General features: G+C 32.8%; 7 protein-coding genes across 9 annotated transcripts; 3 read left to right on the plus strand and 4 right to left on the minus strand.

Moving 5' to 3' along the window:
- The first annotated feature begins 8129 nt into the window (after positions 1-8129).
- Positions 8130-9377, plus strand: LOC133175891 (phytanoyl-CoA hydroxylase-interacting protein-like). Its single transcript, XM_061311028.1, has 2 exons — positions 8130-8196; positions 8464-9377. Exons 1-2 carry the CDS (start codon positions 8169-8171, stop codon positions 9111-9113), a joined length of 678 nt encoding a protein of 225 aa, XP_061167012.1. The 5' UTR covers positions 8130-8168; the 3' UTR covers positions 9114-9377.
- Positions 9378-9927: 550 nt separating this feature from the next.
- Positions 9928-11009, plus strand: LOC133175678 (phytanoyl-CoA hydroxylase-interacting protein-like). The gene is made up of 2 exons (XM_061310786.1): positions 9928-9977; positions 10261-11009. The coding sequence occupies exons 1-2, from the start codon at positions 9950-9952 to the stop codon at positions 11007-11009; spliced, it is 777 nt and encodes a 258-aa protein (XP_061166770.1). The 5' UTR covers positions 9928-9949.
- An 8928-nt stretch (positions 11010-19937) lies between these two features.
- Positions 19938-22510, minus strand: LOC133175906 (uncharacterized). Its single transcript, XM_061311042.1, has 4 exons — positions 22397-22510; positions 21466-21679; positions 21227-21331; positions 19938-20117 (listed from the first exon to the last, which is right to left on the minus strand). The coding sequence occupies exons 2-4, from the start codon at positions 21652-21654 to the stop codon at positions 19953-19955; spliced, it is 459 nt and encodes a 152-aa protein (XP_061167026.1). The 5' UTR covers positions 21655-21679; positions 22397-22510; the 3' UTR covers positions 19938-19952.
- Positions 22511-25637: 3127 nt separating this feature from the next.
- Positions 25638-28228, plus strand: LOC133175856 (uncharacterized). Of its 2 annotated transcripts, XR_009719333.1 has the most exons (3): positions 25638-25760; positions 26891-27009; positions 27805-28228. XR_009719333.1 is itself a non-coding variant. In XM_061310984.1 (2 exons), the coding sequence occupies exons 1-2, from the start codon at positions 26895-26897 to the stop codon at positions 28008-28010; spliced, it is 321 nt and encodes a 106-aa protein (XP_061166968.1). In that variant the 5' UTR covers positions 26887-26894; the 3' UTR covers positions 28011-28228. The 2 variants fall into 2 exon arrangements, 1 of the variants encoding a protein (XP_061166968.1); XM_061310984.1 differs by lacking the exon at positions 25638-25760 and having other exon boundaries at positions 26887-27009.
- Positions 28229-30566: 2338 nt separating this feature from the next.
- Positions 30567-31591, minus strand: LOC133175874 (uncharacterized). Its single transcript, XM_061311015.1, has one exon. The coding sequence runs from the start codon at positions 31581-31583 to the stop codon at positions 30639-30641; it is 945 nt and encodes a 314-aa protein (XP_061166999.1). The 5' UTR covers positions 31584-31591; the 3' UTR covers positions 30567-30638.
- Positions 31592-45291: 13700 nt separating this feature from the next.
- LOC133175850 (sulfotransferase 2A8-like) lies at positions 45292-54974 on the minus strand. Of its 2 annotated transcripts, XM_061310979.1 has the most exons (6): positions 54812-54974; positions 53259-53582; positions 51485-51588; positions 51232-51379; positions 47600-47699; positions 46194-46287 (listed from the first exon to the last, which is right to left on the minus strand). In XM_061310979.1, exons 1-6 carry the CDS (start codon positions 54960-54962, stop codon positions 46275-46277), a joined length of 840 nt encoding a protein of 279 aa, XP_061166963.1. In that variant the 5' UTR covers positions 54963-54974; the 3' UTR covers positions 46194-46274. The 2 variants fall into 2 exon arrangements, with proteins under 2 accessions (XP_061166964.1, XP_061166963.1); XM_061310980.1 differs by lacking the exon at positions 47600-47699 and having other exon boundaries at positions 45292-46287.
- Positions 54975-61860: 6886 nt separating this feature from the next.
- Positions 61861-70974, minus strand: LOC133175803 (sulfotransferase 1B1-like). Its single transcript, XM_061310918.1, has 5 exons — positions 70751-70974; positions 67995-68318; positions 65337-65440; positions 65001-65148; positions 61861-63866 (listed from the first exon to the last, which is right to left on the minus strand). Exons 1-5 carry the CDS (start codon positions 70899-70901, stop codon positions 63757-63759), a joined length of 837 nt encoding a protein of 278 aa, XP_061166902.1. The 5' UTR covers positions 70902-70974; the 3' UTR covers positions 61861-63756.
- Between the last annotated feature and the right edge of the window lie 1115 nt (positions 70975-72089).

The following is a 72089-nucleotide window of genomic DNA, read 5'->3' on the forward strand; positions in this document are numbered from 1 at the left end:
TACATGTACGAAATTCTATTCATACACTACTATATTACCCTTATTTCTCTACTGCAACGAAAAGTGAAAGGGGGACCGGCCTTTCAATGAACATTTTCAATAGTAAAAAGTTATGTTTGGGGAAAACGTGTGCCCCCCCCCCCCCCGATGCTTCGTGCCGATTAAGAAGTACGGTGAAGTCGTCAATTACGGGTCACGTCAGGCTGTTTCGTTGATATTTTGCAAAGTTGTTCGATTTATATTTTATACAATATATGTATTGAAAGTGTTGAAAGAACCCCACGAAGAACAATATTTACAGGCGTATGTTGCCCGCGTGGCGCAGTGGTTAGAGCGATTGCTCTAGAGTCGTGTGGTAAGGAGTTAACCCTTACGTCGCTGGTTCGAATCCACTGCTGGACGTGGATTCCGGTCCTTCGGATGAACCGAGGTCCCGTGTCGCAGCAGTAGATCCCTCACTGCTCAATGGCCCTGAATGCCGAATATACATGTAGGTCAAAATTTGCAACCCTCCACCGGTATCCATTTGAGTGAAAAATTCTCGACGTTAAACAAAAAAAAAAACAAAACAAAACAAAACAAAAAAAAAAGCCTCGTTTCCCCACTTGCGAATCATTTTCTCCAAGTTGTGTGACTTCATGGTCTTGTAATATTAAGTCATTAAGATCTTTTCGAAACATGATTTTCATGATGTTGAAGCACAAAAGAATTCATTCAGCTCGGAAAAACAGAAATGACCACAGAAATAACAGTTTTAATTAGTAAAAAAAAACAACTAATTGCAATATACTGTAAAAAAATCAACAATAATAAAAAAAATGACTATATTATACCTGTTAAAAGTATACTGAGAATATGATTTAATCTCAGTGTCCACTTGAATATTCAGTATTTTTTTTTGTCATAGAGTTCAGAATAAAAAATCTTTGTAAAATGTGTAATTTTCAATTTACTATCCTACATGTATCAACCAACTCTTCATTTTGTGAAGGCGTTGGTGGTGGTGGTGGTGGTGGGGGGGGGGGGGGGGGCTTAGAACTGGTTGTCTAGTGGGATTAGCTGTAAGGCCAACTTTTTTTAATGTCCTGTTTTACGGGAGCGCCGACCCTAATTTGGGCTAAAATGAAATAAAAATAAAAGTCCCTAATTCAAGTTTTATTTTTATTTCTCCCGCCGATAGTTTATTTATAGTCACTGAAAAAATAAAAGAAATATAAATAAACTTTTCACAAGCCTTTCAAACTGCGCTTTGTCATTGGCTGAAGTAAATATATTCATCCAATCACAGTATTCGAAGTCTGAGTAGCCACTGCACAGCATAGCGCCAAAATGTCAGAATCGGGGGGTTTCATATATTTTTTAAATAATCATTTTAAAAAGTGACATGTCAATGTCATATATTAGAAAAATATAAATTTCAGATTAACTTTTAATGAAAGATTGAATGAAAAAGACGAAACAGTAATCTTGATCAAATGTTATGCAGAGAGCCACGTGGAAATTGAGGTTCTGTCAACCGCTTGGTTTGAAAGGTTTTGATTACGTATTATCGTTGACAATTGCTTCAATACATTGAAATACGCCTTGAAGATTTTTTTAAACTTAATTTTAAGACAATAATGATTTCTTTTACAATTAACGACAGAACAGAACACTGTAGAACTGGTAGAAAGCGGCGTGACTGAGGAAATTCGAGTTACAACTTTCACTCGTTTTATGACAAATATTGGAATTCAAAATAACCTACTAAAATATATTCTTGATTGATATAAGACATTATTTCCTTTTATATCATTTTATTGAATTTGGCGTGCTATGTAACAAATTAATGTACATCAGTGTTCAGCTGATGTGAATCTCTTGTTTAGTAAAACAACATTTTTACCACTAGGGAAAAGTGTTGTTGTAAACGATACGCCCTTACAAATATTTAGATTCAAGATCTGATTTCTTTTTTTTTTCTTTTTTTTTCATTCAAAAGTTGTGGATTAGAACCAGTTTCAACAATTATTTTTTTTGAATTCTGCAGCAAACAGAATATTGTCGTGTGTATTTTACATGTGTATACTATTGACTATGGGAAAGATGTACATATTTTCTACAATTATGCTAAAAGTTAGCATGCTCAGAAAGAAAAATATTAGGATAAAAAGAGATCAAATATACTACAGACTCAGGAAATTTAAATATGTTTTCAATAGAGAGATTGGGGAACTTTTTTCCACCTACGTATCCATGTATATTAATTTGAATTGCGCTGAATAAAATATTATACAACTTTTTTTTTATCATGTTTCACGTGCACTTCGGTGAATTAATTTATTTTAGCTGATCCATTGAATGTCTCACTGTATTTTTGTCATAACTTTGCCAGAGCTAGTCCAAAATCCTTAGATCTTGTAATTTGCTGAATACGGAAAAATACAAGATTCTGAAAAGTTTATGAGGGGTGTGACATAAGTCCTATAATTTTTACTGTGGTGACACTAGGGTATTTGACAACTGAGAGAAGACTTTAGATTTGTATGTTTGATTTGCATTAATGTTAGAAACTGCAAGCTGTTAATACTAGATATGCACCCCCTGCCCCAAATATCTAAGAGAAAGTTAAATTTAAAATAGTTCAATGATATAAGAACAGTACCAGTTTTGTGTTTTGTATACATAAGTTTTTCAAATAGCACTTTTTTCCCTAACAAATTAAGGTCATAGAAAAAAAATTCAATCCTTAATTAAAAATAAAAAATTTTATTGCATTTTTTCATTTTATTTTTATTTTTCTGACCGACTGCTTAAATTTCGAACTTTTATTTTTATTTTTATTTCGACCCCCCGACTCAAATTTTTGGAAAAAATTCCCGTAAAACAGAAAATAAAAAAATGTTGGCCTAATCTCTCACATTTCATCTAATATATTACAGAAAAATTGATTTTTCTGGACCTTACATGAAAATACAGATAACAATGAGGATTCAGAATAAAAATAATATTAGGATTAAAACAATACAATTAAAGCTAAAAAAAATTATTTGGAAGGTAAACTCATTTTTTTTTTAAAATATTTTCCAGGTAGAAAACTTTTAATTAAAACTCTAGGTAAATACACGACTGCCACTAGGTTTTGTACATTAAGTTTTGACATGTTCCATGTCATGAGATTACATGAACCGCAATTGGAGAAACTGCCACAGTTTGATTTATTAATCAGTGTAATTTTATTTCAGCAGTGATCATTATGATTGACTTCTGAGTTAAATCTGAATGCATGTGCCATACTTTCTAACTGTTATTGTTTATCTAGAACATGCTGCAGCGAAGAAAAACGAAAGTAGCCGGCCTGTCAACGAAGCTCAAACATCCCTGTCTTCAAGAGCTGTTCAATATAATTCATAATTTCGTTTGTTGGATGCTCTACTAAAGTTGATTTTCAAAAATTTGTTATTGATTACAGACAGAAAGACCAATTGTTCATGACCAATGTGTTTATTAAGTTTTTTTGCACTTTAATTTTAACCATATGGCATGCAGTACACACGAGTGACCCGGAATTGGCGACTCCACTGTATTATTTTCACTTTATCTGAAAGACGAGGTAAGTATTGTACCCCGAGATTTACTAAACTTCATATTTTCCAGAAAAAGCAACAACCTTTTTTATAAAAAAAAAGTTTTAGCGATTAGAAATTGATAAATAAAAAATCGTATACCAAACATTGTTATCTTTCTTGGCTATTACAGTATGCAGAAGATTTAGTCGAATGCAGTGAGAGGTGCGGGATTTCGTTAATGGACAATTAAAATAAATATGATAACAAATCGTATCAATTTGGAAGTTCTCGATCTATTTTTTTTGTCGAATATATAAAAAAAAACCCAAATCAAATCTTGTATTCATCTGGAAGGTGAACAAACCTTTTAATGATCATTCTAGAATGTTGAATTTCAGCCAGTCAGGGAGCCAGGAATTGTTCAATCAATAAAGATCCTTTATTAGCTAAGAATCAAGTTTTGATGACTTTTTAAGAGCCATCTATACACTGCACACTAAAAAGTTGGACATTTTACTTACGCACTGTTGATTTAGCCCAAACTCAAGAAACTGAGAAAGTTATGTTAAAAATTCAACAATATCACAAAGAATGCATACATATTATTGTATTTCCTAAATTTCATTTAATTTAGAGGATTGGAAGTGGATCTTTTTATATCTAGTAGTTGCGCGAACAATAATTTATGTAACGTTGGACAGGGGAATTTCGCCTTAATAACCAATAATGAATAAAACCATATCATAACTAAAATATTTTTAGATTATTAAAAAAAGAATTTTTAGAATAATTTATTACCTTGGATAAAATAAATAATTTCATTTTTAATTTACAGTAGCTTTAACATCTTGAAAACGGCAGTTTCTTTACGATATCTAAAGAGTCAGATTTTATAGTACCAACACCGTGCGCAACGTCTAAAAGAATTTTTTTTTTAAATCCACCCTGTCTCACTTAATTATGGACCGGTAATTATTACTAAATAAATAGGTGTCAAAATAATGTAAAACGCATTTTATTATTGAGAACAAACGCATTTAACCGTATTCTCGGTATTTTTTTTTCACGTATGGATTACATCAATATTAATAAAATTTGTGAAAAGGAGATGGGCAAACAAGGCATGCAGATTGGCCATAACTACATGTACACCTGCTTAAAAATTATGATATTCATTTTGTGAATTTAGTATTGAGTAGAGTTCTTATTATTGAAATTTATAAAATTATGACTGAAACAAAACTTTCAGCAGGAAATTTTCTCTGCAAAAAATATTCTATTAATAAAAAAATAATGTGGTATTCTTGGGGTTCGAACCCCAATAAAATTTTGAGTATCTGGCATTCAAATATATTTGAGACTAACACATTTACCACAGTACTATGCTACACAGCTCTTGACAAGTAGTTCCATTTAAATCATGTTTGTGATCTGACCCTTGACTTGATGGACTTCAAGTATTTCTCAGAAAAATACGACTGTTGTGTGATAAAAGTGTAATTCTAAGGTATAGTGGGCCTTTGCTTCATGTTTTTGTTAACTAAAAATGTATATTTTTACGCATACTTTGAGGATAAACAAAATGGAGCGAAGACCCACTCATATGGAAAAATTATGTTAATACAGTATGAGTAAATGGTCATTTTTGTCCTCTTTGGTGTGTAAATAATATTTTATAGACAAATAATTTCAATCTTTATGAGATTTTTACATATTGTGTAGATTTTCAATAAAGTATACGTTAATGTTAGATGAAATATCAAAGAAAATATTTTTATAATTGAGATTTAATTTTACACCTTCATATTTGTCGCACCATAGGCATTTTGCTCGCCCTGTTCGCCCGTCCTTGGTCTGTTGATACCAAGTGGAAGTCTCGCGAAAATAAGGCATCGCGAAAATGTGGTGATAAATGTATATGCAGTACTACCATGGCCGTAGGAACCGGGGGGTTGGGGTGAGGGGCGTGCCCCCCCCCCAATAATTTTGCCGATATATAGATTACTATAGAAAACTTAGCTACTATATGCTTGTGCCCCCTCATGAAAAACGTCTGATGACGTTTTTTTTTTTGCTTGTCAAGAAATTTCTGATAGTTGATAGTGCCCCCAACTGAAAATGTATGGCTGTGCCCCCCCCCCCCCCCAAAAAAAAAAAAATCAAATCTTGTATTCATCTGGAGGGTGAACATAACTTTTTATGATCATTCTAGAATGTTGAAATAAATAAATAGAAAATACAGTAGAATATAAGTTACATAAGATTTAAGATGTCCTTGTACACAGTTTATATTATCATCAATGTGTTATCTTACTACAAACATTAAAACGCAAACTTTTAAAAATAGATGTACATACATTGATTTGTAGACTTTGACATCAGATTGTGTAATGAGTCTTCAAAATGGTCCAAATTACATCCTTAGTTTTTGTAAACAGCACTGTATTTAAGTTGACTCAGGCATACATATTTTTGGAACGAACCCTTCCTTGTTCATGAATTGAACACTGAAATTGATTGCCATTCACTGAATTATATAATTTTTTTGATTTATAGAATTTAACATTTACTCATGTCCAGATGTCTCTAGAGATAACGTATCAATTTTTCTCCAAGTTACAACCGGTCTGTTTACAAGGTGATGATTAAGATAGTAGACCGGCAAATGCTTCTTCCTCTAAACACAAATGCAGGTATTGAGTAAATGATCTAAAATTCATGGTTTTTAAGACAATTTTATGAACATTCATAATGATAAGCAGATGTCTCTATATGTTGGTGTCCCATCCCTACCAGAAAAGGTGAAGGCTTGCACTTCCGTATTTGAAGATGTTCCCACGCTCTATTGTTGACCCCCTTTCAAAATGTGCCTGAATACAAAGACAAAAGGTCACATCTATCCCTAATTTTGAGTAATTTTGACCCCCCCACTCCCTCAAACTGAAATTTCTTCTTACGGATCCATAACAAGAATATAAAAGTTGAACAGTCAATGCATAAAGATATTTTAGTCCAATTTGGGCATTTCTTCTGCTGATAATGGACTTTCAACTTTTCATATCTTTACGGGGATATGTGCTATTCGCATACACTTTCAGAAATTGGTTCGTTATTATACTAAACAGATATGAACCTGCTATTAATATTGGACTGTTGCGAGGAGCGCTGACTTTCACAGTTGACGGCTTACTATGTACGGAAGCTCTTCTACGATATAAATATTTAGGTCAAAATTTAATTAAAACGAAAATAACGGGTTATTTCAAAGCACAAATAAATTGCCCATGAAGAAAACGACAACCACCCTACCCTTAACTTCCGGCCTTCACAGGTTAGTGCCCCTAACACCATACCTATGACCACTAGAAATATTTCCCATCTATTATCAATTCTGTACCTCCATACATGATGCAGGTTTAAATGTCAAAGTAAACAGTTAACTGTAAAAGTCAGTGCTTCTCGCAAAAGTCCATTATACAAAAGCAATTCAATCCATAAAATGGTTCAAATGCGAAAACTGAAACGTAATTTTCTCTTGATGAAAAACTTATTTTATTGTAAATAAAAACATTTTTGGCAGCAAATTTTGTAATGAGATACTATTGTTATAATTATATACTCATTGGTGATAACAATAATGATTAAGGTCTTGAAATTAGCCACCAGACATGTAGGTGGGGGGCATCATTATTGTTGGCATCTGGTAGATGATTACACAAGTCATCAGATGGAATTTGCAATCTGGCATGGCAGGGACACTGTGTATGCAATGGCCAGTGTTAATCCAATTAATTTTATCCAATCGGAACTAAGTACTCCTATACTGAAATCTTATCTTGATTAGAGAAGTCACACTTTAATCACTTCTTTGTTTTAATAGCTGCCAGACGCACCTAAATTTTTTACGAGAAATCAATTTACCCACCCACCAGCACCCTGCTATAATTTGTTTAAAAATTCATCAGTCCTAAATCACAAGCAAACTAATTTTTGTTTTTGCGTTGTTCAGTTATTATAATTATATTCTGGTAACAACTTGTTGCTTTCTACAACTTATTTATGACTTGTAATAAAAATCTGGGTTTCAAAATTGTATGTATATCACATTTTATTATACTGATGTTATTTTTATTGATAGGCGGTTTTTTAACCCCACCTTTGCAAATTTATTGTCATTTATTCAGTCATTTTTTTTGTTAATCAATGATTGACACTAATTTCATCAACTGATCAAATATATTTGTGGTAAATTGAATAAATGACCTTTCTCACAAAACAAAGTTGTTCTGTCTTTTAAGTGCAAATGAACTTGGACTCATTGGAGATCAAAAAGTGGTTGTTACGTGTTGACAAGTAAACATTATATTATTATAAAGAAACATGGAATGAATTTGAGGTTATTTTAATAATGGAAAAATTTGGGTGACAAAAAGAATTTTTTTATGATGTGCAACAAGAAATTTAAAGATTTCACCGAGGGAGGTGCGCATGCACTAGCTAGGTTGTAGATCATCGATTTAGGTGTTTTTTAACATTTTAATATCTGCAATCTTGACCTTTTACGCAGTTTACCGGAATGCATATAGTAACTGGACTACTGCCTTGAATCAGATTGATTAAATGGCGTCAAAGTCCCGTCAACGTTGGTGTGAGTATATACGTTCTTTATAAAATAGTTTCATATTGTCGTTCATACCTAAATAACTACATTTTATGTTCATGTGTACATGATGACTTCGAAAAGGAAGTAGGTCACCTTGTTGAGTAAATAAAGAACATGTCATGTATAAATATCCGAGAATGACGACATATTTTTTAATGATAATATTCTTTAGAAATTATTTTTTTTGGTCTTCAGTTTATTAAAATTATGATACTAGTACTTTAAAACTATCATATTTTTATTTGTGAGCAGATCTGTCGAAAACTGAAATCAACGAGCTTTGCAGACGAAGTATAAAGTATATACGAGAAAACGATGATAGATTTGCACCTGTACCATATTTTTGGCGAGACAAGCCATCAAAGTACTGGAATGAAATAGGGGGATTAATGATCCCTTACTTAAAGAACAGTAATGGAGATCCACGTTCACCTATCAATGGAAACATACATGGACTTTTCTTCAACTGCTCCATCGATAAAATGTCACTTCAACCACCCACTTTCTCCTATTTTGGAAATGAAAGATTAACTATTGCACCATATGTGATATACAATGCTTGGAAAAATGTGTATTTTGCTGATTTTTACTGTCATTATGGTACCCATTATGTCACATTGGTAATTACGTCATCGGGTTCTGACGCAGATGTTTTCTGTAAACGGCATCATTTGGTAAGGCTGAAACCGAAGAATAACCCTTTTCTCACTGTTATAAATAGTAAATTGTTAGTAACCCTTGGAGTCAATGTGGAACTTTTTTACACAAATTCGATCAATATATCATCCATATTAGCCGATAACCTTGGAAAGTTTACATTTATCCAATCACGTGGGCGCGGGCACAGCAAGCTCAAAGGGATTCCAAAAAACCCTGAATGCCATATTTGTAATTTGGATTGATTGTCTGAGTGAATGTCTACTTTCAGCAGCGTAAGCATTATGTTCATTTTCAGCTATCAAGAACTGATAGGGTTTTGCTTAAGCTTGTTGCCATGTGGTTATTGCATGTTGCTGAACAGTATTGTCCCTGTACCGAATTCCTGCTAAGTACCAAAGACTCAACATTTTATTGTTTCTCAGTATGTTGCAAAATATCAGTAAAATTACTTTTGAAAAACGTTATTTCTCTTATGTTGTGGAATGAAAACATGAGTTGTTTTATAAAATTACACATAAAGTGAAATATTATCAGTTACTGATAAAATTTGAATAAAAACATCACTTATCATTTAGAGCAAATAGACTACAGGAAATTACATATTCGTAATATACATGTACTATTTAAGTCTTTTTCCTCAATATTATTATTTTTACATACAATGTAGATGGCAGTCTTTACATGTCTTTTCCACGAGTCACCTTTTCTGCAAAATAAAATGTGTATGTGCATGTATTAATAAAAAATCCCTTTTTATTCGAAAAAAACGTTTTTTTTTTACTTTCAGTTTGGCAATTCTCTCTCTCTCTGTATGTGTGTGTACATGTGAGGGAAGAGGAAACCATACTGAAACAATCGTGTTCCTCAGAATGAACACAATTTTTTTAATTTTTGGGCTTTACAACCGAGATTAGTTATTAATAATCTCTCAAATTTTCACGTCTATTTATAGTATTTTATTCATTGTGACCTTGTGCATGTATATATTTGTATATAAATGTATGTTTAAAAACAAAGTATTACCTGTTATATATACATGTAGTTTGATCTTAAGCCAGACTGTTATCAAAATGCAGTAATGGCTTCCTGGTACAGACCTCGACACCGTGAGTACATTATAATATTCCAGTATATTTTTTAAAGTTAATATAAAAAGTTAAGGAACATGTAGTTTATGTAAAATATATGAAAAATATTCGATTCATAAGAGGATTGAATAAAACGTTATTGTTCCTAAGTTTACACCTCAGCTAAAAGTCAAAAACTGCTCCAAACATTTTATTGCTGAGAAAATTGAAAAACTTAAATTGTCCAATCGCCAATATCTTTGTACATGAAATAAAGTGTGACTGATGTATTTTGCAGCATATTATTATATTCATTCATTAGATTTAACGAGAAGCGAAATCGACGAGCTCTTCAGACGAAGCGAGAAATACATACGAGAGAATGATTACAGATTCGGTCCTCTACCTTATGTGTGGCGGGATGAACCTACACAGTACTGGGATAAAATAGAAAGATTTATGATTCCCTACTTAAAAGACCACAATGGAGATCCACGGTCATCTATAAACGGGAATCTTTATGGACTTTTCTTCGGATGTGCTCTCGATAAAACTTCACTTCAACCACCTACCACTTCCTATTTTGGAAATGAAAGATTAATGATTGCATCCAACTTGATATATAATGACTGGAAGAATGTGTATTTCGCTGATTTTTACTGTCATTACGAAGTCCATTACGTCACGTTGGTTATAACGTCACCGGGCTCTTGTGCAGATTCCTTCTGTAAACGACACTATTTAAAAAAACTTAATTCTATTGACAACCCCTTCATCGTGGTGGATGAATCTGAATTATTTGTTACACTAGGGGTTAACGTAGAACTGTTTTACACGGATTCTGTTGATATTTCATCCATACTCTATCATAATCTTGGAAACTTTTCATACGTTCGAACATGTGGCTGTGGACACAGCAAACCTGAAGGGATTCCAAAAAATCCAGACTGCCCCTTATGTAACTTGCGCGGATCCATGAATTTTTTCCAAGATTGGTCCATGTCTACGCAAAAAGACATTCTGACTAGGAAATCATTTGACAAGCAAGTAAAAAAAATTGAAAACTTTTAACATGGGGACGTTGGGATAGTTTCAATCAGTGTACTTCCTATATATAAACATAAAAATGTTTATAAATGACTCTCTATACCATTTTAGGGGTCCGATGTAATTTTTTGGGAACTTAATTATATAATCTAAATAATTTTGAAAATCCCAGAAGGGGGTGGGTGTCAGACCACAGGTGGGTGTTTTTCAAGTAATTTGGCAATTTGAAACCTTGTTTGGGAGAAAGAAAATAACGAGAAAAATACCCTCTGTAATACAACTTTACGTATACAATGGTCACATGAACCTCTTTAAAGGCTCAATAATACGTTGAATAAGATTTTTATAATTTTTATCAAATATTTTATCTTCCCCATGATTTATGCATTCCTGTAAAAAGTAGTACTGAGCAGTTTAAGCACTCATACACCATGGGACGTCAAGCATTGTACTATTTTCTTAGTCTAAAAATGTAATTCTTTTGATGCTGATTTAACGGTCGCAAACTGAGTTTTACCGGCGACGCGTAAGGGTATAATGTATTGCGCTCGCTCTGTGATCGGAAGGTCGTGTGTTCGAATCACGGCTACGACTGACCCAAGTCGATAAAAATAGGTAGCAACTGCTCCTTCGCCAAGCGCTCGGCATTTTGAAGTGAAAGTTGCGGAACTTTCGGATGAGACCTTAAAAACGAGGTCCCGTGTCACAGTAGGCGTTGGCACGATAAAGAACCCTCAATGGCCCTGAGTGCCGAGTAAAGGTCTAAATTTGAAGCCCTTCACCGGTATATAGTAACGTCTCTATATGAGTGAAAAATTTTTGAACGGGACATAAATCAACATACAATCAATCAATCAATCAATCAGACGAAGCGAGAAATACATACGAGAGAATGATTACAGATTCGCTCCTCTACCTTATGTGTGGCGGGATAAACCGACACAGTACTGGGATGAAATAGGAGGACTTAATAGACCACAAATGAGAACCACGTTCTTCTATTAACTGGAACCTATTTTGACTTTTCTTCGGTTGTATTCTCAATAAAACTTCACTTCAGCCACCTATAACCTCCTATTTTGGAAATGAAATAATAACGGCTGCATCCAACGTTATATATTATAACAGGAAGAATGTGTATTTCGCTGAATTTTACTGTCATTATAAGGACCATTACGTCAAGTTGGCAATAACGTCACCGGGCTCTTGTGCAGATTCCTTCTGTAAACGACACTATTTAAAAGAACTATTGACAACCCCTTCATCATGGTGGATGATACTGAATTATTTGTTACACTAGGGGTAAACGTTGAACTGTTTTACACGGATTCTGTTGATATTTCATCCATACTCTATCAGAATCTTGGAAATTTTTCATACGTTCGAACACGTGGCCGTGGGCACAGCAAACCTGAAGGGATTCCAAAAAATCCAGACTGCCCCTTATGTAACTTGCGCGGATCCATGAATTTTTTCCAAGATTGGTCCATGTCTACGCAAAAAGACATTCTGACTAGGAAATCATTTGACAAGCAAGTTAAAAAAATTGAAAACTTTTAACATGGGGACGTTGGGATAGTTTCAATCAGTGTACTTCCTATATATAAACATAAAAATGTTTATAAATGACTCTCTATACCATTTTAGAGGTCCGATGTAATTTTTTGGGAACTTAATTATATAATCTAAATAATTTTGAAAATCCCAGAAGGGGGTGGGTGTCAGACCACAGGTGGGTGTTTTTCAAGTAATTTGGCAATTTGAAACCTTGTTTGGGAGAAAGAAAATAACGAGAAAAATACCCTCTGTAATACAACTTTACGTATACAATGGTCACATGAACCTCTTTAAAGGCTCAATAATACGTTGAATAAGATTTTTATAATTTTTATCAAATATTTTATCTTCCCCATGATTTATGCATTCCTGTAAAAAGTAGTACTGAGCAGTTTAAGCACTCATACACCATGGGACGTCAAGCATTGTACTATTTTCTTAGTCTAAAAATGTAATTCTTTTGATGCTGATTTAACGGTCGCAAACTGAGTTTTACCGGCGACGCGTAAGGGTATAATGTATTGCGCTCGCTCTGTGATCGGAAGGTCGTGTGTTCGAATCACGGCTACGACTGACCCAAGTCGATAAAAATAGGTAGCAACTGCTCCTTCGCCAAGCGCTCGGCATTTTGAAGTGAAAGTTGCGGAACTTTCGGATGAGACCTTAAAAACGAGGTCCCGTGTCACAGTAGGCGTTGGCACGATAAAGAACCCTCAATGGCCCTGAGTGCCGAGTAAAGGTCTAAATTTGAAGCCCTTCACCGGTATATAGTAACGTCTCTATATGAGTGAAAAATTTTTGAACGGGACATAAATCAACATACAATCAATCAATCAATCAGACGAAGCGAGAAATACATACGAGAGAATGATTACAGATTCGCTCCTCTACCTTATGTGTGGCGGGATAAACCGACACAGTACTGGGATGAAATAGGAGGACTTAATAGACCACAAATGAGAACCACGTTCTTCTATTAACTGGAACCTATTTTGACTTTTCTTCGGTTGTATTCTCAATAAAACTTCACTTCAGCCACCTATAACCTCCTATTTTGGAAATGAAATAATAACGGCTGCATCCAACGTTATATATTATAACAGGAAGAATGTGTATTTCGCTGAATTTTACTGTCATTATAAGGACCATTACGTCAAGTTGGCAATAACGTCACCGGGCTCTTGTGCAGATTCCTTCTGTAAACGACACTATTTAAAAGAACTATTGACAACCCCTTCATCATGGTGGATGATACTGAATTATTTGTTACACTAGGGGTAAACGTTGAACTGTTTTACACGGATTCTGTTGATATTTCATCCATACTCTATCAGAATCTTGGAAATTTTTCATACGTTCGAACACGTGGCCGTGGGCACAGCAAACCTGAAGGGATTCCAAAAAATCCAGACTGCCCCTTATGTAACTTGCGCGGATCCATGAATTTTTTCCAAGATTGGTCCATGTCTACGCAAAAAGACATTCTGACTAGGAAATCATTTGACAAGCAAGTTAAAAAAATTGAAAACTTTTAACATGGGGACGTTGGGATAGTTTCAATCAGTGTACTTCCTATATATAAACATAAAAATGTTTATAAATGACTCTCTATACCATTTTAGAGGTCCGATGTAATTTTTTGGGAACTTAATTATATAATCTAAATAATTTTGAAAATCCCAGAAGGGGGTGGGTGTCAGACCACAGGTGGGTGTTTTTCAAGTAATTTGGCAATTTGAAACCTTGTTTGGGAGAAAGAAAATAACGAGAAAAATACCCTCTGTAATACAACTTTACGTATACAATGGTCACATGAACCTCTTTAAAGGCTCAATAATACGTTGAATAAGATTTTTATAATTTTTATCAAATATTTTATCTTCCCCATGATTTATGCATTCCTGTAAAAAGTAGTACTGAGCAGTTTAAGCACTCATACACCATGGGACGTCAAGCATTGTACTATTTTCTTAGTCTAAAAATGTAATTCTTTTGATGCTGATTTAACGGTCGCAAACTGAGTTTTACCGGCGACGCGTAAGGGTATAATGTATTGCGCTCGCTCTGTGATCGGAAGGTCGTGTGTTCGAATCACGGCTACGACTGACCCAAGTCGATAAAAATAGGTAGCAACTGCTCCTTCGCCAAGCGCTCGGCATTTTGAAGTGAAAGTTGCGGAACTTTCGGATGAGACCTTAAAAACGAGGTCCCGTGTCACAGTAGGCGTTGGCACGATAAAGAACCCTCAATGGCCCTGAGTGCCGAGTAAAGGTCTAAATTTGAAGCCCTTCACCGGTATATAGTAACGTCTCTATATGAGTGAAAAATTTTTGAACGGGACATAAATCAACATACAATCAATCAATCAATCAGACGAAGCGAGAAATACATACGGGAGAATGATTACAGATTCGCTCCTCTACCTTATGTGTGGCGGGATAAACCGACACAGTACTGGGATGAAATAGGAGGACTTAATAGACCACAAATGAGAACCACGTTCTTCTATTAACTGGAACCTATTTTGACTTTTCTTCGGTTGTATTCTCAATAAAACTTCACTTCAGCCACCTATAACCTCCTATTTTGGAAATGAAATAATAACGGCTGCATCCAACGTTATATATTATAACAGGAAGAATGTGTATTTCGCTGAATTTTACTGTCATTATAAGGACCATTACGTCAAGTTGGCAATAACGTCACCGGGCTCTTGTGCAGATTCCTTCTGTAAACGACACTATTTAAAAGAACTATTGACAACCCCTTCATCATGGTGGATGATACTGAATTATTTGTTACACTAGGGGTAAACGTTGAACTGTTTTACACGGATTCTGTTGATATTTCATCCATACTCTATCAGAATCTTGGAAATTTTTCATACGTTCGAACACGTGGCCGTGGGCACAGCAAACCTGAAGGGATTCCAAAAAATCCAGACTGCCCCTTATGTAACTTGCGCGGATCCATGATTTTTTTTTCCAGGATGGGTCCACGTCTACGCAAAAAGAAATTCCGACTCAGAAATCATTTGACAAGCAAGTTAGAAAAATTAAAAACTTTGAACTTGGGGAAAAGCCGGGGTATCTTCAATCGGTGTACTTCCTATAAAAACATAAAAATGCTTATAAATGACTCTCAATACCATTTTACCAGAGGGCCGTGTTTTAAGGGGTTCCGAGGTCATTTTTTCTTTTGGTTACTTAATTATATAATTTAGATAACTTTGAAAAATCCTGAAAGTGCGCATGTATAATACAGTATACTTCGATCTTTGCTAAGTAACACAACAAAGTGAATTGTGTATAATATTATGTATATGCATACTGATTGTACAGGTTGTACTAATTCTTATGTAAAGAAAAATTTGATCTTATATGAAATATATTACATATTGTATAAATATTTCTTCCAAGATGATGTATATTGGAACTCTGAAATAAACGTTCCGCTGATGCTTTGATCTAGATATACAATGTCAGAATTACAGTGCAAAAATTTGAAAACTGTTACTATTTACAGCATAGTTATACATGAATTTTCCAATCTTAAATCTGTGTCTTTTGTTGATTTATTTCTTTGCTCCTTGTTTACTTGTCATAGTCACTACTGATGATTTTACGATTTTGGATATTTTGGAAAAAATGTATGATGAAGGAAGAAAATCATTGTGAAATTACTGTGGGTGTGTCTAATTGTCTATATATTTACGATTAGTTATTATCTAGTTAAAAATGTGGATTCCTCCTGTAAAAGGAAGTTTTTGTACAATAAGAAAGCCTTGAATCATAAACATCGATATATTACATGTACAAAGTCACCGGAGTCGATCAGGTTTTTTTAAGATTACGATGAAGTGTGTCAACATTTTTATCTTGATATTGGGTACATCTAGGTTAGTTGTTTTCGGAAAATCGGTACATGCATGTTTTGAACACAGTTTGTTTATTAGGATATTTTACCATTACATGCTAACGTTATGAACCTTATGTTTGTTTGTTGCTTGCTACTTAAGGAAATACGTTAAGGATTTGGAAAGGTTAAATCTCACCCACAAAATAAAAGATGCACGTCATTTAAGCTTCATGTCAGCTGGCTCCTTGCGGCTTTAAATGATCTGGAAATGCAGAAGTTCAGAGCTAGCCGTATTAATTAAAATATAAATAATTGTAAATTTTAAACATTATTAGAGTCCTGGCTAATGCTTTATAGGACGTTATACTCTTGATCAATATAGCCCTGGTTTGTCTTCTACGTTCATTATTGCTATAGTACTTGCTTAAATTGTTGTGACGCTATTTTTCTTTTTTGGGGGGGGGGGGGATCATTTTAGCGATAAATGATTTTTTTTTTTTAATGTTTAACGATTACTATTTGATATTTGCTTTAAGCATCGACCCACAATCTGCAGTAATGTTTATACAGTAAACATAATGTCCTATTCTAAATGTGACATCCAAAAGGTTGAAATTTTTACCACAATTTTCATCTAGATATCGATGCTTTAGTAAGACTACTACCCACATGAAAGTGTACGCTATAGCACCCTTGTACCTGGGTATTCAATAAGCCACAAAAGATTTAATTTACATAAAATATATTTATACATGTATCAAATTGAGCATAAAATGCACAGGTGAGCATATGACTCTGGGCCTCGCATTTTAGTAATTCAAACAATTGATTCATTGCCAGTCTATGATTAAAGATAGTGAGGATTGTGATGAAATAAATTCTGGTTTTAAAAAAGGGATTTTTAGAAAAAATATTTTTTTCTGTAAAGGAAAAAAGAAGAAGAGAAAACCGCCCAAATTGGAACTTAAAAACGTCATTTGGCCCCTAGGGTGAAAATGATTATTCCAAAACCTTATTGCACATTTGCAAAATACGCCCCAATCATCTTGCAAAAGATGAGATGGCTACTATTTTATTTTGTGTGAGTTATGGAACAAGGATTTTGTAAAATAAAAAAAACATCGTTATTCGACCCACATTTGGCCTCTAGGGTGAAAATGAAAATTCCGAAACCCTATTGCACATCTACAGGACACCACCAATCATCTTGCAAAAGAATATATGGCTACTGCATAAATGTCAGAGGAGCATTGGGAACCAGGGTTTTGTAGGAAAAAACCGTGGTTTTTCAACTCCCATTTGGTTCCCAGGTTGAAAATGAAAACGCATCAAAACCTAATTGCACATCTGCAGGACACCAACTATCACATTCCAAAAGATGAATTGGTTACTGGTCTGCTCAAATTGTAAGAGAATTACAGGAAGAAAGAAGTGTGACAGACGAACGTCGGAGGGATAACGACAATACACAAACTTTCTTTATAAAGTGTCGGTATAATTTACTCATACCTAGCGGCCGATCATGTCGCGTACATTCTCGTCAAATGCTATTCTCATAACAACTCATATAATTTATAGAGACGTCCCTCTATTTAGGTGCAATATTTCATAATGCACCACATATTATGACTTATTTGGAAGTTTGTGCTTCTGTTTTGAGTTTTTAAATTGGTGTTATTTCATGCTCAAATGCTTAAGCATTTATTAATGTTCCTATTTTTTGATTTTTGCACAATATGAGTGTATATAATAACGAATTCTCAAAAAGGCGTAAAACAAAAATATTTACATGCAGAATGTACAGTGAACACCTAAATTCTTTATCTGGAGTTGTCGCTCCTCAACCTATATAGACTACATGAATCATCAATGTGTACAATTTACTTAAGAGAATATTTCAAACATTGCAACGTGGTAAGTGTATAATTATCATATGTAAATGGTAAATACTTTTTTTTTTCTATGTGTCCAATATTGTTCGACTTCTACAGCGAAGGTGGCCTTACTATGACAAATAATAATAAAAAGGTCAAATTATATATATATATATATATATATATATATATATATATATATATATATATATATATATATATATATATATATATATATAATTTAATTCTGGTTGTAACGCTGTATTTGATTGGATAAAAAATTTACTTTATATAGTATAAAATGGGTTGCGTCACAATAACTTTAGTCAAAAACGTATCGATCCGCCTGACGTTACATTCAAATTTTGTACAAATGGAGTCATTTTTTAAGGACAATCATATTTTTTTCTTACTCCAAATGAATGAAAATTAAACTATAAGGAATGAATTTAATAGCTACCCAATTTATACTGTATAAACTGGGTTGGAACAGTTTACGCTTTTTTATAAACCGCTTCGCGGTTTATAAAGCGTAAACTGCCCCAACCCAGTTTATACCGTATAAAATGGGTAGCTATTAAATTCTTTCCTTAAATAAATGTAAATCCACAGTGCTCGGTAAATTATAGGTACAATTTTAAAAATGAAACACGAAAACGTTTAGTAAAGCTTTAGCGCTTTCATTTTCAATCTTCAGAAGCTTTACAATAGGTAACACAGCAACATAACGTCATAATAAGTGGAACACAAATTCTAGCGTCTATAGTGACGTCATAGTTAAACAATGCGGGAAATTTGTAGAATGGAAACAATATGTACAATTGTGATTACGATTACGATAAATTGTTAAGTTTAGGTTTGAAAATATGTATGAAATGTTTTTCTTTTTCGCGTCTCCGGATGTCACTTTCATTTGAAAGTTTGTAAAAAGGAAATATAGTAAACTGTTTATTTCCACAGCGATCCAAATACGTAGAGCATGCTCTTGCGTATCGAATCAACTGAGAGATATAAACCCCATATGACAAACTCATATATATATATATATATATATATATATATATATATATATATATATATATATATATATATATATATATATATATGAGTTTGTCATATGGGGTTTATATCTCTCAAATGATTCGATATTCGATACGCAAGAGCTTGCTCTACGTATGAACAATTTCTAAACCAGGTAAGTTATTGACAAACAAGTTGATAAAACAAGAATATCAACAGTCTCGTTTAACAATTAAAGTCATCAATTCATAAGTTCTATGTTCGATACAATGGCCTTGTCAGCAAATACAATCTATCATTAAGTCATATGCTGACTGACGTTTTTCACTTTAATTGTCAGGCCATTGAATTGTCGAAGCATTTTCCCGTTATTTCCCGATCATGACAAGGTACACATGACAGGGAATGCTCACTCCTCCGTGGCACCTGATCCCACCTCTGTTTTTGAAGGTCCACAATTGCTCTGCTCCCGATTTGTCTTGTTTTAATGGAATTTGAGCTTGATTACTGTTCATTATATGTATCTCCACATTTCTTTTGAAAAAAAATATTAGGAAATCAGGAAAGGGTGTAAATTGAAATACTTTTAATGTGTATTATTGCAATAGTATGAAAGAATTCATGAAAAATAAACAACAAATCGTGACGTATTATGACTTTATGTGAAGTAACTTCTTATGCCAAATATATTAACAAAATAAATGATCAAACAAAAGACTAAAATGACAATCCAGATTCCTAATGACATAGATACCAGCATTCTCGTCCGAGAAGTAAGCGTCCTTATCAACGTCTCATTTCCAACCTTTCTTGCCTTTTGCAACTACAAAAGAAAATATTATTATTATTCCATATTTACACATATATGTAAAAAGTCAATTATGCAAGTTTTACAATAAAATTCTCTGTTCAAAGCTGCAAACAAATATATGTTCTTTACATAAAGTATACTGCAGCTTTGCTATTACAATAGTAAAGAAACGAACCATGTTAAGATGAAACTTTAGCATTTTCTTTTCTTTTACATTAGAGTCATTAAATGAGTATACCCCAGTATGCAAAGATGATCACGCTGTAGTTATTCTCTGATTGTAAGAGAAGTTCATATGTATTTTTTGACAGGGAAGTTAGTATATTTGTTGATCTAGACTGTGAAGTATATGTAAGATCAAAAATTCATAATAAAACGAATTTTCATTTCAGATCTTACTTGTATTATCTCTATTCCTTTGTTTATTGAACTTAAACCAACATAGCTAGAACATTTCAAGAATGCTTACGAAACATCATGTACATCTGAGCAAATCAAATCTTCAAGGATTACATGTCATGTAACACCAAAGGGAATTTAGCTTTTTGATAAGATAAAATCTGTATATATTCTTTACAAATAAATGACGAGTAACATTTCTGTTTGACTTTTGATTCAATGAAACCCCTTGTGAAAATATACATGTATAAACTAAATGGATGTGCCTGTCTGATGACCTTTTTTTTTGCTTGTCAAGGAGTTTTTGTTTAGTTGTGCCCCCAAACTGAAAATGTTTGGTTGTGCCCCCACCCCCTACACTTAAGTTGCTCTCTAAGGTCTGTTTTTGGACTTTTTTTTCTTTTTTCTTTTTCATAAAATATGTGACGTATATGTATCTTCCATATTTTCTGAAGAAAATGTTACTTATTTACCCAACGTCAGTTTGAAATGTGCATAATTTAAATAAGTTTCTGAGTCAACTAAAAATACAGTTTATATAGGAAAAGAGCAATTAATCTTGTTTTATCACCGTCTGGCTTCTTTCATTACTGGTTAGCAAATGACTGTTTTTCCCAATGGATTTTATTGTGCCAATTTGTAGCATTTTATTAAAAAAAAAATGATTTTTAACAATAAATAGTTGCTACCCAAATTGCAAGACATAGGAACTAGAAGATTACCTTTGCCGCTGTAATCACTGCAAAAATCCCCGTAGGACAGAAGCATATGACAGACAAAATTGAAAGACCTAACAAACAGCGACTATTTTCAGAAACAGGGGATTCCTGAAAAATATGAATTCTCAATAAATATCATTTTTCTCATAAAACTGAAATACATGTATGGATATTTATTGTGTTTTATTTTAAAAGAAAAAACTTGTACATAACATTCTTTAGTTAATACTTTTTCTTTTTACCTGATCCTTAAAAAATCTTCGGTTTGATGATTTTAGGCGGACTTTGTTATTATTGGATTGTATATTCTCCTCTTCATTTCGATGACAGCATTCTGAGCTAGCGTCACCTTTGACGTCATTTCGAGAACACCTGCAATTTACACTGTCATTCTCGTGTGCTCTGGTATCTCGAAGTAACTGGTCTTCCATACTATTTTTTTGTCTGCATAATTATCTTAAAAAGAAAATACTTAAGCTACATATATATACCTCCATGGACAAATGCATTATTATGCAATTAGCTATTAGACTATCCATTGCATATAATAATGATAAAATCAACTTTTTTTTCAAATAATTCTCTCTCTCTCTCTCTCTCTGAAAGTGGGAAAACGGAAATAATCATCGCGATGTTTGGTTTTGTTTAATAAACTCGATCCACGGAAAAATCGATTTTGATGTAGAATTCTGTGTATCTGCAATTGTGTTAACATAGAGACATTTGATCAGTATAAAAATAAAACCCGTTATTTTGCGACATGAACAGAGGATTGTATAATTGACATTTCCAGTCGTAATAAATGGTTTATAAATATCTTGGCTCTGTTAGCCATTGGATATTAATAAACTCCTAATATCCTAACCAATATCTTAAAGTACATAAGCCATATAACCTCAAAATATCAAGTAAAAGCAATTTCTCGGAATTCTTCAATCTGCATTTGATACCAAACATTCAAAACACAATTTGATCAATTCGATAAAAATATGTACTAGGATTAAAATCAAAGTTTTGGATACATTAAACAAAACTGAATATTTTAAAATATTCTATATTTAATTAAGCTGCATATATTCTTCATTACAACTTCCTGACAATAAGAAAAAGAAAAGACAATAAACGATAATTTTTACTTCTGACGCTAGAATCTAACTTAAAGGTAGACAATACCTTGGGATTCTAGATGACGAACAAAGAAGAAAATTTGCTTTAAACTTCAGCCATTAAAGTTTACAAACATTCAAAACCAAGAAATGTTGATGTAGTGAAGTGGAATATTGCTGCAGTGTTTGCTATCTGGTAAGTAGATAATGAGTAAAAATCCTATTTGACAGATTTCATTACTTTTACATTTTTTTTTTTATCCAGAAAAACAAAATACGTACATCGATTAAATTAAATGTATAACATCTAACGTTAAGTTATTGTACAGACAAACTCGAACAATGATTTTTATATAAAACAAAATTAAAAATTGTTACGATTTTTGTGCATACAGTCTGAGAATCTGTAATGTAAATACAGCAATGGAAAACTTACCCTGGTGTTTACAGTTCCCTGTCACTAACTAGTGTCCCCCAGATCGTTGTTTTCCAGACTCTATAAATCAATAGAATTTTTCCTGACAGCAACCATTGGATAGATCAAACAGTTTCTGCTTCGCGTGGGAACTTCCGGAAAACGTTAAATAAAAATGGCTTGTTGTAGCGAAACTTTTATTTTCAAGTTACATCACTGAGGAATTAAAAATCTCATTCAACATCCGGTTTTCGGATTTATTTGAGAATTAAAATATCATGTACAATAATTGAACTAATTGACGTCAAGTCTTTTAAACTGTGAGGGGTTGAAGTTTCTGTTTGGTTAAACATTGAGCGATGTAGTGTGGTATCGTGATATATATCACGTTATTTATAAATTTATATCAAAAGTGCAATAAAAGGTCAGCTTTTGTTTAGAATTCTGTTATAAAGTTTAAATTTCAATTGACATTGTAATGTTAATGACCATTATCTGAAGTAGGAGTTCTGATTTACTGACAGCTAAGTTTTGTTTTAAGTAAATAGAGTTTAAAACACATTATTGGGATGGTTCTTTTAGATCAGTTCAATTAAACCCAAAATTAGTTTAGTTTAGTTTAAGAAGTATTTAATTCACGATATACGTAGAAGTATATACAATGAATATGGATTGTACAGCAGGCAAAAATGGCCTATATTAGTTCTCTCCATAATTACACATGTATGGAAAAGGAGATATTCACATAGATATAGAGGAAAGAAGCTATGATATATCAGCAATCAGTTGAAAAATTATAAAAATCAGAACTTAGAATTACAGGTTTATATGTATTACAGGTGATACTAGTCACTTTCGACAATGTTATCGTATAATTATTCATAAAAAAGTATATTATTCGGTTTATGAATAATTGTATTATATAGTGTTAGTTATTTAAATTATCAATTTTTTTGGTTTAAAAAAAGCTCATTTTAATATTTGAAAATTTCTATACACGCATTTGTTACTTGTTTGTCATTATTTGATGTACGGAATGTGATACCATTTTACGAATCGGAAGATGTACATGTACATGTAAGCGCAGTCAGATTGCTTTCTACACATGTATGTTAGTAAAAAGAAAATATCAAGAACTTTTGAATCATGTTTAATCAGCTCTAATTAAAAAGTTACTTTCTCAGACACTTAAACATCATTATTGATACCATTTTTAGTCATTGTATCAAATAAAGAATAGAACAGGAATAAAAAAGTCTTTTTTTCATAAAATAAATTACAATTCGACACCCCCCCCCCTTTTTCGATGGATTTAACTCAGCTGCTGGACGTGATTAGATTCACGTGCGACATTTTACTTTACACGAGTTTATTAAAATCCTAATTTTATAATATTTTCTTGCACTATTGTTCTCCTATTCTAATTAAAACGATGGAAAATGCGGTAAGATAAATAATACATTTATGTTCCTTTTTTTATTCCTACAAGTCCGAAGCCAAGTCAACTGAGCTAGTTTTTTGAGGGATTAAGAGAAAATAACAGCAGTATTGAAAGTGAAAAATTGTCGTTTATTCAAGTAAACGACGCAAAACAAAAATACACATAGTTAGGGGGTCAGAAGAGACTAGATAAAACTTCTAAAGAACACAAAAATCTTTGGCATCATATTATGCAAGAACTGACCCCCTAAAGTTAAACATTCCATAAATCAGGCACTGATATGCCTGCCATCAAAAAAGGGTGGGATAAAACAAAATGAAACATTTTTTGCTAATGCAAATTGATAAATACATGTGTGTAGGGCCTTTTATAGGTATATAATTTGAAGATTTGAATTATATGACCATGAAAAGGGTGAATGTCAATGCCAATGTCAATGCACACCCCTACCCCCAAAAATTGTGAAGCCCCCTTCCAGACACACACACACACACACCCTTACACACACACACACGGAGGAAGTAATAGAACTTGTTCCTCATATCCATCCAACCCTCTTTTCGTGAAAGAAGGTTATACATGTACATGTAATACTGTAGTAATATATGAAAATTCAAAATGAGTTCTTATAGTTTAAACAGAGCCGAGTGAGCTAGTTAAAAAAACACCGACCCGAAATACATTTGTATGATTTTTAAACTATGAGGAGGGAGTTTATCAAAAAAGTTTGTCCGAGCATTTTTTTTTCTACAGCTCCCCCCCCCCCCTTCAAAAACAGAGAGAAAAAAGAAAAAATGAAAATACTTTCTGTTGTAAAGCGTTTCTGGTTTCGTGTATTTCATAAAGAAACACTTCAAAGTCGAGATAAACAATGTATTTAGATTATTTTTCTTTGACACATACAATGTATGCACCATCTATCACACAAGTGTTAAATTATGTGTTAAATTCTATTCCCCTTTAAAAGGAGTCTTGCGTACTTTTATAAAAGATAATTAAATAAGATATTAAATCAATTGTCTGCTAATTAAATTGCCCAGACGATACTCATTTCGTTGTCAGTTTAAGATATTTAATTCCTTCATTGATAAAACGAATAGTAATCTCAAGACTCAATACACATTTTAAAATAGCCAAAGATAAAAGACTACTGTCGTCGAGAGCGCTCAGGCTTTAAACAAGATATTGATTCAAAAGGTGTTTTAACGTTTTGATATAATGCAGTGTGTACTGCAGACTGTTCAATACAATGTCTTTTACTGGGGACCAATATCGAGGTCACAGATTAAGGGGATCTCAAAAGTTTATTTGATAACACAACTCAATATTCTTAAACAGAAAGTCATAATATTAAAAAGATTTTTCGTATATTACTTTTAATCTCTTTCAACTTTGTATCGAATTAGATAAATTATAATAGATAAAATTGAAGTCGAACCAATATCGATATCCGGATTACCCCTAGCAACATTGAATGGTGGAGTGTTGGGTCGATCTGGCTCGGTAAACGTTCTGTTTACACCTGAGATTAAAACGATCAGTCTTTTAATACACCGTAACTCGAGATTGTAACAGGTAAGTTACGATGAGTTTTTATTATTATTATTTACTGAATTTATACACCTCTGTAAACAACAGTTCCATAATCTATTGCATAATTGGAAACCCATTATGCTATATGTTCGGTCTCCGTTGTAGTTTCGGTCTGAAATTAAGCTGATTAATTGCAAGTTAATGGTGACCATTGGAGTTTCCGCCGATAGAGCATTTTGATAATTAGAATGTATAAGGCATGTTCCATTTCTATTTTCTTTATGAAAATTCATTGCGTTAACACACGAATTTTACTTTTAAATTAATCATTTACCTTATGAACATATAATATACATCGAAAGTTACTCCGAAGGCTGATCAGATCAAGGATTAGCGATATAAAATTATCTCTTTTTTTGTCTGCCCAGCAGTATGGTAGAAGAATGGATTTTCTCGGTCACATCCCTTGCACTGGAAAAAAAAACTTTTTTGTTTAGATGTGGTTATATTTTAAAAACCAACGAAATCTAATGATCATAGAAACTCCCTAACACACCTCACCCCTTCTGCTTCAGGTAATCATCTCAGATAAGTGCTTTGCTCCAAGACCACACAAAAAGATGTCCTAGAGTTAATTGAACTAGAATTGCGTGTTTTATATATTTGTGTTCAGAGATGCCGTGACACAAGCATGACTTCTTTAAACTCATTGCTAAGTTACTGGAACGACAGATGAAAGAATTCGATTTATTGATGACCGATACATTCAGATAAAAATATGCACGGGTTGCAAACCTATATGGTAAAACAGTCATTGTCATAAGATTGGTATTTTTTAATTTTCATGGAAGGTAATCGCATTTTGTATTTCACAATGTCAGAGGATAAAAATGTGAATTTAAAGCCCTAGAATATATATTTTTTAAAATGAAAAATTGACTTTATTTTAGTCTTACATCCTGTAAATTTTGAACCTACCTCCATCTAGTAAATTCATAACATACAATAAGATAAGATAAGATTTATTAAATGATACATTTCAACTATACATTATATCACTGTGCTAATTTCATGGCTATAGGAATATATACAACATAAATACACACTGTAGCAGAATTTTACTGCACAAGATCAAGCAAATAAAAGCCATACTTTACAATCAACTATTGCAGCAATATGGCCGACCGACCCCAGTCTCACCACAGCAGCAGTACGCACGTGTCAGCAGCTGAGTCGGTAGTCCCCCCTCATCAGCAATGGTCGGCTTACAGAGGACCAGTTCTGTTCACCGGTATGGAAATTCTGTCCAAGCGAAAAGCGAGAACTACGTGTAGTTGTATTGTTAATTAGATGTATAAATGTATCTTGGTCAATTTCTTCAGGTTAAACGAATTAAATGTGCTTCTAAAAAGCATAAAATTATTATTCAAAAAAAAAAAAAAAAAAAAAAAAAAAAAAAAAAAAAAATCGGGATTGGGATGGGGGAAGAGATAATGAAGTGTTAACTGCTTTTTGTTAAGAATTATAAGAAATGTCTTTCACAGTAAACTAAAAACTGTAAGGTTTTGAAACATTCTTTCCGAAATTGTAGCATTTACGATGCTATTAATGGGGAAGAATACATGTAATAGAAAAAAGATACATGTATTACATGTAATCTTATGTCATTAATGAATGGTTTACTGTATCTTAAAAGTCAGACAAAAAGTGTGGTTCCTTTTTTTATGTCAAGAAATTTGGAAGCCCCCCCCCCCCCCAAATTGCTTCCAATTGGCATGAAAGGGATACTGAAATGGTAGCAGAAACAACAATCCAGTATTATACCTATATAGTGTTTACCCTGACCTTGTTGTAGGGAGAGGGCTCAATCCCATTCACTTTGTTGGTGAATAAATTATGTACAAATAAAAAATTCATATACATGTATATATATATAATTATATATATATATATATATATATATATATATATATATATATATATATATATATATATATATATAGGAACAACAGCATTTAGATTACATATGATTAACGCAGATATTTTAAGAGACCATCTAAATAAATGATTATCTCATTGTTTCAAGGTCCTAGTGGTTTAACTGACCAAAGAGTGAATACCAGGGCTGATTTCCAAATGGTTGGGAACGGGGACCGATCACCGGAAGTGACCAGTCAGATGGGATACCTAAGCAGGCCTCCACCAGGGACGAAATTCCCAAAGGCGAAAAACGGTCAAATCGGTGAAATAGGGTGGCCGGTAGACACATTCAAGATAGTGAAGGGGATCTAAAAAAAGAATGCGTCAATAAGCATTGTATATAATATCAGAATATCATATTATAACCGATCTACATACTTACACGTGCTAGTGATATTGACTTGATGCCATTTCAGTATTATTTTACCTTTATCTGTTTTATTCTACCGCTTCAGTATTAGATTGTTAGCCTATATAATCATTGTCACGAAAGAAGTTGAAATTCTTTTGTATAAAATCGTTCAGTTTTATATCTTGTGGTTTTGATGTCTGAGATTTCTAATTCAGTTCAATGGTTTTCATTGTATATAGGTGTTGAATTTGATTCTTAAGGTATGGAAATGCAAGCCATCCATCACCTGGACAAATTATCAAGGTCATTGTCAGATCTCAAAGATCCGGGTTATACCTCTTAGACACGAACAGCCAGGGAGAGTAATTTGTTATTTATCTAGATAATTCTATTGCTTAGCGAAATTCTTACTTGGCAGTGGTTGAAATCCGACTCTATCGAAAATCACGACACGAAATCTTGCAGACCAAATCTGAAATTCTAGAAGGGGATGTTCGCACCGAATTTAGCTTTATCTATAGAGACGTGCCATTTTTGTTGTAGATTACTCATAATTTGGAATAAGTTATGTAACGAGCTTGTTAAAACGTGTTCACAACGAATATTTCAGAAAAAGAGGTCTAGATCTGGTTCTTCCACGATTTTGTAATATGCATGCATTCCACTGATAAAAAAAATCAATTTATGGAATACACATCATCTTCTGTGATGAAAGAACGCATGCCAAAAGGTGAAATTTTTTATTGTCATGATTAGTTTTGATTCCAGTGCGTGTTTGGTCAATACATTGTACCTCTACCAACTATATGTACAAACAAACATGAATGGAAAACCTCTTTGCCTCGTTGAATTTTGCCCGTGTTTGTAGTATTTATTTTGAACAATCATGAATTGATTTCAATTTGATTTTGATAAAAAGCATGTATAATTGCATGTTTAATGTTTAGGCCGTGGATATCGGCCTGGGTAGCTCAGTAGGTAGGTGCTACCTCACTAGTGACCCAGGGGTCCCGGGTTCGATTCCCGGTCCAGCCATACATTTTTCTCCTTTTCTGTTACACAAGAAAGAATTGACTATAAGGAAAAGCTGGTGTTTTAAAGTTGGTTGAGCAAAAATTTATTTCAGAATCTGTTACGTTGAAAAGATTGTCCTTAGAGACAACATTTTCCAGATTTTATCCGAAAAATCGCTTATCTAAGTTTTTGGAGATAGCTACAATTTTTCTTTGTTTTCTCTGTAACAGTGCCTGATTTGTCCATACTTGGTAACAATATACTCAATATATTTCCTTTTGGTTCAAAATGTTTTGTTATTCAGATCATAATCATACTTTGAATTTTTAATCTATACTATACAATTATTGACTCTTTTAATGGTGAATATGGTTGATATTTACCAGAAAAAATACTAGTGTTGACCACACCATTTCCATTAACGAATTCTGTCGCAGAGGATTAAAAATGCCCGTATTATGTTACTTTAACTTATGCGTTTTCCTTTCGTAGTAAAGACATCATTTTCCCTCGAAATGTTTGAAGAATAATTCGGCGATAGTTTTTCCTGCTCAGATATACACATGTACAGCTGGCTTCAGTCGTTGCAATCATTATGAGGTACCTGTAAGAGAAATGCAGTTTCCAGTAATTAATCGTATGCAGTTATGCCTGTTGCCGAAATTCCACATATTTTTTTTTTCATATGAATCAATTTTAACATGCATATTGCTTCAGCACACAAAGAGAATATTACTAGAAACCCACCAAATTTACAGATTTAATACACGTGCTTTACTATAGTATATGAAAAAAAAATCTTGTGGATTGACTGCCTGCACTCAGTGTTTTTCAAAATTAAAGCATAATATAATCTGCATTTAAAAACTTCAACAAACTTGAGGAATTTAGGAAACCTGTCGAATTTGTGATCAATATGTAATAATGTGCTTTCTTGTGGTCTAAGAAACAAAGTGATTTTAATAGTGGTTTTATACCAAGCAATATTTAAGGTTCTTACAGTAATTATACACCATGCTCCTTTGTTTTAATCCGTTTTTTTTTTTTCGTTATTTAAATCTTGAAGGTCTAACATCCCCCCAAAATAAGATGTTGAAGACATTTACTGACGTTCTCAGGCAGAATGCGTTTTGCCGAAATGTTGCCTCGCGGTCTCAGACAAACTGTCCAAGGAAATGCACAGTACCCTTAAACCCAGTTAAATGTACATATATAACGATAAATAATGTCAAATTTGATCTTAATCGTGCCTTGGCCCTTTAATATGAAAACTCTTCTCATAGCTATAAATCTTCATTGATCTAGGTCCCAGGCCATTTTATATTCCAGCATACACAGCAGAAAACAATGCAATAGATATTCCATACTTTATTTGTATGTGGATACAAAATAAATAGATGTGTAATATGTTACTTTGAAAGAATTAACATACGATACACATTCTATAACAGAGTATTATCTGGTAGGAGGTTTTCAGCTTAAAATTAAATAACATTAGATAATTGTTTAACGATGTATTTACAAAAAATATTTACAAAACAGTCAGTCTGCGAAAAACTATACAAAGAATTTATTTACACAAGTCTCTCCTCATATTTCATATTCTCCAGTTGCCGTATTGCTCGCCTGTGCTTGTTGAGCATCGCGCGGCGCTGTCTTCGAATTTGCCAAGATTTGAGCTGAACGCTGTTGTTTCTGCATAGAGTCAAAGTAGACACTGATTTGGTTAACTGTTGTTTCACAAAGCTTTCGTCTTCAGTATTGTCATCAAAGTGAACGGATCTACATTTTTCATCCCGATTTCTTCTTGTAGTAGCTTCTTTCTGAGCTAGTCTATTTGCAATTTCTTTCGAATCTCTCGGAATGTCATTTTCGTTCTTTTTGCTGTTAGATTTGGAATACTTCAAATCATTGTTTTCATCGTCACTGAAAACCTGACTGTCCCGTGATCTCTTTTTGACAAATTGACGGCGTTTAATCATAATTTCCCTAGATTTGCTGTGAATGCTTGATTTCCTAACCAAACTCAAAACCGAATCAGAACTTGCGTTCATTGAATCATACCCAAAATCTGTATTGGATGATTCGTCTGCTTCTTCCGATACTGATAGAAACTCACGTGATGACGTATAATCAACGTAACAGGACACTGGTCGTCTGCTACTTCTCACTGAATCTCGAAATGACAAGGAAATAGCTGAATCGGCAGTGGACAAATAAAGCGCAGAATTCTTAAAGTCATCTTCAGGGTCGATTGAAAGGTTCAAAGACGTCCTCTTCCAGTTTTCTTTGCACTTTGTCAGTTTAGAGCTTCTAGATTTGAGATACAGCTTAGCGTCCAGCAAATTATCTTCCGATTTACTGGATACGAACGTGTTTCTGTGGGGGACAGGCATGTTGGACAGGTCAGTGAGGGACAGACATGAGACTTCTGCCACTCCAAGGTCGCGGACATCGTACTGAGATCGGCGCCATTTCTTCTTCTTTAGCACAGAAATAATTGCAGCTCCAATCGACATCCTGCTGACAATCTGAAATAAGAATGATTTTTTTTAATTATCACAATTAAATGTAAAAAAAAAAAAGAAATATTTACAAAATTAAATGAATGTCGTTGTCAATTGCCGTTATTCAATTTTTCTCCCCTTACCTACACAACGTATTTTCAGATTTTGCCTTATCCTTTTTTGAGTTTTGAACTTCTGAACGCCTTTGTATTTATAAACAATCTGAAACGTGGACTTTCCACAGCAGCCTTTTTATACTGGTTTTGCCTAAAAATCGGCAGATGCGCAGTGGTGGAGATTAGCTAGTCCAAATTAGCGCGCTCCAATTTTATTTACAAATCGGCCAACCTTTCACACTGACTGACCTGCTGGGGCATCCCATCTTACAACTGTCACCCGTCAATGACTCACTCCCAGGTAGAACTTCTCGGGTATACCTGTATTTTAAAGAGGAGATCGGCGTGGCCCAATGTTGACTCAGCCCCTATCTTTGTTGCGTCTCTCTGCGGTTTATATTATCTTATTACCTGCAATCTACAGGGACCCTAAGTTTGTTCAAACACGGTGGTCAGGAAATACGCCGTCTGATCCTCCCTCTCCCCCCGGGTTATGACGTAAACGCGGTCATAATATTATTTGAACAGGCTTCCCGTTTTCCACAAGTAGTTATGGTAATTTTCTGTTTGTATACAAAATTGACCGCATTTCGACTTATAGTGTATGTGAGAAAAGGATTTTACAGATATATTAAGCCACAAAACGTTTTAAATAAATGGACCATTTCATTCTGTTTTAAGTACATTTTGCATCCGTTGAACCTAAAATGTTTTATTGACACATTTTACAAAATAAGTTTTTTATGCACTCTCAGGAGTGTCAGAAATGATGTCAAATGAGCGTGCATATGTATATCGGTATTAAAGACGTTTCAAACATTTTTTTAAATGTTTTATATGAGTTTCTTTTTCGTTTTTATTTACTTATTAAATCAAACAAAATTTGCAAATGTTAAATAAAATGAGGAAATGATGCAGCTACAGTTTATCTTTTAAATTCCTAACTGAACAAGTACAAGTACTTTTTTTGCAGAAATTATTGTTTATACCAACTGAGAACATTTCCAACATAATACAGGTGTCGCGTACTTTTATTTGGTATGACACCTTGTTATTAATTTTATAATCTCTGTAAAATTTACGAGTTTCTCCAATTTCTGTGATATTAATTTCACGGGTTACGATGGGAATCTTAAGACTTGTTACATAAGAGCCGCTCAATTCTTGGCCGCACAAATAGCTGAAATAGTTTCTAAGCATATTAATTGCGAATGTGCAAAAGTGGCCTGACTTCACATATCGACATTGTATATTACTTTTAAATCTTACTCTTTTTGAAATATAGCACCAAGTCCAATTTGATGACATTTTTGCTGATAATGAAATTACATATTAATTGGAAATGCGCAGAAGTGATTTCCAGATCTATTTTGAATTCTCTAAATATGAAGTGTGACGCTGAGTACATTCTTGAAATACTGTTTAATACTTTTTCTATTTTAGGTAGCCACCTATATTTGTATAATTTATGAAGTATGGGTTTTAGATGTTGGAATCTGGAGAAGACGTTCAAAAAAGTACAAGTCCTGATTCTGATATTCATATTCTACCAAAAAAAGTTTAATTCATGGAATCAAAATGGTCATTTCCCTCTCTTCATTATTTATCTGAGATTTGTGTATGTTAAGTTTATAGTTTTTTTTTCTAGCAGTGTACCAGAAAAAGATTCCCGTTATTTTATAATGTTATCATAGCGACACCAAGAATGACTCGATTTCCTGTCTTGACTTTAAAAAATCTTTCGAACAATGCTAGAAATTTCTGACCCGTTTAATATTCAGTATTTAAAAAGAAACAGGAAAACCCTAGAACGGATGAGTGTACAATAGAACCATACACTGTAAAATTTCATCTCTAATCTAATCATTATCACCAATGAATCACAACTTGAGATTTGATACGTCAATGTGAATTATCTTAAAAACTCGTTTCTAAATAGTGTGCTTATATTTGATATACGATGTACATACAAACCTCTAATTATATATACATTGTACCTGCACAAATATGTAAACTTCCGTACAGATCTTAAAATAGAAGATTTAAATGTGAACTTTCTTGATTCACATAGCCTTCTTAACACGACACACGTCATGAGAACCTTGCATAAAATAGATTGAAACCCCACGATTACAAGAAATGTTTTTTTTTTCCTAAACAGAAATACGAACATATTAATATTTTAACAGCCTTCGTATTGTTTGGGATGCTAACATAGACGAATGTATCAGTCACCAAATGGCCAACATTTGTCGAATAAGTTGAATATCTAGAAGACATTCCAGAGATTTAAAGAATTTAATACGGTTAGTACAAGCAATTCAAAGAATGCATATATAACAAGTGAATTTACATTGTTTCGATGCGTAAAGTTTGGATGACAAAAACTTGCACAGAGTTTTCAATTAAGAAAGCTTTCCTGCACCATAATTATGACATGCCATTTCAAAATATTCGTAAATTTTTCTAAGCAAAAAACAAGTATATATTTGGGTATGGAAATCTTTATTGTAAACCCGACTTGTGTATTCTCCACCCCCACCCCCCTCCCACCCCCATCTAAGTGCGAGGACATAAAAGGATCAGCGACCACAGGTACAAAAGTTCGATAATTGTCCATTACAATAGATTGGTTTCTTTTTATGTCTATCAGTTACAGTGTAGTTTATCACATTTCTCGTTCTAGAATCTCATCGTATTCAATAACCCTACATCTAAATAAATAATGTCACAATATTACAGAGTCGTTTAATATTCAGTACATAGAAATAATTTAAAGAAGAGTTATTGTGTAAACTTTGTGTTTTGTTTCAATTTTATTTCTGTAAAGCATGTACAGTACGGAGTACCCAACTTTTTTTTATATATCAAAGTACTTTTATACCCCTTTACCACACAACAATACGTCGTAAGCTGAAAGAAAAACTTATAGGGGTGCTATCTATACCCAAATACAGGTTTGGAAAGTATCAGCGTTAACATTTTGAACATACTTCAACAACTCTCAAGGTACTGGTCTAACAACATAAAGTATTATGTTAATTTTTAACAGGTGGTTTGATTTTTTATAAATGATTTGTACGCAGAAAAAAATATCCTAAGGAGAAGATACATAATGTCGTAGACAACATTTTTAAATTAAAATGAATTTAAAAAAAAAAAATCAAAATGAAGGAAGTGAACTTAAAAGACAAACAGTTTGGTGGCATCATCCATATTTAAAATCGTAATTCAAAGCGTTTGTTATAGGGTTATAGGGTAAATTGTAAGAAAACTACGAAACTTTTAACTTTTACAATGAAAAACATTGCACATTCTAAAAGTCTGAAGAATTTTCAATTTAATACGGATAGGACAAGCAATATTTAACAAATGCACATTTAACAGACAAATTTACATTGTCTCGATACAAAACAGTTTAAATGAAAAAAACCACCTTTCACGGAATTTTCAAAAAAAAAAAAAAAAAAAAAAAAAAACTTCTCTGCATCATGTTTATGGGAAGATATGGATATTCCATATCAAAATAAATTCGTATATTTTAGTGTGCTAAAACCAAGCAAACTTCGTTGTAGGAGTATGTTGCATTTGGAAAATCCCAATCCTGTGCCACCATTTGTGTATTTTGTGCCACCATTAAGAGTGCGAGGCCATAAAGCCTTTGCTGACCACAGACACAAAAGTTCAATACCTGTCCGTTACAATAGATTCATTTCTTTTTATGTCATTTAATTTATTGCTTTTCTGTCCTTGAATCTTATCGTACTCGATAACCCTATCAGATAACGGACAAATTTAAATAAATAACTGTATAATTATTATGCAGTATTGTTTAATCTCATTCAGCACAAAGAAATAACCCGAAGAAAGATTGTTATATTAACTTTAATATTTAATTTCTAATTCCTTTTTAAGTATGTAATTTAAGGAGTATACAAAATTTTATTCACTTCCAAATACACGTGTACATTCTAATCCTTCCCTAGCTGTCTCTATAACAGACAAAATAGTTCTATCTAACCGTAGTTAGATTTTGAAAGGTTTCCGAAGGTTAAATATTTTTTAAGAATAATCCATGTAAAAATAGGGTTAATGCAGAGAAAGAAAAAAGAAGGAAACCAACAGTTCTTTTTTGTTTTATTTACATGATTTCAAAATGTATATTTAGATATATTTATTCAATTTGCTTTTTCTATCGTGTTGATTGCAAGAAATTCTTGAAATTAAACAAATTTACAGTGTATTTTATTGCACTAGATGTTTCTGCTTCAACCCTACATGTATTTTTGCAAAGAAGAATGGATAAATATGATCCATTTCCATTGTAATAATATTCTCTGCGAGTTGTTTGAGACAAAGTGTATATTCCTGGGTAGTGAATTTCACATACTTGATGGACGTCCGTCCTAATTATAAATTAAATTAAAAACACCAAATCAGTAAAGATTTTTCACTGATTCATAATTTTATTGATATCTTTAATTTGCGTCATGAGTTTGAAAGGCTTACATTGCAGAGCATAATACTAGATCCTAACCAGACCATTTTCAAATCACATAGATCTATGGGAAGCCATATAGGGGACTCCCAGGGTCAGGGTCTATATAATTTATAGTTTTAACCCTGACCACCCATGATTTCGACCCTGGCCTAGCCATGTTTGATTATATAGACCCTGACCCTGGGGGTCCCCTATGGCTTTCCATAGTATTGACTTAAAGACAAACAACATACAATTACAACGTCCTTGCACGTACCTTACAATACCCATTTTCACTGAGAGATGATGAGCCTTAAAAATATCTTTAAGGTACCAAATCTAAATATATATCATATTCATCATATTGCTACCTTAAATTTGTAATTTTTAGATTCAGTATTATGAATTAATATAGCTTATCAGAATTTCATGAAACATTAAAGTTAAACATGATAACATTTTGAATTCGTTTTGCATTGAAAATACGATAGCTACCATGGTCGTTGTCTGCGTTGTATAAAAGTTTTTTTTTACTGCAATATCAACTACAAATTCTTCACAAAGATATAAAAAATACTATAAGTGACTTACATTTATACAGTGGCGCCGCGGTAATCCGGACGCCAATAATCCGGACGCTTCACCTTCCGGACGATATTTTCTGGGAACCGATTTTTTCCACGTTATTCTGTCTCATTAATCCGGAAATTCGCGTTCCGGATCCGGACGGTCAATTTCTACTACAAAACATAAAATTTCATTGAAAAATGACTCGTTTATCCGGACGGTAATTTTTCGAGGAACAACTTTTCACACCTTTCTTACAGTAGTGATAATTATTGTAAAAACATTGTCCGTGGAGTCAGTTTGAAGGCGGTTACCTATGACCTCTAAACAATAGCGTCTATAATTAGCGTGTGTTTACCTCAGATAAAACACACGTCTTTTATATCATAAAGGCCGAAGAATTTAGCTTATACTGTGCATTAATTAAATATAAATCCGTTCAGAATACAATAAATTGCTAACGGTTTATAAATTTATGAGAATTTTGGAGAGTTGTAAATAATTTTTTTACTGAATAATAAATCACGAGATTTCGTTGTAGTATTGAGTTGCGTAAGTTTATCAAAATACGATTTTCCAATTCTCAAAACGCACATCATTTGAAACGTTTTTTTTTTTTTTTCCTTTCCATAAGACAATTTATTATGATACATTATTTCTATTTAATGCGCTAAGAAATACGTAACTGGCGTTAGTTATAAATGCCGATCACTTTTTTTCAAGGTATATAACTTAGAGTTTTTAGAAAAAGTATTGATAATCCTAAACATGGCTTATGTTTACGTTGAATATTTGCAATACGTACACTGATTACAGTGTTTAGTTACTTATTTCCCTATGTAGTGAATATACGCGGTTAGTCATTTGAACATTCTCAATGGTGATAATGAACAGTTCTACTTAATATGAGCTTGAATAAATAAAAAAAAAATGTGCCGAAATAAAACAGTAGCAGATCAAAATTTGGTCAGCCCATGTAACTACACGTCAAATAGAAGGCGAGTAAAGTTTCTTGTGTTAGAAAAGGAAGTTTTTTTAAAAATATTAATTATTGCTTTTAAAACTATAAAAATAAAATCAATAAGTCAAGGTAAAATAAAGGTGTTTTCTTTGCCTTCACATTTGATACCACTATGTTCATATGTACATGCTTTGAGAGGGTGATTCACTTATCCGGACGATTCATTTATCCGGACGATTTCGTTGGGGACGGAGGCGTCCGGATTAACGAGGCGCCACTGTACATGTATGAAATAAATGAGTGATAGGTCTAATGCTTTATAAGCAACATCTATGTAGATAGGAGATGTATAGTGTAATAATAACTGAAAATTACCACTTATGCTTTCAAAAAATCAAAAAAGCATATCTAGCAGGTAAATATACATAGTCTCCTTATACAAGCTGTTAGGATGACAAACGTCTTTTTATAGATTAATGTAGGGTGTAAGGCTTCGTAGTAGAATTAAAGATGTTACATTTGGGAAAAACCCACTTGTGTATTCAATGCCCCCCTATCAACAGTGCGAGGCAATAAAAAGTTTTCTGACCACAGACACAAAAGTACGATACCTGTCCATTACAAAAGATTCGTTTCTTTTTATGTCATTTAATGTATTGCTTTTCTGTCCTTGTATACCATCGTGTACTTGATAGCCTTACGTTGACATAAATAACTGTGTAATTATTATACAGTGTTGTTTAATCTCATTCAGCGAATAAAGATTTGTTAACTTTAATTTTAAAGTACTAAGTAGTATACGGAGTACACATTTTGACTTCAAAGTAATGAGTTATCCTTTCCCAGGACAGTGCCTCATTATAAGGAAAACATGAACTTACAGTACTTTATTTCACACACATGTAAATGGTATTTTGGTTTTGCTATATTATTCGAACAAAGAAAAAACAAAAAACAAAAATCATGTATGAATTAATTTATAATAAAGTTTAAAGTAGAAAACTTCTTTACTAAATAAGAATAAATAGGAATGTAAAAGAGGCGGGGTTAATTAGAAAATGTTAAGTCACGATCGAAGTTAAAAATACTACAGATGTTGTTCTGATCGTATTTCCATCTGTAATTTCTAAAAGAACAAAAAAATTGGAGTTGTATTTGAAATTTTTACGCCATGGAATCAATAAGATTATGTACATGTAACACCAGCACACTGATTGCAAAAACAACAACAAAACAAAACAAAACAAAAATAAATAAAAATAAAAATAAAAAAATGAAAAAAAAATGGTAGAATTCGAGGGGGAAAATCACAGTAATTTTTTATTTGTCTCTTTAATATTTCTTTTGATATCTTTTGAAATTCGTCATAAGAACTATATTCGCAATTTTGGTCGAGGCCATTGCATATTTCGGGGGGGGGGGGGTTCCATATGCAGTCATAAATTACCCATATCAAACACACACTTAATGTTGTCGTAAATCAAACAATAATATAAATATAATGATATTCAAAGACAAAAAAGTTCAGCAGAGAATTTCACTTATTTTTATCTGATTTCTTTGATTTGCATAATTATTCTAAATGCTTATATTTGAAGGCCACAGTACTAGAACGTAATCAGATCTAAGTGTGGATGAAGAAGGGCGTTACCGATTTCCTGATTGGCATTGTTTTCAATAATCCGATAAATCAATGAATGAAAGAGTGCAAACCACAAATACGTCAATTTTCATACTGTGGACGAGTACCATGTTATCCTTAATTCTATAGAGGAAGAAAATGAGTTCATTGACAAATTTAAATCGAGGTACAAACGCATACCTATTTTTGCAACTTTCAAAAAGAAACGAAGTTTAAGGGATATATTCACAGCCCAGTGCCACTTTACTGTGGTATACTGTAAACCTATAGACAAGAAAAAATTAAAAGAATCATAACATCCTTATACAATTGCAAGTAATTTACGGAACCGCTTTTCCGTTGATGGTATCGGTAAAGCTATATTAGCATTTTTAAAATGTAGAATCCATATATTTTGTATTGATTTTATTGCAATCTTAATAGGCAATTTCTGTGTATAATAAATTAGTTAATCAATATTTTATGATGAATGACAGTTAAATATGATAGGATTTTCCGTTGCAAGAGCATATGCAGATGCCTTATTTGGTGCAGTAACTATTAAATAACTGTATGAGTGCAATTAAAAAAATTAAATAAAAGTTTACCTACTTCTCATCATATCGTGGTCAGTGTTCTAAGTTAACCTTTTTCCTGCAGAATCCCTGGTTTATTTCTTTTACCTGATCAAATACAGAGGGCTCATGGTGGGTAAGTCGAGTCAACAGGGGATGCTTACTTCTTCTAGGCACCTGATCCCATCTCTAGTGTTTCCAGAGGTCAGTTGTTTGCCCTGTTTATGATTTATATTCTTTACTGGATTTAGTTATGAGATTGATCAATGTTGTTTTCTTCACCTTTTACAATTAGGCTATGCAGCTACTGCTTTGAAGAACTATAAATAAGTGATAGATTAATTATTTCAATTCCTACCGACAATGTACTTCCACTGCCTGCATGATTGATGAATCTTCTTATTTCTTCAGCAGTTCAACCTTCGAATATTGCTTATTGACTATATTTTCAGAACAAAAGACCAGATTAACGTTTGTTGGAGATGCATTCAGAAGAAACTAAAATATCTACAGGGATCAACTCTGCACCAACATTCCTTATTATTACTCGTAGTGTAGTAACTGAATTTGACCCGTAGTCTCCAATTATATGGATTGGTTATTGAGGCAAATGCTTTACCGGGTTTCAAGACAAGACTTCATACCCAAATTTCATCGTATTTGCCTTTACGCTAAGTTACACGGATGCAACACCAAAGAAATAGATACTTAGTTCTAAAGTATATGTTTGACCAGATACCTAATTACTTGCCATTAACGCTTCCTGTCACAATTACATTTTAAATGAAGAGATATACAATCGGCGATTATCTTCTTGTTACATGTACCTACGCTGAATCTGATACTTCTAAGTTTTCTTTGTGACTTAAGAGTAATGAACTTAATAACATCAAACAGAGGAGTAATATAAATGTAAATTAAGATGAGCCCTTTTATAGTCACATCAGAAAAGGCCATCTCGGGATGATTACCGTTTGAGATGAATCTTTAGGATAGAGGGTGATATTTACTGACCAACAGTGACAGAAACAGTACATGTATCTGATGACTTCACATAAATTAGCAATATTGATCTATATTGCACATGTTATCTGTTTTCGATTTTTGTGAAAGTATCATTTTTCATCACAATTAGTAAACTCTTGAATGCTTTTTAATTAAAGTGTTTTTTGGAATCTTTTAAATGAAAAGGGCTGCATGTTCGGTAAAAATTTATTTCTCAAGACGATTATCACAATCGTTTTTTTTATCGATACCTAGGTGCATGTATTTATTGAATGTATTTCAAGAACACTATAGTGAGCAAAGATTTCAATAATATTTATCAACTCCCAATTGTACACATGACACAATTTCGTCGATTAAGTAAAACTTGTTTGTCGAAAACTTTTTGGTGTAAAACCTCCTTTTTTCCTGTTCATACCTATATTCATTCTAATAAAGGGTTAATTATAAGATTGTCCTCGTCCTCATGTTTTGTTTTGCTTTCACATGGTCTGACACATCTGTTTCATATTTGGTTATTTTACTAGAAAAAGACACCAATGGCAATCTAAACAAAAACCTTATGATAAACGTGATGACTTCAACTTTGCTACATCAACTTCCCTTATGTATGTTGCAATGTATACAATTTTCACCTGCATATGGGGTTTATATCTCCCAGTTGATTTGGTACGCAAGAGCATGTTCTACGTACGAATAATTTCTAAATTAAAACGAGGCAATATATTGACAAAAAAGTTGATGATACAAAGATATCAACAGTCCCGTTTTATAAGTCAACATTTCGCAAATTCTATGGTCGATACAAAATACAATCAATGTTCAAATCGAGTTGTTTTTCATAAAAATTGTTAGGCCATTATTTTCACACTAAATTCTCTCCATATTTTCCCGTTTGCCCGATCTTGACAAGGAGCACAAGGCGTGTGTGACCAGTCGACAGAGGACGCTTACTCCTGCATGGCGCTTGATTCGACCTTTGATGTTTAAGAGATCCGTGTTTGTTCTGCTCCCAATTATTATTGTTCCAATGAACTTTTGAGCTTGATTACTATTCGTTATCTTCATATTTCATTTCATAAAGCAAATTCAAGCCCTCGAAGTAATTACATGTATGTTCATTTTCCTTATGAGACCCGACATTTTAAATTTTGCATTTTCAGAAATCCTCTAGCACTGGCTAAGAAGGAAAAATACATCTGTGTATCAAGCATTTAGTTCCATAGAATAAGATGCAATTATGGACCATGTACATATAATATAACTTGTCGCCCGCGTGATGCAGTGGTTACAGCGTTTGCTCTATGGTCGCGGAGTAAGGAGTTGACCCTTACGCGCCGGTTCGACGGGTGGATGTGACTGTAGAGACAGAGGTCCCGTGTCGCAGTAGCTGCTGGCACGAAAAAGTTCCTCACTACTCAATAGTCTCGAGTGCAGAGTACAGGTCTAAAATTTGCAGCCCTCCACCGGCTTCATATGGGTGAAAAATCTCGAGGAAACGTTAAACAAACAAAGAAAAAACATATATAACTTTAAGTAAATTAGATTAACGTACCAATCAATCTTATATTTGATTTGTTAATTTGTTAACAGTATATGCAACTAACATAAATTGTAAATTCATAAATTAAACTAAGTTGCAGGTGGTTGCTCTATGGAAAGGAAAGAAAGCGAGATGTCCGATAAAAAAGTTAAAGATTTTACACATTCCTTCTATGTTATCTAACGATAAACTTCTATATATATATAATCATAAATATGCAAGCCACGATCACCTTACAAAAATTAACACGGAGGAGAATAACATCGTGAAATTGCTGCGGATTGTATTGCAGATACTATTATCCCTTATAGATGTTATCTGTACTTTTATTCTGTTTTAATTACAGGTTGTGGTTTGTGGTGTAAATTGATATATATATATATATATATATATATATATATATATATATATATATATATATATATATATATATATATATATATATATATATATATATATATATATATATATAAAGTGGTCACATTCTTAAAAATTAAGTAACCTGCTGATTGATTTCTTGAGTATCAAGCATACAGTTTACAGATGGTAGAGAATAACTTTGCTTGATAAGGTATTTTGGTGTATAGAAAATATAGTCTCTGTCTTCCTTATTCACTACCCAGTGTACATTGATTAAACAGTTTTTGTGGTCGTGTTTACAATGAATGTTTCATTGACTTGATGATTATAAAAATATACGTACTTAATAAAAACAATATTGGAGAGTTTCATAATTTATTTTATCTTGATTTTTATTTACCTCTTTTTCATTAAAAGTTAGTTAAAATTGAAAGTTAATTATAGGTATTCAGAAATTTAATTGTACAAAATAAATCAATAACAAATAAAATAATTATAATTATTCAGAAAACAAACAAACAAAAACAAATAAAGTACTTTACTTAGGTAACACTGACAGACATGACCTGTTTCATATTTTCAAGCTATTGTCCATTTACTTGTGAATTATGCTATTATTGCGGATTATGCATATGCTGTTACTGGAATTCAAAATATGACTGAAGTATGTGTGCAAACTCGTAGATTAACTCTCACGAAAAAATCCTTTTTTGATTTCAACAAATTAAAATATCACTCATTAACGTGAATATTAATCATATAACCCTTCCAATGAATATGTAAAACAACCAGCATATGCTTGTGTGCATAATATTCGTTTTAAATTCTATTTGACCTGGACCAGTTTCTGCTCAGGCCCAATGCTTGATCTTTTTTGTATTTGTGCCATTTATTTTTCCTCAGAATATATTAAATATTTAGAAATTAGGGGAAAAACCATTGCATGTCATGGAAAGTGCGATAACTCTCCTTTGCATATATATTATATCAGGTCAATAATTTTTTTTTTTTTTTTGGATTTTGAACAATTTATATGCAATCGCTATGAGCATAAAACATTCAATCAGTAGGTTTCGAGAGGAAAAAATCTACAAGGGACACAAGCAAAAATTAAAGTAAGAAGAGTACGTTTGTTCAGCCTTACGGTGTATGAGATGCACACAATGCTGATTTTGATGTACAGAATAAAATATAATTTAATTGTGTTGATCTATTTTGATTATTCTGAAGGAGATGTGCTATGTAGCAATGTAACCACAACAACACATAATAGGTATAATACACTTTTCTGTTATATTCTCTTTTATTTATAATCAGCAAACGTTAGACACTAATTCATCATAAACTCAGTTATTGAGATCTATAAGATAATAATCATACTATAAAAATGATTACTATAATTATATTCCTTCAGCTTCTTTGATTAGATATAATACAGTTTTCTGTTTATTCCAATTTGATAAGCATAGAACATGGTATTTGTTTGTTCACGTTAAATTGACATAAGGCACATTTATCTATGTGCAGAATTTACAAAAGTACCAGACAATTATACAATTATGTAGAGATATAATAATATATTTCCTGTATCAGGTTACGCATGATTTCACATGAACAATTTATTGAAAGTCGCAGATTATATATAATACATAAAGAGACTCAAGTTGGATTTCTCTGAAAACCATACATGTGTCTGTTACATGTTCATTTCATTTCATGTTAATATTACTTTGAAATCTCGTATACATGTAGTTAAATGATTACCATGATTTATTCAAATTAATTTTGATGACAAAACTATAGAAAAAGACCAGCATGTACATTGTTTTACATATATGTATTATGCATGGAGACGGTTTGCAATAAATGTATTCTGCAAGTAATACAATTGTAAAACAATACAGCTGCAGTCTCTATGCATACAGTCTCAAATAAAAAATACATGTAAACATACATAAAATTAAATAAAAAATTAATTGCATGTTCTTTTTTTTTTTGGGGGGGGGGGTGTCATTGAAAATTGTAAATATTCATTGAGAATTTATATTGTCCTTCTTAACAATATCTATACCAAGAACTAGTTAACGTACATGACATTTGATATGGTGACAGAATTATAATTGTCTCTAGGTTAAAAAGACATGTCGTGGCTTTTCTGTTTAAACCACTCAATATTTTTATTAAATTTGCTGTAATGAACGCCATCTTCTTGCAATTTCAATACCAAGCATACAAATACATGATGTGAATGTTTAACACAACTTTTTATCTAAGTTAAAAATCGGAACGACCAAAGGAGTTAATAAGTAAATAAGCAAGTAAATAATTTATTACAGTGGTACAGGTATTGGTACATGTACAATTATACAATGTATTTAAAGCAATAAAGTAATTTTTTACATCGATCCAAAGAACCTATTTGTCACAATTAATATTTCGGTAGTATATAAAGTAAAGTAATGAAGAATAATTGATATTATAATACCCTTTTTGTGAAGTTCTAAAGGGTTTTTCAAAGCATCAAATAGAAAAGTAGTAGTTTGACTAGGAAATTTACATAAAATATTTGAAAAGAATGTTATCTCATGATAAATTTTATGAATTATTAAATCCAATTTTGTCTATAAGAAGATTATTTTATAATTTTCAATGTAAAATAAAAATGTATTTCGTTTTCAATTTCGTTTTTGTTGCAAAATTCCAAATTCTGTCTTTAGCGTCCAGTTGCAATTCGAAGCGATGGTACACCCAAAATTTCCATCACTGATCGTATAGATATAGGTAAGTATTGAAGTACTGCTCCAGCCCATAAATACTAGTTTTGAGGAGACTATAAGTTCGGAGTTTGGAAACAATTTGTAAGTCTTCAAGCCATTGTGTTTCAAGTTTCTGACATAAGAAGTCTTTCGGATAATTCCAAACTGCATCTTGGAAGGTTTGAGTAGAAATGCGTCATATTCAGAGAATCAAATAAAAGTTTAATTTTTGAAGTCTAATTTGTAAGGTTACAGGTGTATTTTGATTCCGGTTCCAAAGAAAAACTTTGTTCGACATACGATCGTTTCTAGTGGACATTTGTGAGAAGCACTGACTTTTTCAATCGACGGATTACGATTACACCAGGACAATATACGGAATTTTCAAAGTGCATAATGTTTTCAAAGTGCGTTGCCACACTGCTTCCACCATAATTTGAAAGAATTATAATTGGTCATATAATAGCTTTACACCAAATATATGGTACATTTCCAGCATCAAAGCATAAATCAAACATTTTTTGCATGTTTTTGACGACGTTTTCATTTTTCAAAAATTTGTATGACAGTTCATCCACTCTGGAATATAATATTGGTAATACTTATATTTTCTAAAATATTTCTAAAAAATTTGTATTTTTAACTTAGAATCTTTCATGTTCTCCTCGAATTTGAGATCAAATTTCTCTCTTTGAGCGACATTAAAAAGTGATTTCCAATCACCCACTGTACCTGTGAAAAGAAAAAAAAAGATATATATTATCACATGCATTTGGGGTTTATATCTCTCAGTTGATTCGATACGCCAGAGCATGCTCTATGCATGAATAATTTCTAAAACGAGGTAAGTTATTGACAAACAAGTTGATGAATCAAGAATATCAGCAGTCTCGTTTAAAGTCATCATTTTGTAAGTTTTACGGTCGATACAATGACCTTGTCAGCAAATACAATCTTTCATTAAGTCAAATGCAGACTGACTTTTTTCGTACTTATTGTTAGGCCATTATTTACACACTGAATTGTCGACATATTTTTCCGTTATTTCCCGATCATGACAAGGAGCGCACGGCGAGTGTGACCGGTCGGCAGGGGATGCTAACTCCTCCATGGCACCTGATCCCACCTCTGATGTCTCAGAGGTCCGTATTTGTTCTGCTCCTATTTTGTAATGTTTAATGGAAACTTGAGCTCGAATACTGTTCGTTATCTCCACGTATTTCACTTATTATGTATGTATACAATAAATACCATGTATACAATAAATACCAGGCCTCGAAGATATCATTATATTTTAATTTCTACTTTTTCAAACAAAAACAAAGCTGGGTCACGTTTCTTCACAAATACATAATTATGTAATTTACACCTCTAGTTTCAAATTTTGCATAAAAAATATCTAAATATAGGTAATCAGGTAAACATAGGTTTTTCAGTTTATCAGAGGCGCGAAACTTAATAGAATGTTGAAAAAGAGACCCCTCCTCCTTTTGACGTCATTTTCAAGCCCATGATTGTTTGGAACTCAATATAAAATTTACGATTAAATTTCATAGATTTTACAGAATGGGGTAACAATTGCAAATTTACGGAACAATTGTGTCGTACCACATGCCTGAATAAACCGGATTTTTCCGATGACAGTTGCTCATATCAAGAGTTTTTTCTCAGTTACACTCAGGTAGAAAAAAACATCATATATGAGGTTGCGCCTCCTGGACATACCATTGCTTACAAAAACATTGACAATTTATCAAAAAATAAAACATATGATTTATGATTTATTCCATAGACAGAAAAGATGATGCTTACTAAATGTGTTAAAATTCATTGATGAACCCAAAGCGGTTTTAATCTTACGGCGCTAGTCCACGAACGTTTTGTTAACCCCTCGAATATGGTACAATTCCAGCATTAAAGCATAAATCAAACGTTTTATGCAATGTTTTGACGACGTTTTCATTTTTAAAAAATTCGTATGACAGATTATCCACTCTTGAATATAATATTGGTTATACTTATATTTTCTAAAAATTAACTTAACTGTATTTTTAACTTAGAATCTTTCATGTTTTCCTCGAATATGAGATCAAATTTCTCTCTTTGATCGACATTAAAAAGTGATTTCCAATCACCCACTGAACCTGTGAAAAAAAAAAAAAAAATATATGAAAAGATTTCAAACTTATTATGCATGCATACAATAAATATCATATATACAATAAAAATCAGACCTAGTAAATATCATTATATTTTATTTTCTACTTTTTCAAACAAAAACAAAGCTGGGTCAGGTTTCTTCACAACTACATTTGTAATTTACACCTCTAGTTCCAAATTTTGCATTGGAAAAAAAAAGCTAAACAAAGTTGTCAAAGATTACAGTGTTCATCTCAATGAATGCTATATTAAGTAAGGGAAAGTCCCACACTAAACTAATAATCTAATAGTGTGCATCTCTAGATGATAGGACTAATAGAACTTGGAGTTACATTGGAATGAGTCTGCTTCACTGGAATGAGTCTGCTTCAAAACCTTTAACCTGATCACTCATCTGGAAAATGTAGGTCAAATCCAGCATTTGAAGCAAGTCCAGTAGTGTGTTAGTGTGCATCCTTAGATGCATCATCCCTGCAAGTTTGGTTCAGCTTTTAGTTTCTTGGAATAGACCTGCTCCAAAAACTTTAACCTGGTTACTCATCCAGAAATTAAATTAAGGTCAAAAGCAGCATCCAAAGCAAGTCTAGTAGTGTGCATTCTTAGATGTTTCATCCATACAAGTTTGGCCATCATAGGGCTTATAGTTACGTTAGAATGAACCTACTTCAAAAACTTTAACCTGGTCATTCATCCGCAAAATGTAGGTCAAATCTAGAATCTGAAGCAAGTCTTGTAGTTTGCATCTTTAGATGTATCGTCATTGCAAGTTTGGTCAACATTGGGTTTATAGTTACTTTAGAATGAACCTGCTCTAAAATTAAACATGGTCACTCATCCTGAAAGCCGTCACGATAGCTTAGTCGGAAGGTCGAAGGAATCACGACCGGGACTGACCTAAGTCGATAAAAAATAGGTAGAAACCGTTCCTTCGCCAAGCGCTCGGCACTTTGAAGTGAAAATTCTTGGTACTTGGCCACGTGTCACGGTAGGCGTTGGCACGATAAAGAACCCTCACTGCTCAATGGCCCTGAGTGCTGGGTAGAGGTCATCCTGAAAATGTAGGTCAGATCAAGCATCCAAGCAAGCCTGGTAGTGTCCATCCTCAATATGCAAGTTCAATGCAGGTCTTATAGTTACCGAGTACTTGGAAATGAGACCTGCTCCAAAAATATTAACCTGGTCATTTTTTAGCTGAAATTGCATCATCTGAAACCGCTGAAACCATTGAAGGAACAGTTGATACCTATTTTTTATCGACTTAAGTCAGTCGCAGCCGTGATTCAAACACACAACCTTCCGATCACGGAGCGAGCGCTCTACCGACTGAGCTACCGTGACGGCCCCATTCCCTTGGATATCATTTATATAATTTGTATACATAAATGGGATTTTTTTTAAAAAAATGATATCCACACAAATATGTCGTAAAAGAAACACACAATAAGAAGAGATTTCAGACTATAGACATTACAATTATGCACAAAAGTAAAGAAAAATATGAAATATTTCAAGATAACAAACTCAAAATGTTCGTAATCAATATCTATGAAAAGGTTCCTCCTATCTCTATATACTGAAATAAAATAATTTATGAGAGACGAATTTGTACATGTATGTAGATTAATGTTATTGACTGTAACGAAAATCGACAAACTTTCTGTAAAGACTAAAATCAATCCTAGAGGTCAGATCCCCATTTTTAGAGAAGTGTTCCTTTCATTACTCTTTTACGTGAGTTATGTATCTATTCAGCTAGGTTGGAACCGTTGTAAACCGTGTTTTCAATAAAGGAAATATAACAAGAGGCCCAAGGGCCTTGAATCGCTCTTCTGATAAATTGTACAACCTTTCACTTCTATTTGAAGCCTGTAAGTATCATGTATATTTAGATAAAGCCTTGAAATTCCAAAGGTAGGTCATCATGACCTACATTTTAGATGAAACACTCTGAGAACTCAAGATGATTCTAAGCCAATAAGTACCTGAGAGTAGGTCATGGTGACCTACTTATCACTTGTCATTCTCTGAGGATGCATCAACTAAGATTGATGATTCTAAGCCAATTAATGCCTAAAATATTTTTAAAATCATAACCTACAAATTTCAAAAGTAGGTTACAGTGACCTACTTATACAGACGACATACTTTGAGGACCCAAGATGCATCAACTGACAAAGTTTATTGATTCTTAGCCAATTAGTACCTGATATATTTAAATAAAGCCGTAAAATTTCATAAATAGGCCACAGTGACCTAAATATTTAAATATAGCCATAAAATTTCAAAAGTAGGTCACGGTGACCTACTTTTCAGTTGACATTTTTAAGGACCCAAGATGCATAAACTTACAAAGTTTTATAATCATAGGCCTTAAAATCTCCAAATTATGCCTCTAAAACGCTTTGAAATCGAATGCCTGCAAAGTTCAAAAAGTAGGTCACTGTGACCTACTTTTTAATAAATATGTTTTATAGACCCAAGATGCATCATCTTAAAAGATTTAATGATTCTAAACCTCTCAGTATTCGAATGAAAAACCTTAATTGTTTTGAAAGAGATTAGCCATAAAATTCAAAAAGAAGGTCAAGGTGACCTACTTTTTAGTTGACATACGCCGAGGATCCAAATTATATCAACCGAAAAAGTTTGATGATCATAGGCCTTAAATTGTTCAAAATAAGCTTCTAAATCATTTTGAAAAAGAATGGCCGCAAAATTTAAAAAGTAGGTCATCGTGACCTACATTTGAGTCAACATGATATGAGGTCCTTAGATGCATCAACTGACAAGATTTGATGATCCTAGTCCTTAAAGTAAGCAAAATATCAACATTTTAATAAAATGTAATTTTTGGTCAACTTGGAAGTGACCTTGAGATCACGCCCTTTGCCCCAGGGTGATGCCTTGAACAATTTTTAATCTACAACATATCCTCATCCTTGTATGTAAGTTTGGTGATAATCTGCTTAGTGGTTCTTGAGAAGAAGATTTTTAAGCAACCAGTACTTTTGTTTTTATTTTCCTAATTATCTCCCCTCGTTTAAGGGTCACAACCCTAGTTTGAGTATAAACCGAAGCACTTGGGCCAAGGATACCCTGTGACAAATTTGACAATAATTGGACAAGGGGTTCTTGAGTTATGGCCCATATTCTTAAAAAAGTTTACGCACACTGCACAAATAGACATAGCATTAGCTCTTTGAGCCTTTGGCTCAGAAGAGCTAAAATCTATTTACGTCGCCGCAATGCGTGGAGAGAGCACATGTCTTATACGGAATGTTTCTAGGTCAAACCCTTACAGTTTATATTGGGGAATGACCGTTACTTTACATTTGGCATTAGATAATAGACATTCGAAAATTAGAGACATTCGAAAAAAAAAACCTCATAGAAACCTAGACTCCATGCCGTCTATAAACCCCTATCTTTGTTGGCTCGAATCCTCTGCAAAGACCTGACTTGCGTAAAGTTACAAAATACTGATATACCAAATGAGTAATAAATTGTAAATCCTACCTTTTCTGAAAATAAATTCATCAGCCGTGCCCTTCCTCCGCTTCTGCACTTCGTCAAAGGAACATTCATCATAAACAGTTTGTAGGAAAGTAGGATCGGATGACAGTCCAAGAAAACTAGAGATGCGAGTCATCGTTTCTAGGCCATTCTTAATTAAACGTTTAAATATATATATAAAGCACCTCACCTTAATGTACCATCAAAGTTTGCTCTGCTTTATTTAATGATATTTATTAATAATTACCAAACATACCCTTTTCAGATCTTCATAGTAAAGAACCAAAATATTCTCTGGTTGTTGCAGTGCTGCTTCTTCCCACTCCTTTTCTCGTTCGAACCAGCTTCCATAAAAATATTCTTTATAAATTTAAAAGAAAGAATAAAAAAAGAAATCTGATTCTAAAAGAATAATTACATCCTGCTCATCTTCTGAATAAATGCACGTTTTATATCTAATTTTACATGGCTACAGCAAGCTGTACAAATTCAGCTAGGATCATCGGGCTACCGAAGAAATTAAACAATCTATATGTAAATTATGATGGAATAAGACTTTCAAATTAAGGTGGGGATAAGGCGATGGATCAATGTTGTCATCAATAAAACATAACACTACGGACCCCATCCGCTGTGATGCACATTAACTCTTCAAAATTACTAAATATCAATTTCACGTCTCTAACAATTTTACCGTTGTAATCGTAATATTATCTTTGATAAAAGCTCAATTTCTACTTTAAAACTAAGCAAACATACGTGGTTTCATCTATTTAACGAAAACTGTATTTGAGTTTTGACATATACATGTACATACATAATAAAGTGTTTAAAAAAACTCCACTGCAAATCTCAATGTCAATTCACACATTTTCATATTTCAAGACGAGGTTTTCATTTGCATAAGAGTTCCGAGTTAATTGCATGGGATATATATAGAATAATTTTTTTTCTATATAAAAAGAAAACAAATCTTTTCGCAAAGAAATGCATGGATCTTATACTAAATAAATTAACATTTTTGTTTTAAATAGCACACAAACCATGCAGATTTAATGATGAATTGGAACTTGCCTAAAATTGACCACAGAACCTAAATTAATGGATTTTTTTTGCGAATTTATAATAAAATAATCATGACCACTACTTATTCAACATAATAAAGTAAATGATAAAAATTGCCTCTTTTTAGAATTTAACTATTTAATTTGGAAATGAAGTTCTTAATATTCTTGATGAACATCTTGAAACAAACGTTGATAATCTGATCGTATCTATTGTCAAGAAATAGAACTTTTATTGCTGTAAATTGACTTCCGCACTAAGTTTTCCCTCGAAATTTAAACTTTATACCAAATTCGCGCCAGATTTTAAAAATCATGTTTTACCGTTCTATACTTAAATTTGTTGATACTTACTTCAAAGTCCACTGCTATGTCCTTTAGAAAATTATATTGATCAATCGGATATTTTTCATGTTATATACAATGAGTCGGTCCTTTTAATGTAGAATACTGTGCAGTGCCTTCATGTCTCTAAAGGCCTCATTCGTTAATAATTACCGGTCACGGTAGCCTAGTGGAAAGCGCTCGATTCGTGATCGGGAGGCCCGGGTTCGATTCTCGTTCGTCGCGCCGCGTCAAAGCAAAGACGTAAACATAGGTAGTGACTGTTCCTTCGCCAAGCGCCCGGGATTAGAAGTGAAAGTCACGGATCTTTCGGATGAGACCTTAAAAACCGCGGTCCCTTGTCACGATAGGCGTTGGCACGATAAAGAACTCACTGCTCAATGGCCCTGAGTGCCGAGTATAGGTCTAAATTTGAAGCCCTTCACCGGCATACGGTGACGTCCTTATATGAGTGAAAAATTCTCGAATGGGACGTTAAACAACATACAATCAATCAATCAATCAATCAATCATTAATATTTTTTTACGCATTTCACGCACTCTTCGCGCATGTTTTCCCTAAGTTAGTCATTGTTTTTTTTATGGAGTAGGAGGTAATTCAATATACTGTAATACTTATACCTCCATGCAAGAACTCATCCAAAAACACAGACCAGTCAGCAGGCACATAGTTCTTAGTGTTTGGGTCTGTGATGTAATGATGAAAAGCGGACACGGCAACGTCTTTGGGGTTCCGGATAATATGGATAATTTTCCCGTTGTTTTGTGTGTGTTCTTTGGGCAGAAATCGATATGGAAGATGTGACGTCACGACTCTAGGAGAAGGCACTGATTTTAGATCCTGTAGATCGGACACGAACTCTAGAAAAGTGTATATCAACCTATGGGAAGACTCAACTGTTCCTTGCAAAAGACGAGGGACGATTTCATTCAGCCAATGGTTTCCTAGAACGAATTTTATGTTAATATATATGTTAATACATACTTTATTTCCCCATTTCAAAATATTATTTTATCAATGTTGCTGAAGATGGCGACTGTTTACTCTAGGTCTGTGTCAAAAGTTTCATCGCCAAAAGCAAAGGTAAATACTCTGTTGTGCTATAATAAACAGATTTCAAGTAAGCATAACAGAGTTTGTGTAATTTGTGTTTTGTGATTATCATTTGTATTAATAATAATATAACTTAGAGTTTTATCCAAGATCATTGTTTATTTTTGTTATCTAGTTTACTTTTCTGGCAGACCCTTTTCCCCTCTATGCTCTCTCTATTAACAACCGTGGTAATTACTTTTACTACTATAGTAGGAAAATAACAAAAAGTAAAAATAAGCAAAAAAGAACCATATCAGTTTTGTTATCATTTTCTTAAATAATATTGTATGGGGCGTATCATGCTCAAGACTTTTACAATAATATTATTTAAGTAGTTTTGAGTTATTTCCTCAAATTCTAATTCATCTTTCTGTAATTTTTATGGTATTTCTTCAATACTGATATTGTTACCATTTCATCCTTTCAACTAGATAAAGAACCGTATAATTTCCGACTGTAACCCACCAGTCATGCCGAATGAGCTGAGATTAATTCTGGAAGGCCATGAACAAGTACTTATCACATGTGTGTTGGAATTCTAAATGTATCTTTTCAAAATCACATGCATTGTGGTTTTCCCAAACTTCACACCGTAACTCATATGCTTCTGACATATGTGTCAAATAGTGAAACCATAATTTTAATATTTAAACTCAAAAGACTAACCTGAGATCTGAGATAAAACATTGCTTTTCTACCTTGACTGGTTAATTGATCCGTATTACATGGAATTTTCCATTAGTATTCAATAAAACTCCGAGGTACGTAAATTTATCTACTTCTATTTGATCTTTGTCTCTGCTACTTTTTATTGTGATGCACTTTTCCTCTGTTTCTAAATATAACATTTTTAGCTCACAACATTAAGCTGTTAAGTATTACATGAATATCCTCACTGTATCCGTGTAATCATTGAATCCTTTCAGTGAAATAAAGGACCATGTAAATTCTACAATACCCTGCCAGTCATGCCGGATGAGCTGGGATTAATACCAGGTCATGAACAAATACTATATCACATGTACTTTGGACAGGTTCATAATTGAATTTGGTCGAACAGTTTTGGAATAAGGCTTACCTGACTTGGGATAGGAACTGATCAGAACATCATCTTTCCTCATAGATAAGTTTTCAATGTCTCTGAGGCGTTGACTGGCACCTTCTAGAAGTGGTTTAAAACCCGGCAGAACTATTCCGTCAACTGTGATCTTCTCTTTACTCGCCATCATACTATGGCCACCAAGTCGTGAAATCAATACTGCTGCTTGATCGTTGTCGTTGTATATACTTTCTAATTTCAGACAATGATCGTTCTATTTAGACAAAAGACAGAGAATCGTATTTAGTTTTAGTGTGTAAGTGGCAGAGGGAAGGAGATGCAAATGCCTTATGGATTTATAACACTGAACATGTTTATGTAATTTTGATGTAGCCTAATATTTTTAAACATCTAAACATAACATAAGAGGTCAACACACTCACCAATCCAATGGTCGTTGACTGTGCTCTGCATTCCTTCAAAGGTTTATTTATTTTTATACTAGGTCATTTTTGATACCTTGTCGTGGAAGTTACTTGTTTGTCTGTATGACATTATATTTCGCAATCATTGATCATTACAATATATAACAGAAAATTCTTCCAAGCAGTATAACCAACAAGCATTATACGTACATGTATGTGCAAAGAACAAATTTAATTAACAGCCACGTCATTGGTCAACAATCATATAGATATATCGAAGGAATCTTCTGCTTAATTTAGAACATTGCTAAATGTTATATAAGTATTTGTATATATTTATATCCAGCACCTTCAGAAAGTGCTAAATCACATCCATACATCCATACTAAATTGTTGTAAAATTAATTTCCGCTAAATATCGTACACGCTAAATAATGTAAGACCTATATTATGTACATGAAATATAAAATTTTAACATCATTTAACTCTGCCATACTGTATTTTATTGTGTAATTTATTACTGCGTCTTTGTAAAGCCATTATTTTAATTGCTTTGAGATGTACATGTATGTATTCTATTTATAGCACATGCTGATATATAAATAATCTTTTTTCTAATTTAATTCGGTATCTCATGAATTGGATCACATACCTTTAAAAAGTACTTGTTTTCTTGTGATTATTCATGAACTGGGGTGAGATATTATAATCTTAAAGAACTGTAATAGCGCGATTTATTTGTTCTGGATATTCTTGTATACAACCCGCTGCAATCTTTGTTGATGTGACGTATATACTAGCCAGAGTTTCGTAATTTTGTAATCCTATGATTTTCTAATTGTCCATTATTAGAAACAATTAGACGATTGCTGCTATAACAATTCTTACGATTTTTTTTATTATTGTCAGACAGTCATTTGTACTTTTAATAGCTTATCATTGTGCTCCTATTTGACAGTATTTAGTTGACATTGTCTGCTACACAATCCGATGTTTTTATGACAATTGTAAATTTTCTAGGAATGGAATATTTACTTATAGATTAAGATAATATCCAGCATAATCACATTAATTTAATCCATGTGTATTTGTTAAATCATAGTATGTTTTAATTATTTATTCTATGTGTACGACAAACTTGTTTGGCACTGCACGGCAAAACTCATCTTGTGCGGTGTCGATCAACCAATAAAAGCAGACAATCTTGTCTAAAGTTCTCCCAGCGCCAAATTCAAAATTCCAAATACTCTTCGATAATCCAATTATGGTGAGAATTATTAAGCCAATTATCTCCTAAGACACTCGACACCTTCTTATTTATTGGAAAAATTATTTTTTATTTAATTACTATATGATATAGATTTGACGGTCACCTTGTACCCGACCCCTTTTTGTCATTTTCCAGTACAATAGACGCCGTCGACCAGACTCACGTTTTCTATCTGTTGTTGTTCATGCTAAAATGTGTTAAGAAATTATTGTTTCCTTTGAGAAACTCTCGTTTTGTTAACAATATTGAAGTTATTCAGGACTGAAGTGCCAACCTACATACATATATATGTGTACAGTATGATGTTACATTTATGAAAGGCCATCCCCGGGGAACTCACACTACTGGGGCCCGTTTAACAAAAGAACTTACGATTAAGACCAAAAACTTGAGTTGATTGTAAAATTGTACAAAATTAATTATTCTGTTTAAAATTGCTAATGTAAAAGTATCTTTCCACATACCTTTTAAAAATATTAAAACCATTTTCTATTAAATGTAAACTAGAAAGTTATTAGCAGAATTAAATTTTGGTCTTAGTCTTAGTCGTAAATTCTTTTGTAAAACGGGCCCCTGGACGAAAAAGTGCTGAGAATCCAAATTTGAACTGATTATGTTTGATAATTACTGATACTGTGCTGTTCGTGCTGATAAATACTGATATTTACTGTTATTATTACTGTTGTTGCTAATAATTTTAGTTGCTTCTGATAAATACTGATAATTGCTGTCGTCTTTACTGTTGAGTCTGATAAATACTGATAAATACATGTACTGTTGCTGTGCTGTTGATGCTGAGATTGATAATAATTACTGAGGTCATTGTTCTTAAGCTGAGAAGGTGTTAAAATAGAGCTTAGGGCTATTAAAACCTTCTTCAATCATTACTCTTTTGAATTTAATTTTCACAACAACATTTTAATATTTTTTTATATTTACTGCTTGTGACAGCCAATCATCTGAGTTAACAGTATTTCATCCCCCCTTTTCTGCTACAGTCTGAATAACCAGTTGAATCATGTCGCGTGTACAGACATTGGTCTCGCACAACGAGAAATGGAATGGAAAACAAATATCATACTCTCTGTACAAAGTTATTTCTTATGTTACTAAATGCATGTCGTAAGAAATACAGAATGTACTAATATCTGACCCGATTCTCGAAAAGAAAGTAGAAACTTCTACACGTGGTGGACATGTGAATATTTTACATGGTGTTTTAGAGCGGATTTAAGAGGGGGATGGAGGTTAGGGGGGTCTGGACCCCCCCCCCCCCTTCGGAATTTGCAGAGTTATTAAACGTATATACTAAAGCAAAGAAAAAAATGACTTTGGACACCCCTAGAAAACGTAATCCACACCATCACCACTACGAAATAGGTGTTTTTTCACGTTTGGAACGTGGATTTTACGGTTTTTTTTTTTTTTGGTTTGGATTTTTTTTTTTGAGAGGGGTGTCCCCCCCCCCCCCCCCCCGGAAAAAAAATCCTGGATCCGCCCCTGGAACAACCAAGTAATTTCAAATTTTGTTTTATTTTGTTTTTTTTTAACTGATTGAAAGATGCGTATTTCATTGAATGAAAATCATACTGCGGAAGAGTTCGTAACTGATGGCTTAAAAAAAATTAAAAAAAACAAAACAAAGCAAAACAAAAATAACGAAAGATAGGAAGCTTTATACCACAAAATGATATTTAAAAAATCGCGGGGAGGACATAAATCATAGAACTAGAGCGCACCAGCTATAAAATAGACATAGTATATATTACATGTACATGAATAAATTTTTTGTGAGAAGTATTTAATACTGCCTTGTTAAAAGGAGAATTGTATGTAAAAGGGGGGGGGCGGGGTTCTCAACTAACAGAGCAAACGGAACCCTCTCATGCATGATAGTTGTCAAATATTCAGATTCTCTACATGAAAATATATATAAATTAATAATTGCAACCTATGACTGTATTAAAGATGCTTCCTAAAAAATTTTACGACAGTACAAATACACGTGGAAAATAATATGCGATGGGAATTTTTAACCTTTGTGAATAAAAAATTGTTATAAAAAGTACCTTGGTAGGGTAACCACTGCATGACTACCCTTCCTTCGTTCAGGTTCAGATATTGATAACTAAGGAGAGATATAAAGAGAAAGGAAAACATAAACATTTATTATCTAATTTTAACATTAAGATGAAAAAATAGTAATAAGATAAAAAGAAATAAATGAATAATGAAATATAAAAACAAATAATTCATGTGACTTTTTCATTTAGAATTTAACTACTAAATAGACTGTAATGAATTTGTTGATAAAATACTTTCTTTAAAACAATTAATTATCACTCGTTTTTTTTAGCATCTTCTCAGCTAAAGAACAATGACCACAGTAATTATCAGTAAATCTCAGCATCGACAGCACAGCAACAGTATTTATGTCTGTCTGCCTACCATCCATAGTTTAAAGATAAAATAGGTCATTTATTGAACAGAAATGACAATAAACAAATAGAAATAAACATAACAACCTTCTTCATAAAAGTACCTAATATGCCCAATCAAAAAGCATGCAACTAGACTAACAGTCCTACTAATAAAAAAGTTTAATTATAAACAACATGGAAATATTTGTGTTTAACTGAAAAATATGTTATGGGGCGTTACATCGCCACCTTAATTAGATAAGCAAGATTTGATGAACAAAATGGTAACACAAATATTGGCTAGCTTGTAACGCCCCTTCAAACAGTATTTATCAGACTCAACAGTAAAGACGACAGTAATTATCAGTATTTATCAGAAAAAACTGAAATTATCAGCAATAACAGTAATAATAACAGTAAATATCAGTAATTATCAACAAGAACAGCACCTATCAGTAATTATCAAACATCATCAGTAAAATTAGGGATTCTCAGCACTTTTTTCGTCCAGTAGTGTTACAATATTATACATTTTAAGTAAAGAATATATCTAAAGAGATTATTTGGATGGAAGACCTTTAACATTTATGAAGTGCAAGCTAGCATTCAAACTTGGATTCTGAAAGCACTTAGAATATTATTATAGCTCATTATAATAATTCTGTACAACGCGTTATCTGTCTGGTTCTAGACAAACACGTGACAGGGCAATAAAACTTCATATTTCCCTGCCGTCATGTCGTTAAAAAACAAAGAAATCAAAGACAAATGTCTGTGAAGTGTCATGGGGACCTCAGTTAAGTGTTTCATTCGTTTTTAAACTGAAAGAAAATTTGAGAGTGGTGTCGAATTTAAAAGTTTGCAATTATTTTTAAAGCTTTGGCTGTTTCGGTAAAATAAACAATTTTACATCATGATCGTGAGGAAAATATGAAGATTTTTCAGACAAGAAAAATCATATTCCCTGAGGGCTTTGCCCTGGCGAAGCCCTTGAAAAATATATTTTTCTTTGCTGAATACATCTTCCTAATCACCTCAAGATCATGCAATAAATGTATAATATTTATCTATTTAACACAAAGATTTACAAATGACCACCTCCTTTCAGTGATGATTAAGTCAGATTATATTATCTGCTTTATCAAAATAGCTAAATTAACAAGAAGTTAGAATGGTGCTTTTCACTACATTGACATATTTTTCATTTTTCACAGTGAAAAATAAACCCGTTAATAATGTCATACCATACGTTACAACGCACAATCCAAGAAATCCGGAAATTTTCAACATAATAAAGAATAACCTGCCTATCCTAGAGGATGATCCTGACATTAAGAAAATATAAGATACTTCATAGATTATCAAAAGCAAGCGACAAAGCCCTTCTCTTAAATCTATCCTTACTAGAGCATCTTTTTTCAGTAACAACTATGAACCACCCATCATCAATAAATGGAACAGATCCAGATGAAGTACATGTCCATATCCATACCCGATAGAAGGATCTACATTTCATTTTAAAACCGGAAATAAATTTGCTATTAAAACCTCAATGTCGTGCACGAGTTCCAATCTTATTTATGTGATAACCTGTGCCGGTTCCGGTGAAAATTATATCGGTCAGAAGGAGACACCTTAAGACGCAAGATGACCGTACACCGACAGCAAATTAGGGAACCAAAATACCAGTGTACCCCTGTCAGTGACCATATTAGAAACTGTGCCAAGAAGAAAAAGCCCAATTTTACCGTTTTGCCCTTTTACAAATTTCGAAGGAATACCACAGAGAGAGAACGTGAAACCAAAGAAAAACTTTTAATTGACAGATAAAAACCTGTTCTAAATGCTACATGATTATATTTTGTATCAGATAAATACTTTTTCCCGCCATATATATCTGTATTATTAGTATGAAAAATTTTTATTTCCCGCATTAAATTACTTACGTTATGTCATAACGTCATAATTAACTTTGCTAATGCGTAAATTAATATTAGCGCTTTTTGACGTCACAATAAGAATGATGATTTTGTATTTATGTGTAACTAAGCAATATGTTGTCAAACTCCTGAAGTTTGAAAATGAAGTGACGTAATAGTTGAGCGGTTGAGACGTCATATAGCTAACCGATTTCGAGATTGATAAACGTTGTAAACATGGATTTTTAACGACATATTTGGGAAAACGTTGGCAGTATACCTATTAGTCTCTGTCAGGATGGCTCATTAACTCTATCTTATAACAGGCCAGGGAATTTTTAAAAACACTCTTCGTGAAGAGAAGGAGATTTGTAAGTTTTGCCTCACTTCTGATATTCTCACACTGTGAGAATACCACTTTGATATCCTTTCACACTGTGCAACACTGTTTCACACTGTGTCAGTTTATTCAGTAAATAAATTACAGTATTTCACTGTTAAAAATATTATATATATATATATATATATATATATATATATATATATATATATATATATATATATATATATATATATATATATATATATATATATATATATATATATATATATATATATATATATATATGAAATATATGGAGATAACGAACAGTATTCAAGCTCAAAAGTCCATAATACAATACAAAATAGGAGCAGAGCAAACACGGACCTCCAAACATCAGAGGTGGGATCAGGTGCCATGGAGGAGTGAGCATCCCCTGCCGACCGGTCACACCCGCCGTGTGCTCCTTGTCTTGATCGGGAAATAACGGAAAAATCCGTCGACAATTCAGTGTGTAAATAATGGCCTAACAATTAGTATGAAAAACGTCAGTCAGCATTTGACTTAATGATAAATTGTATTTGCTGACAAGGTCATTGTATCGACCATAGAACTTACGAAATGATGACTTTAAACGAGACAGCTGATATATATATATATATATATATATATATATAGAATTCATCACAAATTCAGTTATTGAAATCTATAAGATAATAATCACACTATAAAATAATGTATATAATTTATTATAATTTTATTCCTTCATCTTCTTTGACTAGATATAATACAGCTTTCTGTTTATTCCAATAAATTGGTAAGAATAGAAAATGGTACCTTTTGGTACAAAAATAATTTATGTTAAATTGACCTGAGGCACATTTATCTGTGCCGATTTACAATAGTATCAGACATTTATACAATGATGTACAGGTATTATCACATATCTCCCATAACAAATTACATATTATGATTTCACATGTACATTTCATTGAAAGTCGTAGATTCTAAATAATACACAAAGAGGCTAAGAAAAGAATTCTCTGAAAAGCATGTTCCTGTTATATTTCATTAAATATGAATATCACTTTGAAATCTCGTATACATGTAGCAAAATGATTTACAAGATTAATTCAAACTAATTTTGATAACGTTGGTGTTTAATAAAACAATAGAAAAAGACCAACATGCAATACACATGCATTATGCACGGAAACTGTTTGCGATTAATGGATTTAATTATTTTGCAAATGAAACAAATGTAATGCGGTGCAGTCTCTATGCATGCAGTCTCAGCAAATAAAAAATAAGAATACATTTTGTAATAACAAAATGCATGGTTTTTTTTTTTAATTTGGCTTTTATTTGTTTGCGTGTTTGTTTGTTTTGTTTTGATTTAATAAAAACATTGAAAATGTGAATATTCATGGAAAATTTATTGTCCTTCTTAACGATATCTATACCAAAAACTAGTTGACATATGGCATTTGATAATGACAAAAGTACATTTGTATCCATCTTAAAAAGGCTTATATTTTTCTTGTATGTCATTCAATACGTCGATTAAATCTGCTACAATGAACGTCGTTATGTATAAATAAATGTCTTGCATTTTCAATACCATGCATGATGCAAATTTTACAGACAATAAATCGGAACGACTAAGGGAGTACTTGAGTAAGTACATGTAAGCAAAAAATTATTCATTAAAGTGGCATGTATTGATATACAATTACACAACATATGTTACAACGATAAATTTAGTTTCTTACATTCGGCCCAAAGGACGTATATGCCACAGTTGAAATTTTGACAAGACATAGATAAACACATGAATGAAGATAAAGTGATATTAGAATGTCCTTTCGTGAAGTTCTGACGGGTTTTAAAAGCATCAAATATATAAGTAGCAGATTGCCTGGGAAATTTAGATAGAGTACGTAAATAGAATGTATTATCAAATAACACATTTGAGCACTTATATATTAAATCCTATTTTGCGGAAGACGTCTTTTCTCTTATTTTCATATAATGTTCAATGTAGTAAAAATATATTTCGTTTTAAATTTCATTTTTTTTTTTTTTTTTTTTTTTTTTTTTGCAAAATTGACAAACTCTGTCTTGAGGTGTCTCAAATTTTTAGTGTCCAATTTCAACTCGAAGCGGTAGTACACCGCAAAGAACACTGCCATCACTGATCGTATGGATTTAGGTAAGAATATACTGACGAACTCCTCCAGCCCATACAGCTTTTTGAGGAGACTATTTCGAAGATTTTAGCTACAAGTACCACAGATAAAAGACTGATTCCACGATAATTAAAAAGTATTAAGGTATTCTAGGATCCGACTTGTTGTCTTTTATAATTTTGAATAATATATGAAAGTTATTTTAATATCTGTTTTTATGAAGACGAGTGAATCCTATTTATTTTTAATTTTAATCAAGTTTTATTATTTCCCGTGTGTAGCCTCATGTAGTTTGTAATCTGTGTAGCTTTACGCTAAGCATGTGGTATAATTCCAGTATGAAAGCATAACCGAAATATTTTATGCAATGTTTTAAATTTCATATGACAGTTCATCCACTCCGGAATATAAGATTGGCAATGGTAATATTTTCTACAAATTAATTTAAATGTATTTTTAACTTCGTATCTTTCATGTTTTCCTTGAAAATGAGATCAAATTTCTCGCTTTGAGCAACAGTAAAACGTGATTTCCAATCACCCACAGTGCCTGTAAAAGAAACAAATACTGCAGATGAAAAGATTTCAAACTTTTATGCTTGTATATACAATAAAAACCAGACTTCGAAGTGATCGTGTATATTTCAATTTCTACTTCTTCAAAATATATGAAAAGATTTCAAACTTATTATGCATGTATACAATAAATACCAGACCTCGTAGATATCATTTATATTTTAATTTCTACTTCTTCAAACAAAAACAAATCTCGGTCAAGTTCCTCACATACATTTGTAATTTATACCTTTAGTTTCAATTTTTGCATTGGGAAAGGGTGAGCTTAACAGCTGTATAAAGCTTCAAAGAAAATGCTAAATTCTGTTCTTTCTGTTTTATAACATTTTCTATAACTTCGGATATCAATTGCGAATAAAAGGAGAAACCAATTCATTCTTTTTAATCTGATAATATCTATATCCATTGAATATTTTCTCCTTTATTTCTTAAGAATATACACATTACGTATTACTGTCATATGCAGCTATAACAATAAGTGAATTTTTAACTAGTTAGATCCGGTAATTGAAAACCATTTGTAGCTCCAAAACTGCCAAATACATGTATGAAATAAGTGTTAAAGGTCTACTATTTTATGGCCCTTCCACCTTTTGTAACGTACGGATTGATAATACATACTATTAAATACAAAATTCTCCCCGTTTTATCCTTAAAAGATATAAATATAAGCAACAAAATGTTTCAGTTTCTTTACTCGTTAATACGGGTATTAACGATATCAATCTTTTCAGAAAAAAATCACAACTCTTTGAAGCGGGTTAAATTTCTCTTGTGCTAGGTTAACGTTGAAGTTGTTGTATCCCGTATGACATTCGGTAGTGGAAATAAAAGAAACCTGTTTACATCACAGCAATGACTGAGTTGAGAGCTCACTTCTTGTACGGAAGATTGCTAGTTCAAACCCTGAAACCTTAAACTTGGTAGTGACTGTTTTTTTAATATCTGGCATTAAATGTTTAAGTCACAAGACTTTCGGACAAAACATAAAACACAGACTCCATGCCCTGTCTAAATTCCTATCTTTGTTGGCTCGACTCTAATGTCTGACTTTCTTAAAATGACAAAATATCAATTTACAGAATGATAACTAAATTGTTAATTCTACCTTTCCTGTAAATAAATTCATCAGGCGTGCCCTTCCTTCTCTTTTGCACTTCATTGAAGGAACATTCATTGTATACAGCTTGCAGGAAAGTAGGATCAGATGGCAGACCAAGAAAACTAGAGATGCGAGTCAACGTTTCCAGCCCATTCTTAAGTAAACGTTTATATATATATATATATATATATATATATATATATATATATATATATATATATATATATATATATATATATATATATATATATATATATATATATATATATATATATATATCACATCTAAAAATATCTGCAAAGTTTGCTCTAATTTATGGAATTACTAGTTATGCAAACATACCTTTATCAGATCTTCATAGTAAAGAACCAAAATAATCCCTGGTTGTTGCAGTGCTGCATCTTCCCACTCTTTTTCTCTTTTGAACCAGCTTCCATAAATATATTCTTTACACATTTAAAAGAAAAATCAATAACAGAAGAATAAACACAGGTAATAAAAGATTACTCAGCTCATCTCAACGAATGTTATCTCTAAGTACGGCAAAGTCCCACACTGGTCCAGATAAGGCTTGGAGTTAATTGGGAATGGACTTATCCCAAAAACTTAAAAACTTAAACGGGTCACTCATCCAGAAAATACAAGTCGGATCTGGCATACAAAGCAAGTCTGTTAGAGTACTTCACTAGAAGCAAAATCCAAGCTAGTTTGGTCTTGGGAGGGCTTGAATTTACACTGCATTGATCCTGCTGCATAAACTTAAACCTAATCATCCAGAAAATGTAGGTCAAATCTAGCATCCGAAGCAAGTCTAATTTTGTGTATCCATATATGTATCACCTGTGTAAGTTTGGTCAATATGGGGCTTATAGTACCTGGTCATTCTTTGGCTGAAAATGCAGCAATTGAAGCCTGGACTGGTAAAATGAAACACAATGAAAACATTATCCATGCAACTCTGATCAATGAAGTATGTGGAGATAACGAACAGTATTCGAGCTCAAAAGTCCATTAAACATTACAAACTAGGAGCAGAGGAAATATGGACCTATAAGACATCAGAGGTGGGTTAGGTGCCATGGAGGAGTGAGCGTCCCCTGCCGACCGGTCATGGATGTACTTGTCAGAAAAGAATTCTGCTTCAAAAACTTTAACCTGAGACGCTGAGGGTATTACATTAGCTCCCCTAGCTTCGTTGAGGTAAGCTAAAAATAGTGAAATCTTATTCTAAAAGAATCCTTAATTTACGTGGCTACAGCTGTACAAAATCATTGAGGAACTTAAGATTACTGAAGTATTGAAACAATCTATATGTAAATTACGATGAAATAAGACTCAAATTAGATGGAGATATATCGATGACTCAATGTTGTCATCAATAAAACATTACATTACGGAACCCATTTTGTTGTGATGCACAGTGATACTTCAAAAACGTCACTTAATGATTTTTTATGTCGCTGACGAATGCCGCTGAAATCGTAATAGTCCCTTTGATTTAGATGCCCGATTTCAACTTTAAACCTAAGCATACATAAGTGGTTATGTATATTTAACAAAACTGTAGTTAGAATTTTGACATGAGCATAATGTAGGGTTTAAAAAAAACCTATTCCACTGCAAATCTCGATACCACTTCACTCTTTTACAAATTTCAAGAGGAAGGTTTTACTTGCATAAGCATTCCGAGTTCATTGTATGGAATATAGAATTTTTTTCCTATATTAAAAGAAAACAAACCTTCTCGCAATGAAATGCGTGAATCTTGTATCATACCATATATATTATGTCGCAGAAAAATAGATTAATTTCCGTAACTTTTTGTTTTAAATTGCACAAGCTATGCACCGGAATTTACCTAAAAGTGACTACAGAACCTAATTTGCGAATCAAATACTTTTTCGGCATAACAAAATAAATAAGATAAAAATTGTGGTCTCTTTTAAGAATTTTACTTCTAACTTCGAAATATATAATATTTTTGATATTTTAAAACAAAACGTTGATTATACATATATTTATTGCCAAGAAATATAACTTTAATTGCTGAAAATTAACTTCCATACCGACTTTTTCCTCGAGATTTTAACTTGATGCCAGATTCGTGCGAGGTTTTAAAAATCATGTTTTACCGTTCTATATACATGTAGGAACGTAGCATCGTTTTTTCGAAAGTTTTTCAAAGGGGGGGGGGTTAGATAAACAAAATTATCAACTTATGTTTAAAAAAATTTGACAAGCAAATAAAAAAAGGGAAATTTGTACAAACTCGAGAATCCTTTTTCGTGTGGTTTGGTGGTGGGGTGGGGATGGATGGGTACGAAGGTTCCAACTTTTTTATGTTCCAAATTTTATTCATACACTACTACGTTATTCTTAATTGACAACAAGTCGGCGGGGGGGGGGGGGGGGGGGGAGGCAACCGGTCTTTCAATGGACATTTTCAATAGTAAAAAGTTATGTTTGGAAAAAAAGAGGACAGCCCCCCCCCCACCCCCCTGATGCTTCGTGTCTGCTATACTCAAATAATAGGTCCTTTTCAGGTTTATTTAAAAAAAGATTACTGTTTACGCATCGAATTCCGTACCATTTCTTTATGACCGCGAGTATATCGAAATTGTTGTAATATATTTACGATTAAGATTTATTAAAAAAAAAATGAATACTGTTTAAGCATTTAATTTCGTTACATTGCCTGATGACCGCGGATATAGTGAAATTGTTGTGATATATTTACGATACCAGATTTTGGATAACAATTTCCAAGTCCACTGCTATGTCCTTTACATAATTATACTGTTCAATAGGCTATTTTTTCATGTTAGATATCCTGAAGCGGTCCTTTTATCGTAGAATGCTGTGCAGTACCTTCATGTCTCTAAAGGTCTCATATATTGATAATTTCTTACGAATTTCCCACACTCCTCTTGTATGCTTTCCCTAAGTTGTTCTTTTTTTTATGAGGGAAGGCTATATTTCAATAAAGTGTAATACTTATACCTCCACGAAAGAACTCATCCAAAAACACAGACCAGTCAGTGGATACAAAATCCTTAAGGTATGGACCTTTGATGTAATGATGAAAAGCGGATACGGCTACATCTTTGGGGTTTCGGATAATATGGATAATTTTCCCGTTGTTTTGTATGTGTTCTTTTGGCAGACATCGAAATGGAAGATGTGACGTCATGACTCTAGGAGAGGGCATCGATTCTAGAACCTGTAGATCGGTCACGTACTCCAAAAAAGTGTATATCAACCTATGGGAAGACTCAACTGTTCCTTGCAAAAGACGAGGGACGATTTCATTCAGCCAATGGTTTCCTAGAAAATTAAAATATGTTAATACATGTTTTGTAATTTCAAAACATCATTTATTAAAATTGCTGAGGCTGGCTACTGTTTACTGTAGGTCTGCATCAAATTTTTTGCCAAAATCAAAGCCAAATACTCTTTTGTGCTGTAATAATCGAATTTTGTTGTATATCAAGATGTAAGTAACACTAACAGAGTTCGTGCAATTTGTGTTTTATGATAATCATTTGTTTAATGATAATATAGACTAAGTGTTACCCAGGGACAGTCTCTATTTTTATCTAGTTAATTTTTTCTGGCAGATTTTTTTCCCGTCAGTGCTATCTCTACCTCCGTGATAATTATTCATGGAATTTTTGTTATTCAACTTGCTCGTTTAATTTATGATTTCTAGATGTACCAGTTGAAAATAATTTTTCCCCTGAAAAAATCATTTTTCAACGCGTCAACTATATCTTTACTTTTTAAAGGACGACTGCACTTATGCCTGTTTTTGGGTCTTTTTTTCGGTTGCTTCTGTTGCTTTTATATCTAAACCTTATTTCACTTTTGTATGTTTATGAAAGAATCCTGTCAATTTGGAACCAAATTTAAATCTTAAAATGATTTTAGACTGTGATTCAATGTTTTTTGTCCTTACTGCTTTCCAAATATAGTGAATTTAAACTTACCTGCCCTTGATTGAACATTGCATATGCATGAGAGGTGGAGCTTACATTGTAAGAATGGGTCTAAAATTAGACTTGATAAATAACAGTGACATGTTCATGATGTTTGAAAAAAAGAACGTGATCACTCTTTCCAATCTCCCTCTCTATTCTGTATGGCACAAATACAATTCTGACAAAGGTTTCAAAAGGAAATTAACAATATGAGCACGTCAATTTAATTAAAGCAGATTTTATAACAATGCCAGATGACTTAACATGTTCGAACATGTTCTAGTCAGCACAAAACATGCTACCTTATAAGTCACGTGACGGAATTTAGTATTCACAAAGTTACCTGAGGTAAGAAATCATGAATTATAATATTCAACATGTCACAATGATTAATTACAACACAGAGAGCGAATGTAAGAAGAAGCAGTTTTTTTCTCTTTTTAACCATGAGTCCATGTTTGTCTATTAATCTCCTTTTGACACATTATTATTTATGCAAATATACAACTACTCTTAAACGTAGAACAATAGACAAACATGCGCTGAGTATGTATAAAGTCAGTAAAAGTGGGACGTCCTCATTATCGAACGCAGTTTCAAGAAATTGTGATGACCCCTGCCTTTGAAAACAGATTCGAACTTCGTAAATACACACTTTTATTAAACGTAATTACATAAAGTTGTAGATTGGATGTTGACCATTCTTGCTATGAAAAGAAAAATGGTTGTTTTGAAAGTTTATTTTGTCGCAAATTTCGCATGTCCTTAAGTGCAGTCATCCTTTGGGTATATTCCTTTTACTTTTGCTACTAGTAGGAAAATAACAAATAGAAAAGAAAATAAGAAAAAAAAAGAACCATATCAGTTCTGTTATCATTTTTTTAATAACATTGTATGGGTTATATCATGCCCAAGACTTTTACAGTAATATTATTTAATTTTGAGTCTTTTCGTCAAATTTTAATTCATCTCTCTGTGTTCTTTTATTGTATTTCTTCAATAGTGACCTTATAACCATTGAATCTTTTCAACTAGATAAGGGAGAGTATAATTTTCGACAATACCCCGTCAGTCATGCCCGGTGATCTGAAATTAATGCCAGGTCATGAACAAGTACTTATCACATGTGTGTTTGAATTCTAAATGTATCTTTTCAACATCACGTGCATTGTGGCTTCCCTAAACTTCACACCGTAACCCATATGTTTCTGACATATGTGTCAAATAGTGAAACCATAGTTTTAATAATTAAACTCAAAAGACTAACCTCAGATCTGAGATAAAACATTACTTTTCTTCCTTGACTGATTATTTTTGTGTAACATTAAAATTTCCGTTGTAATTGAATAAAAGACCGAGGTACATAAACTTATATCTTCAGCTTTTATTTGCGTATTATGTACACTAAATCACCTTTATTCGCGAGAACTTTATTTTCGCGTAATTACCTGAGAAAATGCGCTCTGGAAAATTTAATGATCGCGTATATTAGTATTCCATGTAGTTTTCTTCTGTTTCTAAAAATAACATTTTATCTCTCTCAACATTAAGCTGTTAAATTAAGCTGTTAAATATTAGATGAATATCCTAACTGTATCCGTATAATCATTGAATCCTTTCAGGGAAATAAAGGACCATGTATATTCTACAATACCCTGCCAGTCTTGCCGGATGAATTCTGGGATTAATATCAGGTCATGAACAAATACTATATCACATGTAATTTGGAAAGGTTCATAATTTGGACTCTGGGTCGAATAGTTTTGGAACAAGGCTTACCTGACTTGGGATAGGAACTGATCAGAACATCATCTTTCCTCATAGGTAAGTTTTCAATGTCTCTGAGGCGTTGATTGGCATCTTGTTGAAGTGGTTTAAAACCCGGCAGAATTATTCCGTCAACTCTGATCTTCTCTTTACTCGCCATCATACTATGGCCACCAAGACGTGAAATCAATACTGCTGCTTGATCGTTGTCGTTGTATATACTTACTATTTTCAGACAAAGATCGTTCTAAAGACAGAGATTCGTATTAGTTTTAGTGTGTAAGTGGCAGAGGAAGGAGATGCCCTCTGGATTTATAACATTGAACTTTGAGGATTATGAAATATTATATTTTTGAACTTCTAAACATATCGAAAGAGGTCAACCTATTCACCAATCCATTAGTGATCGTTGACTGTGCTCTGCATTCTTTCAAAGATTCAAGTATTTTTGTACTAGGTCTTTTTTATACCTTGTCGTGGGAGTAACGTGTTTGTCTGTATCAAATTGTATTTCGCAATCATTATCATTACAATATATAACAGAAAATTCTTCCAATCAGTATACCCAACAAGCATTATACATGTATGTGCAGAGAACTAAATAAATTTAATTAACAGCCCCGTCATTGGTCAGCAATCATATGGATATATCGAAAGAATCTTCTGTTTAATCTAGTACATTGCTAATGGTATATATGTATTTGTATATATATTTATATCCAGCACCTTCAGAAAGTGCTAAATCACATCTATGCTAATTTGTTGTAAAATTAATATCTGCTAAATATCGTACATGCTAAATATTGTAAGACCTATATAATGTACACGTAATATAAAATTTTAACATCATTTAACTCTGTCATACTGTATTTTATTATGTAATTTATTACTGCATCTTTGTAAATCAATTATTTCAATTGCTTTGAGACGGTTTCTGTTTTTTAGAACATGTTCATGTATTTATTCTATTTATAGCACATGCCGATATATAAATAATCTATTTTCTAATTTAATTCAGTATTTAATGAATTGGGTCACTTACCTTTTAAAACTACATGTTTTCTTGTGATTATTCATGAACTGAGGTGAGATATTATAATCTTAAAGAACTGTAATAGCGCTATTTTTTTGTTCTGGATACTCTTGTTTACAACCCGCTGCCATCTTTGTTGATGTGTCGTACATACTAGCCAAAATTTTGCATTTTATATTCCCATGATTTTCTAATCGTCCATTTATTAGAAATAATTAGAAGATTAGTGCTCAAACAATTGTTACAAGTTATTTATTATTGTTAGACAGTCACTTGTACCTTCAATAGCTTATCATTGTGCTCTTATTTGACAGTACT

Source organism: Saccostrea echinata, unplaced genomic scaffold (assembly GCF_033153115.1).
Source record: "Saccostrea echinata isolate AGI-Se365-2 ecotype Australia unplaced genomic scaffold, CSIRO_AGI_Sech_v1 ptg000064l, whole genome shotgun sequence".
Classification (NCBI taxonomy): domain Eukaryota; kingdom Metazoa; phylum Mollusca; class Bivalvia; order Ostreida; family Ostreidae; genus Saccostrea; species Saccostrea echinata.

What these genes read in the sequence shown, in the direction of transcription:
- LOC133175891 (XM_061311028.1), top strand. Translation starts at nt 8,169, where the DNA reads ATGGCGTCAAAGTCCCGTCAACGTTGGT. An exon ending in AAAGTCCCGTCAACGTTGGT is followed by an intron (nt 8,197 to 8,463) that starts GTGAGTATATAC and finishes ATTTGTGAGCAG; the next exon opens with ATCTGTCGAAAACTGAAATC.
- LOC133175678 (XM_061310786.1), top strand. Translation starts at nt 9,950, where the DNA reads ATGGCTTCCTGGTACAGACCTCGACACC. An exon ending in CTGGTACAGACCTCGACACC is followed by an intron (nt 9,978 to 10,260) that starts GTGAGTACATTA and finishes TTCATTCATTAG; the next exon opens with ATTTAACGAGAAGCGAAATC.
- LOC133175906 (XM_061311042.1), bottom strand. Translation starts at nt 21,654, where the DNA reads ATGGAAGACCAGTTACTTCGAGATACCAGAGCACACGAGAATGACAGT. An exon ending in GAAGATTTTTTAAGGATCAG is followed by an intron (nt 21,332 to 21,465) that starts GTAAAAAGAAAA and finishes CATATTTTTCAG; the next exon opens with GAATCCCCTGTTTCTGAAAA. An exon ending in CAGTGATTACAGCGGCAAAG is followed by an intron (nt 20,118 to 21,226) that starts GTAATCTTCTAG and finishes TTTCTTTTGTAG; the next exon opens with TTGCAAAAGGCAAGAAAGGT.
- LOC133175856 (XM_061310984.1), top strand. Translation starts at nt 26,895, where the DNA reads ATGGCCGACCGACCCCAGTCTCACCACAGCAGCAGTACGCACGTGTCA. An exon ending in AGGACCAGTTCTGTTCACCG is followed by an intron (nt 27,010 to 27,804) that starts GTATGGAAATTC and finishes CATTGTTTCAAG; the next exon opens with GTCCTAGTGGTTTAACTGAC.
- LOC133175874 (XM_061311015.1), bottom strand. Translation starts at nt 31,583, where the DNA reads ATGTCGATTGGAGCTGCAATTATTTCTGTGCTAAAGAAGAAGAAATGG.
- LOC133175850 (XM_061310979.1), bottom strand. Translation starts at nt 54,962, where the DNA reads ATGATGGCGAGTAAAGAGAAGATCACAGTTGACGGAATAGTTCTGCCG. An exon ending in CAGTTCCTATCCCAAGTCAG is followed by an intron (nt 53,583 to 54,811) that starts GTAAGCCTTATT and finishes AATTCGTTCTAG; the next exon opens with GAAACCATTGGCTGAATGAA. An exon ending in ACTATGAAGATCTGAAAAGG is followed by an intron (nt 51,380 to 51,484) that starts GTATGTTTGGTA and finishes CGTTTAATTAAG; the next exon opens with AATGGCCTAGAAACGATGAC.
- LOC133175803 (XM_061310918.1), bottom strand. Translation starts at nt 70,901, where the DNA reads ATGATGGCGAGTAAAGAGAAGATCAGAGTTGACGGAATAATTCTGCCG. An exon ending in GGATGAGTTCTTTCGTGGAG is followed by an intron (nt 65,441 to 67,994) that starts GTATAAGTATTA and finishes AAATGTGTAAAG; the next exon opens with AATATATTTATGGAAGCTGG. An exon ending in ACTATGAAGATCTGATAAAG is followed by an intron (nt 65,149 to 65,336) that starts GTATGTTTGCAT and finishes CGTTTACTTAAG; the next exon opens with AATGGGCTGGAAACGTTGAC.